Source organism: Engystomops pustulosus, chromosome 7, assembly GCF_040894005.1.
Source record: "Engystomops pustulosus chromosome 7, aEngPut4.maternal, whole genome shotgun sequence".
Taxonomy (NCBI): domain Eukaryota; kingdom Metazoa; phylum Chordata; class Amphibia; order Anura; family Leptodactylidae; genus Engystomops; species Engystomops pustulosus.
The window spans coordinates 25,421,505-25,493,593 of NC_092417.1; the positions used below are offsets into that span (position 1 = coordinate 25,421,505).

At 39.7% G+C, this 72,089-nt stretch overlaps 3 protein-coding genes across 4 annotated transcripts in view; 1 reads left to right on the forward strand and 2 right to left on the reverse strand.

The window, feature by feature from the left end:
• Positions 1-9,607: 9,607 nt before the first annotated feature.
• LOC140070118 (vomeronasal type-2 receptor 26-like) lies at positions 9,608-33,365 on the forward strand. Its single transcript, XM_072116451.1, has 8 exons — positions 9,608-9,643; positions 11,705-11,865; positions 14,662-14,953; positions 16,475-17,275; positions 18,791-19,003; positions 28,311-28,434; positions 32,323-33,209; positions 33,252-33,365. The coding sequence occupies exons 1-8, from the start codon at positions 9,608-9,610 to the stop codon at positions 33,363-33,365; spliced, it is 2,628 nt and encodes an 875-aa protein (XP_071972552.1).
• Positions 33,366-40,552: 7,187 nt separating this feature from the next.
• On the reverse strand, positions 40,553-55,999 carry LOC140069444 (extracellular calcium-sensing receptor-like). Of its 2 annotated transcripts, XM_072115145.1 has the most exons (7): positions 55,602-55,999; positions 50,892-51,068; positions 49,602-49,893; positions 47,745-48,584; positions 46,301-46,525; positions 44,995-45,118; positions 40,553-42,820 (listed from the first exon to the last, which is right to left on the reverse strand). In XM_072115145.1, the coding sequence occupies exons 1-7, from the start codon at positions 55,628-55,630 to the stop codon at positions 41,913-41,915; spliced, it is 2,595 nt and encodes an 864-aa protein (XP_071971246.1). In that variant the 5' UTR covers positions 55,631-55,999; the 3' UTR covers positions 40,553-41,912. The 2 variants fall into 2 exon arrangements, with proteins under 2 accessions (XP_071971246.1, XP_071971247.1); XM_072115146.1 differs by lacking the exon at positions 55,602-55,999 and having other exon boundaries at positions 49,602-49,798; positions 50,892-51,029.
• A 10,965-nt stretch (positions 56,000-66,964) lies between these two features.
• LOC140070119 (olfactory receptor 6N1-like) overlaps positions 66,965-72,089 on the reverse strand; it is a 14,990-nt gene continuing 9,865 nt past the window's right edge. The window contains exon 2 of the mRNA XM_072116452.1: positions 66,965-67,903. Coding sequence (XP_071972553.1) covers positions 66,965-67,903 — 939 coding nt within the window. The remainder of the gene's footprint in view (positions 67,904-72,089) is intronic.

Below are 72,089 nucleotides of genomic sequence, written 5' to 3' on the forward strand. Positions count from 1 at the left end.
TAAAATGTTATAAAAACATAAATAAACCAATAGATGATGTGATGAGAAAAGGGTTTGTAGATATATTGCACTAACCCGAGAGCCTCCTAAGGGGATATTAAGGATGAGTGATCCTCCTTAGTTGCTGGTATTGTTAACTGGGTATAAAAAGAAAATGGCAATGAGCCTATTAATTGTAAATGGTAAATGTTCATTGTTATGCTGGGGGTAAGTGAACCTACCCCGAGTATGAAGGGGTTAAAGACAATGCGGCCGTGGTTGGTTGGAGGTAGAGCCGAAGGAGGACTGTGCCTGTGTGGAGAGGTAGTAGGTGAGGTTAGACTTACTGTTTGCGATGGCTGGAGACGGAGGTTCTTTACTTACTTAGAGAAGCCGGAAAAATCGGGAGCACTGTATGATCGCATCTCCCGCTGCCGGCTTTTAATGCGCGGGGACTCGCGCATGCGCAGGAGGGTCTGTGATTTGCGCCTGCGCATTGGGTGAAAGTTATTCACAAAAAAGGTCCCTGGGGACCTCACTGAGACCCATTGGTCTAAAACTTAACTTTTAATGTGTTTAAACAATAAGAATGGTCTTGGTTGGATTATTTCAACCTATTTGGAAACACACAATTAAAATTTCTACAGATCCATGGTGTGGGATTTATTATTGTTTTTAAATGAGTCCAGTTAGAGTTAAATTGTCTATCGTCCGAATCAGTATAGGGAGGACCACTAGGTGTCGCCAGGGAGTAGATTTTCCTGAATCAATGATATTATCGTTAGTTTTGCAACATAGTTGCTATGAATATGGTCATTAATGTAGCAGGATGCTACTATTGGCTGACATCCAAGTCATCATTAGTTAGTATATCCACTAGATCTTTCCCTATCTGTATATTTTGTATCTCACTACCTAACAATTATAGGACAATTTCAACTGATCCCAACACACCACTTCAATGCTATCTAAAAAGAGTACAATAGCCCCCCCGACATGTTTCGCCAAAACGATGGCGTCCTCAGGGGTGCCGGGGCTATATATGTTCACTCTAACTGGACTCATTTAAAAACAATAATAAATCCCACACCATGGATCTGTAGAAATTTTAATTGTGTGTTTCCAAATAGGTTGAAATAATCCAACCAAGACCATTCTTATTGTTTAAACACATTAAAAGTTAAGTTTTAGACCAATGGGTCTCAGTGAGGTCCCCAGGGACCTTTTTTGTGAATAATTAATGCTCGTGTATGGACCCAGTCACACAACATCCACGTTCAATATTTGTTTGGGTGAAAGTTGACATTGATATGATGTAGCACCTGAACGTGGTGTTCGGGTAAGACTAGAATTAATGTGCTATGGATGGAATCATGGAGAGAAAGGGACATGAATCCAGTATAGGGATAAATTATCTATTAGAGTGGAACTAGGGGCAAATGGAAGTTAGTTGTATGATAACAGTGGTGGAATTGGGAGTAAATGAGGGATGAATGATGTTAGTCAGACCCTTTCTAGTGTCTCATTTAATCCGTATGGGGACATCGTATTTAGCTTAAAGATCCAATAATTTTCTCTTTTGATTAGTTGTCTGTAACGGTCCGGGTGGTCTCTGGGGATCTGTTCTATTGGGGTTAAAGTGAGAACATTGAAGTTGGAGTCATGGTGCGATGCACAGTGCCTCGAAACACTGTGCAGTTGGAAGCCCGATTTAACTTTATTCCGATGTGTGTTCATCCTGGTTCTTAAAGTCTGGATAGTTCTTCCTATATATTGTAGAGTGCATGGGCACTGCAGTAGGTATATTACAAAATCGGAAGCACAATTCAAAAAGTTTCAAAACGTTCACCTGTGGCAACTGAGGTGAAGCACTTAGTGCGATGTGACATAATGTCGCACGTTAGGCATCTGTTACTATTACAATGATAGGCTCCCCTCAATTCTGGGAACAAGATGTTTCGTAAGGGTTTAGACATTTTTTGATTTCGTGGTTTGGTGGGTGCCAGTATGTTTTTTAGGGTGGGGACTCTTCTATAAGTAAGACCTGTCGGAATATTTTTGGCTAGGTAGGGGTCTTTAGTTAGAATCGACCAGTGTTTGGCTAAAACTGATTTAAGTAGTTTGTGGTCTGACGTATATGTGGTAATGAAATTTAATGTTCTGAACAAAAGAGTATATACAAGAGGGTGTACATGAAATAGGATCATACAACTTTATTTGAAAATTTACAAAGGCATGGTTAAAAGCATTTAAAAAGCACTAATAGTGCATAAGACAAAGAACAAAACATTAGTCCTGGCAGGTAAAAAATCAAATAAGGCAGCGGAGTAGGCAAAGGATACAAAAAATGTCATAAAGTAAATTCAAGATACATAAAGATATAGAGATAAATTCATATTGTCATCGTATCCAGCAGATAATATATGTACAAGTGCAATTAATGATCCATAGTTACCTACATGAATGTAATGTATAGATCACAGCAAAAGCCAGGAACTAAGGAGGAATCCCCACGCGTTCCGCCTGTGCAAGCAGGCTTCCTCAGGGGTAGTGTGTAGTCTTACATGTAACAGAGTATATTTATATGGTGTTCCCTACCGCTGGAGCCCAACACCCAACAGGTGTGAGTTGCGGTCCACCGCGGTGGCGTGCGTGCCAACCGCCGGAAACGGGAGGTCCACGTGATCGGGAACCGGAAGTTGAAGTTACATCACTTCCGGGGGAAAAATTGAAAGAAATTTCATGCGCATGCGCAGAATGATATGACGGCCGCGATCGGAACCGTCATACACATATATCGCAAAGCAGTTGTACAAGATAATGCGCATGCGTTTAGAACAATAATAAATAGGAGATAAAAGAAACGTGTAATAAAAAGTGAGAAAGTGTAAGTGATGGTGGGTGTGAATATAAAGAAAAAATATATATAATTGAATTGGCATGTGAGTGTGTGTAAAGTAAGTGTTGGGCTCCAGAGGCAGAGAGCGAAAAAACAATTAAGGCTCAGTGTTAACTCTAACAATGATAAATACGATATAAAAGTAGTAGCAAAAGACGTAAGGTGCATATAGTTTTTGTATAATCGCAGAAAGGACCTAATAAGGGTCTAAAAGACCAAATAACGAATATAAAGTCCAAAGACAATTAAAATAGATGAATGAAGGGCCCATGCTTGTGAGCCAGTGGTTAGGAGAGGTCATGTTTGGGCTGATATTCCCAGATCTTGATACGGTGGATGGACAGGGTCTCCGAAGGGATTATTCGGACAGGAGGCACATCGTGACATGGTGAGTAGGAGGAGGCAATCGCAATAGGAATACTACCTTGAGGTACCTAATATAGAAAGTCAAACACATAGATACATGAGAATGTTTGTGAGGAAATAAGTGAAAACAGTTAATGTGCATTCGGGAGTTACATGGATCATAATAAAATTATAAAGATGCACTGTGAAAAAAGAGACACGAGTGGACAAAAAGAGAGCCTAGTGATAATCCTGGTGAGTATGAACCTGAGCCTGTGGGCACCAGGTCCACGGAAGGGGTCCCAAGGAAAGGACCAGGGGCCACCCCGTGGGCAGGGCATCCACACGGGCAGGTAAAAATACGGGTCCAAAATGAATGCAAAACATGAGAGGACCTAGGTGTAAAAACAAAAACAAAACCAAAAAAGGGAACACCAACAAGAGAACATAAGTGAGAGTAGAAATTGTGGGTATGACTTACTAAGGTGAATACTGTAATTTTTCAAGGGCTCAATCCCTATAAAAGCCTGTGTATAACAGGTCCTCATTTAGTCCTGTAGGGGTCAAGGAATTAAGTTGGTAAATCCATTTCGATTCTGACCTCAAGAGTTCCTTGCTGAGATTGCCCCCCCTGGGGTTCCAAGGGATCTTTTCTAACCCACAAACCCTCAAACTTTGGTTCTTACCTTGGTGTGCCTGAAGGAAGTGGTTGGCCACGGTGGAAAGGACCTTGCCCTTCAGTAAGTCTTTTGCAGCTGTCGAGATTGAGGAGAGATGCTGCTGTATGCGTCTTCGTAGTTCTTGTCCTGTTTGTCCCACATAGATCATCGGACAAGAACAGGTAAGTACATAAATAACGTTCTTTGTTTTACAGTTGGTATAGTGGTGTAACCTAAATGAAGAGTGGTTATTGGGATGTACAAAGGTATCAGTCACCATTACGCGAGAACAAACAGAACAATCCCCACAGGGGAATGATCCCCTCAGACGTTGACCCCTCCCTAGTGAGGTGGTGGGGCGTACAAAGTGGCTGGAGGTAAGCACATCCTTCAAGTTACGGGCTCTTCTGGGGATGACTTTTGGTTTCTCAGCTATGTGTGTCTGGAGCCTGACATCACTACGGAGGATATCCCAATTATTTTTAAGGATGCGGTAAATGTCGGACCACTGGTTGTTATAAGTGGTTATCAAACATGGTTTCCCTTCTGGGTTACGGGTTTTTGTTGATAATAGGGAATGGCGATCACTGTCCCTTGCCCTAATAAAGGCTTTTGAGATCACCTTCTTGGGATAACCACGGGCCAAAAAGCGTTCGGTGAGATTCCTTGAGTGGTTCATGAAGTCACTGATGTTACTGCAATTTCTTCTCACCCGAAGAAATTGGCCCACCGGGATGCCTTCTTTGAGGTGTTGCGGGTGGAAGCTAGAAAAAGACAAGAGCGCATTAGTTGCCGTCTGTTTCCTATAGAGAGTGGTAGTGAGGTTGGTCCCCTGTATATTAATCTTCAAATCCAGAAATTCGATTGTGGTGTCCGAAATATTGGAAGAGAGCAGAATCTTCCATGGGTTGGTGTTTAAATCTTGAATAAAGTTCACACAATCATCACGTGTCCCCTGCCATATCAACAGTATATCGTCGATATACCTGCACCAACCTGCCACGTGTGTGGTGAACATGGCCAATTGGTACACAATGCGCTCCTCCCACCAACCCAAAAATAGGTTGGCATAGGAGGGAGCGCATCGTGCACCCATGGCCGTCCCGGAGATCTGCTTATAGTGAGAACCATCAAAAACAAAGGAGTTTTGGTGCAAAATCAAGGACAACAAATCCAAGATAAAGGAATCATGGCGTCGATCCAGGGAGCCCTCCTTGTTGAGAAAATACGCAACAGCATCAAGACCCACCTGATGACCGATGATCGTATATAAGGACTCGACATCGAGGGTGACCAACAGTGCCCCCGTAGGAATGGTTCGGCCTTCAATTTGCTGGATAAAATGGGTAGTATCTCGTTCATATGCGGGTAATCTGGTAACAAGTGGCTGTAGAAAAAAGTCGACATAGGCACAAAGTTTCTCATTCAGCCCCCCAATACCCGACACTATAGGCCTACCTGGTGGTTCTGTGAGGGACTTGTAAATTTTAGGCAACATATAAAATGTGGGGATCTTCGGGTGGTCCACCGTCAGGAATTTGTGTTCTTTCTTGGTGATAATACCATACTGTAGTGCTGCTTTGAGGATACGATCAATCTTACTTTTGAACACCTGAGATGGATCTGAAGGCAACAAAACATAAAATTCTCTGTTATTTAATTGCCGTTTAGCTTCCTTAGTGTAAAGTTCAGTTGGCCAGATCACAATGTTGCCCCCCTTGTCAGCCTCCTTAATAAGGAAGTCTTTATGGTGTTGTAAATCTCTCAAAGCCTGCCGTTCTTGTTTGGAAAGATTTTCCATTTGGTTTCTGTCAGGTCTGAGTTTTTTAATATCCGATGTAACCCGATCGTAAAAAATTTGGATAGCCGGGCAGAGTTTAAAACTCTGAGTATTTTGAGAGGGGGCTGAGGTGGGGAAAGGTTTCCTACCTGTAGGTACATCATTTTCTTCCAGAAGATCCAGGAGATCTCTCAAGACCTGTCTGTCATCAGCAGGTAGGGTGTCCAGAGCGGATGGCTGATGATGGAGGAATTTAAACATTAGCTGTCGACAAAATAAATAGACATCCTTTGTAAGTTCAAACTTGTTCAAGATGTTCATAGGAGAAAAAGATAAACCTTTTTGTAGAACTTTAACCTCCAATTCAGTGAATTGGTAAGAAGATAAATTTATAATCTGTAAGTCACCTGTGGTGTCCTTTTTACCGCGTGCAGGTCTCTCCCTCTTGTATGAGGGAGACCAATCTCGATGCCTGGCACCTCTTTTCTTATTGGATGTTCTAGTTCCCTCATCCTGGGAGGACTCTTGTTCACTGATATCCGAAGAAGTGGGTTCACTTGATGCCGTTTCCGCAGTGGTGGCATTGTGTCGGGGACGTTGGAAGGTACGGCGTCTATTGCCTTTATGAATCCATTTGTAGACTTTTCCTTTTTCATAATCTTTTTTATCTCTAGCAAATTTTTCTTTTTTGCCCTTGATAATGTCCCGTTCATACGTGTCAATGGTTTCCTTTAATTTAGTCTGGAACGGAATGATTAGTGTCTCACGGTCGAACTTTTCAAGATTGATTTCCAATCTTTTGATCTGTTCACGTATTTTACATAACAGCGCCCTATCATGGTCCAGAAGCATGTTAATCAGGATGCAGGAGCACTGGTGTAGGCCTTTCTCCCAGCGTTCTTTATCGGAGGGTTCTACTTCCCAAGATGGGAAGATATGCACCCTAAGTCCCCTGGGGGACATTTTGAGTTTATGATATTCCTCAAGGCTTCTAATATTCCACCAGACTCGTGTTAGTGCTCTGTGTGCTTCCATTAATTCATTACTTACGATCTTAAAATCATGATCAGGTCCTGTCGTATATCCATCCACAAAAACTGACGAAACCTGGTTCGTCCAGGCGGCCTCTCGAGCCTTTAGGTCCATCTCTGAGTATTGAAATACAAGAAATCACATACAATATGGCGAATAAAAAACGTCTAATGCGCGAAAAGAGGCCCAAAGAAACACACTGTATGAAAGCCAGTGTGAAAAAATAATCTAACAATGAGGGGATGAGGGCCAAAAGGGTAATCGGGTAACACCCATAATAAATCCAGAACAAAAGAGTATATACAAGAGGGTGTACATGAAATAGGATCATACAACTTTATTTGAAAATTTACAAAGGCATGGTTAAAAGCATTTAAAAAGCACTAATAGTGCATAAGACAAAGAACAAAACATTAGTCCTGGCAGGTAAAAAATCAAATAAGGCAGTGGAGTAGGCAAAGGATACAAAAAATGTCATAAAGTAAATTCAAGATACATAAAGATATAGAGATAAATTCATATTGTCATCGTATCCAGCAGATAATATATGTACAAGTGCAATTAATGATCCATAGTTACCTACATGAATGTAATGTATAGATCACAGCAAAAGCCAGGAACTAAGGAGGAATCCCCACGCGTTCCGCCTGTGCAAGCAGGCTTCCTCAGGGGTAGTGTGTAGTCTTACATGTAACAGAGTATATTTATATGGTGTTCCCTACCGCTGGAGCCCAACACCCAACAGGTGTGAGTTGCGGTCCACCGCGGTGGCGTGCGTGCCAACCGCCGGAAACGGGAGGTCCACGTGATCGGGAACCGGAAGTTGAAGTTACATCACTTCCGGGGGAAAAATTGAAAGAAATTTCATGCGCATGCGCAGAATGATATGACGGCCGCGATCGGATGGTGGGTGTGAATATAAAGAAAAAATATATATAATTGAATTGGCATGTGAGTGTGTGTAAAGTAAGTGTTGGGCTCCAGAGGCAGAGAGCGAAAAAACAATTAAGGCTCAGTGTTAACTCTAACAATGATAAATACGATATAAAAGTAGTAGCAAAAGACGTAAGGTGCATATAGTTTTTGTATAATCGCAGAAAGGACCTAATAAGGGTCTAAAAGACCAAATAACGAATATAAAGTCCAAAGACAATTAAAATAGATGAATGAAGGGCCCATGCTTGTGAGCCAGTGGTTAGGAGAGGTCATGTTTGGGCTGATATTCCCAGATCTTGATACGGTGGATGGACAGGGTCTCCAAAGGGATTATTCGGACAGGAGGCACATCGTGACATGGTGAGCAGGAGGAGGCAATCGCAATAGGAATACTACCTTGAGGTACCTAATATAGAAAGTCAAACACATAGATACATGAGAATGTTTGTGAGGAAATAAGTGAAAACAGTTAATGTGCATTCGGGAATTACATGGATCATAATAAAATTATAAAGATGCACTGTGAAAAAAGAGACACGAGTGGACAAAAAGAGAGCCTAGTGATAATCCTGGTGAGTATGAACCTGAGCCTGTGGGCACCAGGTCCACGGAAGGGGTCCCAAGGAAAGGACCAGGGGCATTTTTAAATGCTTTTAACCATGCCTTTGTAAATTTTCAAATAAAGTTGTATGATCCTATTTCATGTACACCCTCTTGTATATACTCTTTTGTTCTGGATTTATTATGGGTGTTACCCGATTACCCTTTTGGCCCTCATCCCCTCATTGTTAGAAATTTAATGTTCTGTTATCGGTCGAGTCTTGTTTTTCTCTTGGGGCTAGGCATTCTTTCTGGGAGAGCTTCTGGGTTATTTTGAAGGCATCTTTTAGGATCTCCTTAGGGTATCCTTTTTCCTTGAATCGTCTTTGTAAGATTTTTGATTGTTCCTTGAACGTGGAATCTTCTGAGCAATTTTTTCTAATACGCTTGTATTGGCTATAGGGGACATTATTTAGCCAGCTTCTGTAATGTGCACTGTTATAGTCGAGAAAGCTATTCACATCAACAGATTTGATATAAGTGCTTGTAATGAGGCCATTCCTATCGGTGTTTGTTGATATCAATAGGTCAAGGAATTCAATGTGAGTTGTGGAAAAATTCAAAGTAAGAGAGATGCCCCAGTCGTTTTGGTTAATTGCATTGACAAAGTCAATTGCTTCCTCTTTGTTTCCTTTCCAGACGATAAAGAGATCGTCTATATATCTTTTAAATAGTTTTATTTTGGAGGTGTATTCCGGGTTATTAAGAATAAAGAGGGACTCAAATTCGCCCATAAAGATGTTTGCGTAACTAGGTGCGAACTGAGTCCCCATGGCCGTGCCTCTTTTTTGTTGAAAAACTTGAGTTTGGAAGCTGAAAGTATTGTGCTCAAGTATGAATTTAATACTTTGGATTAAAAAATCTCCTTGAGCTGTAGGTAGAGAGGAGTCTATTTGGAGTGTACTTTGAACTGCTTTAATGCCTAAATCATGGGAAATGTTGGTGCATAATGCAGTTACATCCATCGTCAGTAGGCTGAATGTGGTATCCCAATGGAGGAGTGCCAATTCTGTGATTAGCTGGGAAGAATACCGGAGGTAGGTGGGAAGGGCCTTAACATAAGGTTGCAAATAGGAGTCCACGTATGCCGATAGATTGCATGTAATGGAGTTGATCCCAGATATTATAGGCCGACCCGTTGGATTGCTGGGGTCTTTGTGAACTTTGGGAAGGTAGTAAAATAAGGCCATCCGTGGGTGGGTTGGAATAATGAAGTCATGTTCTTTTTTAGTTAGAATCCCCATGCCATGGGCTGTTGAGATGAGGGGTTACAGCAATTCCAGATGTTCCGTACTGGGATTATGGTCTATTTTTTGATAATAATCCTCGTCTGAGAGAATCCTGAGGCTCTCTTTGATGTAGTCTACAGTATCCAGAATGACTGTTCCACCTCCCTTATCTGCTGGTTTGATTGTAAGGGTTGGGTTGTTTTTCAAGTCGTTAAGGGCTTTTTTTCTCTGGTCCCGAAAGATTGTATTTTTGTTTCTGTGTTTGGAGTCTTTCCAGAGATCTGAATTCAGAGGAGACCATAGAAAAAAATGTTTCTATGTATGGACCTCTACTCTGAATTGGGTTGAAACTTGAAGTGGGTTTGAATGCTGAATGGATGTAAATGTCATCTTGATCTTCCAGTGTATCTTTGCTTTTCGCCTTTGTGATCGAGAAATGTCATTTTAGAGTAAGTTTCCGTATGAAACTATTTAGATCTAGAAATAGATCAATCTCTTTTGATTTGGTGGTCGGGCAGAAAGAGAGGCCTTTATTGAAAAGCCTATTTTCCTCTTCTGTAAGGTTATGGGAGGAGAGGTTGAAAATCCGTACTTGTTGCTGGGTTATTCTCGAGCTACTCTTCTACTACAGATTTTCTCTACCCCCAAAGAGACCAAAGTCTCACAATTTTGTATCTTTGAACCCTGTATGTTTATATGGACCTGAGGGAGGAAGCGTTACGCCCCCGAAACGCGTAGTCCGATTTCGAAATAAAGCAATATTTACTCTGAGAAGCGCTGTTTCACGTCCAGTTTTTTACCTCCACGAATTTTGGCAGTTCAGACAGAAACTTAACCAAAAATGATTGCATTAAAGGAAATCAACCACCTAGAAATACTCCCTTCTGCTCCTCTTCATCTTCATCCCGGCACTGTCTGTTGCTAGTCTTGATACACCAGGATCACCTACAAAAGAAACTAACAAAATTATATTGTACAGAAACTGCAGGCTTCTATGCAAAATAACACACAAAATCAAGAATGGCTTACCATAGATAAACTGACAAAAAAGATTTGTAGGATGCATTGATGAGCAAAAACAAATATGATTAGCATTGTCAGTCAGTGCATAAATATTGCACACTTTTGCATTGTGGAATACATAGCTCTAACAACATTCAAATCACTATTTAGAGGGGTTGGCACACATAAGTTGAACATGTGCCTTTACTGCCTTAATAATAATCCCTAAATATTCATCAAGTGATTAAGCAGCCTTGCTACTTAGTTTATTGCTGTCTGCAGACTCTCTGTGGATTTTTGTTTACATGTCTGAGCACTGATGAATAGGAGGGGCTGAAGCCGCAGAGTTATGACATATCTTGCTCCCCCTCCACTCTACCTGTGTCAGTAGGTGAACTTTAAAAGATAGATACAAAGTGGTTGAAACTGTTAGGACGGACTGAAGGTTAGAATTGTGTTTTTCTCTCAGTACTTCAATTGCATCCTGGCTTGATGAAGTGACCTTAAAGCTTGCAACATTTTTTTTCTGGTTAGCTAATAAAGGTCTCATTTCTTAAGCACATTTGTAGTTTTTACGTAAAAGTATTTAAGTTGGAAGGTCGCATGATAGTTGTGGCGACCCCTGTGCACACAGGATGATAGGATGTAGGTCTGTAGGTTTTATCCCCTAAAAGTACAAGCCTTCCAAAAGCTAATCGAAACATAATTTCCAATATCTATAAGGGGACCTTGTATCAAAATTTATTGCATGTATTTTAAGGAAGTGGGGATGGGTACAAGCCTTATTTTAGCTATGGGCCCCTTGATGTCTATATCCACCACTGCTAGAAGTAGTAATACACTGAGCTGTAGCCATATTTCACCCTAATCCCTTTACGCAATATACACAATTAGCCTCTCTGACTGATGACAATAATCAGACAAAAACCATAAAAGTGTAAGTGTAAAAAGTTATAAGACTAATAATAATGTTTAGAAAAAAGTACCAAAACATCAAGGGAATATCACGGCTTTATAAGAGTGAGATAGAGAGCTGTGTGCAGGATATATCCCAGCCAGGCTACACGTCTCAGACATCACGTTCCATGTCAGCCCGACAATAGATGACTACTGAGATCACAGCCAGAAATCAAGGATGGAGAGAACCTGTCCAGAAATATTCCCTCTACGTCTTCTCCTCAAATCTATTACAATGCTCTTTATAAAATTCCTGTTTTTCCTGCCGGTATCTTTGTATTCTAAGGATCACTTGGGTTGTGAGCTTCCTATTCCTGACAATGAATCACTTCTGGGTTCTTCTAAAGATGGAGACATCATCCTAGGAGGCATTTTACAAATTCTTCTTCAATATAGTATGGATACAGTACATTTTTCAGAACTACCCTCAAGTGGTTGCTGCTTTGGGTACGTACTGTTTCAAAGTATTGAAATCAATGGTATATATGATGTTTAAGATCACTCAAGTGTTTGTTACATTTGTATATATACATTATACATACAATAGAAAGACACGCACTTACTGCTCATTTGTATAGTAAATTAAGCAAAAAAAGGTCTATTTAAGTAAAACACTAAAACCGATTGCTCATTTTTTGGTTTTAAAACTTCACTTTTATTCATTTGTCACGGTAAAATTAACATTAACAAAGAAATTAATTAAAAACCTACAGAACTAGTGAATAAATAATATATCCATAACATTACATTAAATTTCTTTTGCAGTTGTACAGGGGTCGAATGATATGCATGTCGTAGAACATCAGTTTTTGTAAGGCCAATAAGCTAACCCAGTATAAATAAATGAGTTCGTAAAAACTGTTGATACATTTGTAAAAGACTTGTAAATACTTTTGTTTTTTGGGTATATATCTCTAGTACTGTAGATTCTTAATGCTTTCCTTCTTTAAGAGACCTTTTTTATGTTAATTTTAATAGTGACAACTGAATAAAAGTGAAGTTTTAAAAAACAAATGACCAAAGGGTTTTAGTGAGGTGTCAAATGGAACTTTTTTGTAAATGTACTTATGGAGTCCATACAATATCAACTCATATGTACAGTAGACTAATGTATTATGGGATGGCATAACCTAAAATTTGGACCATTGTAGTACTGCTGCTCTGTTCTTGAGTGTGTACACTATACAGTAGGTGAAATAAGTATTCACTAAGTCCCCAATTTTCTAATTAAACATATGCCTAAGGCTACATTCACGTTAATGTGTGCCCGCCGTACCGTACCCGGGGATGAATGGCGCTCACCCCCGCCCGTCTCCATAGAGAGACATGTGGCACGCCACTGTATTCTGGGAAAAGATAGGACATGTCCTATCTTTTCACGAGGTATGGAACAGTACGGGTGGCACCATACCGCTCCCGTAGGGTGCCATATGCCCATTGCAATCTATCGGGAACGTATATCCAACGTATATACATCGGCCGTATATATGTCCCCCATATGGCTGTGTGAATGCAGCCTAACGGTGATATTGACATGACATTCTCACCAGATGTCGATAACAACCCATCCAATCCAGAATGGAAAAGAAATCAGTAAATATATGTATCCATAAATTCTAAGAAATGACATAGGAAAAGGTATCGAATATGCTTAATGAAATTTTTTTAATACTGTGTCCAAAAAGCATTTGTTGGTAATGACAGCATGGAGATGCCTACCGTATGAAGAACCTAGTCGAATGCATTGCTCAGGTGTGATTCTATCCCATTCTTCCATACACACTTCACGTTCAGAGGGTTCTGTGAACCCTGAGCTTTAATTTTTTGTAATAGATTTTCCATTGGATTCAGGTCAGGTAATTGGCTGCACCAATCAGGTAGCTATATCTTTTTTTATCTGAAAACTGCAGAATGTTTTCAAATGTGTGTTTGGGATCATTGACTACCTGAAATGTCCACCCTGATTTCCTTGTCTTAGTATTGGCAGCAGGTTTTCATTAAGAATGTCTTGGAACATTAGTCTATTCATCCTTCCTATAATTATATCAAATTTGCCCTACACCAGCTGGTTACCACCAGAACACTTGTTCTTATGTTTCTTGGGGTGATAGGACATGCTTTTTGGCCTCCATATAATGGCATCGAAATAGTTCAGTTTTGGTCTCAACTGATCAGACTATATTCTCAAAGCCTTTCAAAGAACATGTGTACAGGGCATGAAGGTATAATACATTTCATATTGATTTCTTTAAAAATGTAACTTCTTGTTTGAGGTCTTTCTGTTGCTCTCTGCTGGAGGACCTTCACTCAAGAACAATAGTGCTGATGATTATTTTACCTCCTCTTTGAAATCTTCCAGGAAGCATCTGGTTTAGGTAGGTCAATCGTGAAATAAGGTTATTTCTACTTCCGGATTGCAGTCCTACAACTACTGGAACCTTCAGTAGTTTCGAAATCTTTCAGTTATCAATGCAATTTTACAACAGTATGTTTATTAAGGTCTTGAGACAGCTCATTACCCATCACGAAAAGTTTCTTGGTAATGAGACCCCCTATATCAGTTGAACCCCCTGATATTATTTTTTACTATTTGCATGATTGCTCATTAATTACTGATTCATTACTAATTTCCACTGGTATGATGATTTCCTATGGCTTTTTGCAACTCTTTTCCTTAAAGGGGTATTCCCATCGAGGGATTTAAATTTAATTAAATTCATTTGCCATATGTAAACATTTCTTTAATTGGATGTTAATTAAAAAAAATGTTCCTGTGTGAAGTTAATAGCTTCCTCAGATACGACCACCTTGCACTCTGGCAGTGGTGGCCAGACATGCGCTTTAGAGTCCTGCTGGACCACCAGGATTCAGCGATCATTACCACAGGACAGCTGGGGGACACGCAGTAACTCCCGGACATTTCATATACAAAAGCAATTTGTTTCTTTGTGCAATCCCTCCAGCAGAGGTGGTCGTATCTGAAGAGTCAGTCTTGTTTCTAAGAGACAACATGACTAAATTATCTAATTGAAGAAATGTATATATATATGGCAGCTTAATGAAAATGAATGTGAATGCCCAGACGAGAATACCCCTTTGTCATTTTTTTCTACTTTTTTGATTTTGATATGTTTGGTAAGTAGGCAAATCATTAAATGATTACTGTGATAGTTTGTACGTTAAAAGAAAAAATCCAGTTTTTTTTTAGTTATAATTGTCTTTGATTTATGCTCCCTCTTACAGGGCATCATATGAATACCTGAAGCATTTCTTGGCCTTTTTGTTTGCTATCAACGAGATGAACAATAGAACTGATATTCTTCCCAATTTAACATTAGGATACCAGATCTATGACTCTTGTACCAGTGAGAATCTGGCTGTAAGAAGTGTCCTAAACATCATTTCAGAGACTCAAGATCCAGTACTCAACTATATATGTCAGAAGAGTCAGAAGACGGTTGCTGTAGTAGGACATTTGGTTTCATCTACTACCTACACTATAGCTCGGCTCACTCAGCTCTATAGGTATCCACAGGTAGGATTTTTGCATTGATATAAAAACAATTAATATATAAATATTGTAAGTATGTTACACCTGTGTCAGAGTCTTCCACAGTTCATACTTTCAGGTTGAGAAGTCACTGAATTCCATCTGGTTTACATTAGTCAGAAGTCTGACACAGTTCTCTAGTGGCTGTACTGGTGATTGGAAAACCCGGCTCTCTCACCTGGAGCAGACTTCCTATTCAGAAAAGTATCCTGTGGTGTGTACTATTTTCATTGCTTGTTAATGCCTCTTTGCCAGCTCTATCATCCATGCTATTGTTTTACTACTTCTGGTTTCTGATATATTTAGCTTTCCTTTTTGACTATGTACCTGATTTGAGATTTCTGTTGTAACATAGATTGCTGATGATAAACCGGCACAACACGACAGACTTCACATGGGTACGATGCCAATGCTTTTCTTCTTTATTGGTTAAAATGCCATATACATGAGGATACAGGTAGGTTGACGCGTTTCGACGGGGAACCAATATTAAGATTAAGACGGTTCCCCGTCGAAACGCGTCAACCTACCTGTATCCTCATGTATATGGCGTTTTAACCAATAAAGAAGAAAAGCATTGGCATCGTACCCATGTGAAGTCTGTCGTGTTGTGCCGGTTTATCACTGTTTTCCTGTTCACGCTATATGGCTATGGATTGTTTTCTCCGAGCACCAGGATATCTCCACAAAGAGAGTACAGCCAAGACGGTCTGAAGGTTGGGTGAGCCGGCTTTAATTTTGTACCTTTTTCTACTCAGTAGTGGAGGTTACATTTTCTCTTTGTTTATAGATTGCTGATGTCCCCCTTTTGTTCTTTATTGTTTGGTGTCCACATTTTGGGAGGGACCGCCAACCTAGGTGGTTGTCCCATATCACCTAGGATATGTTGAGGCAAGAAGGCAGGACAGTCTGGGTGCCAAGTGATTACAAAAATTACAATCTGATTGTGTAAAAAAAGGTGGATTCCTAAAATGTGGCAAAAAAATTACACTAAAAAGTTAGACTAGCCTTCCAGAGATCCAGAGTCTGACACATAAAAAAAGGCGTCTAATGTCCAGGCGAAGGCAATCCTCAGCAAATTGAACGGCTAATTTTGCATATGTAGCATATAGTAGTTTATTCAACAATACAGGATTTTGTGTTGTATAGTAACTACAACAAGAAATACAACACTGATTGCATTAAGGTAGTTACTCAACAGTCCTTACACAGGATATAGCTATCTCAACAACAACTTGTACAATGATTGGAAACATTTCTGACAGACACTTCTGACAGAACAGAAGTGCAGGAGTTGAATTCCAACTTTCCCAATGCTTATCTTCTCTGATATCTATCCTTGAGTCAGACGGCCCCATACACATAAGATCATTGGTCAAACTCGGTGAAATCAGATTTTTGTCTGATGTGCATGGGGGACTCTGTTCTGGCTCAGGAAATTTCTCACAATGGTGTCATTTTACAACTTATTTTCCCAACGTTATAATATTTATTTATATCATACAGATAAGTTATGGGGCACATCATTCATTTTTTAATAACCGGGAGAAGTTTCCATTCCTTCATCGGACTCTACCAAGTGAATTATCTCAATTTCAGGCCATTATTCAACTCCTGGTCCACTTTGGTTGGACATGGGTCGGGATAATTGCAACGGATGATGACAGCAATCAATTAGCAAGTTTGGGGCTTAAAAAGGAAATGGAAAAACATGGAATTTGTGTTGCGTTCTTAACAGCAATTTCTAGAGCTCCAAAAGATTTTAAAAAAAGAGACCAAGAGGTCACAAATAGAATAAAAACCTCTTCTGCCAACGTTATTATTTTACTTTGTATGGAGATTTACCTTATTGGTTTTCTTGGAGCTGGGTCAATTGGAGTTACAGGAAAAGTCTGGATAGCATCAGCAGAAATAGATATCTTTATTGATCAAAAACATTCTCATTTTGCTAACAAATTTAATGGTTCCTTATTAATAACAATTCAGAAAGGAAAAATTACAGGATTTCATGACTTCTTGCTTCAGGCTACACTTCAAAACATGCCAGATAATAATTTTGTAATTCACTTCTGGCGTTTTGGTCTCGGATGTTTTGATATTCACGGTAACCTAACAATTCAAGAGAGCTGTGCAAATGATACATTGTGGAAAAATCTTGTGTCACATGATGATGAAAATATCTATAGTTTTCCTTACGCAATTTACAACATTGTTTATTTAATATCAAGGATATTAAATCACATGAAATTACAGAAACACCTTGATGGACAACTAACGGCAAATCAAATTCAATTATGGAAGCTCAAAGTAAGATCGGAGTAAATTTACAGAACAAAGATAAATAACTGTTGTTGAGGGGGTTTTTACAAAACATTGGGGGTCATTTACTAAGGGTCCGATTCGCGTTTTCCCGACGTGTTACCCGAATATTTCCGATTTGCGCCAATTGTACCTGAATTGCCCCGGGATTGTGGCGCACGCGATCGGATTGTGGCGCATCGGCGCCGGCATGCGCGCGACGGAAATCGGGGGGCGTGGCCGAACGAAAACCCGACGTATTCGGAAAAACCGGCGCATTTAAAAAACGAAAAAGTGTCGCTTGGGGAGCGCTTACCTTCACCTGGTCCGAGGTGGTGCATTCCGGCGCGATGAGATGACTTTCAGCGCAGCAGCGCCACCTGGTGGACGGCGGAAGAACTACATTCATAAATCCCGGCCGGACCCGAATCCAGAGCAGAGAACACGCCGCTGGATCGCGACTGGACCGGGTAAGTAAATGTGCCCCATTGTGTTTTAGGGTCCCCTGTAACGTAATTAGAGGTTCTGGACTGGGCTTGGGTTCAACTCAATGTCCCCTCGGGGTTCTGGCTGACATTGATCACTGGTGTTAACTCTTTAAATGCCACTGTCATAGTTGCTATTAAAGTGGCTGTGGCCACAGGCCGACACTAACCTGCCAGAGGCACTGAAAGATGCCATTTTTTGCAGGATTGCCTTTCCCCTGTGATGTCATTAGCCTCCCCAAAATGACAGATAAATTCTTAACTGCAGCAAAGGGGGAGATTTATCACTACCTTTCTTCTTAATATAAAAACAAAAAACTTGTCGATTTTTGTGCAGATTGGAGTTGCTTTTTTTGGGACATTCCCGTATTTGCACCACAACTCCTGGTGCAATGTTTTTTAATGGGTTTGTTGTTTTTATCTAACAAATCCAGCTGTTTAGACTAAAGTTAGATGTATTCGCCAACAGGGACTTTTTAAAAAGTCACAAAAATGTCTTAAATGGAAGACAGCACTGACTTGCATGACTTCACCACATTGAAAAAAAGCAGAGTAAAAAATGTTTTAGACCGCAATGTAAACATGCAGTAGAAAATACATTTTGGATCTAAAATACTTTATTTAGAGACATCAAAAGTTGTTCAAATTTTGAAAAATGGAAAAAAATTGCATAGCATTTTTTTTTAACAAAAGCAAAATAAAACGGCCAATGAGAATTCACCTAAGACAACTAAGACACTACAGGAAACTAGGACTAGACAACTAGAAAACTAAAATGAGAAAATATAAATATCGTTAGATACAACTATGCTGCTGAGTTGGACACCATGGTGTGCTATGGTGGTTTCCACTGAACATAAAGCAACTTGTGTAAATAATTTAAAAGAAAAATGTTTTTTTTTAGTAAATTGTAGTTTTGTAAAAGGTTTAAAGGTAAAGGTTTCTGTGTCTGCAGCAAAATTGCTATTGTTTTTGAAGGTGTGACAACCCGTTGTGATGTGTTTTTCCTCTTATTTTTTATTATTTTCTTCCCCTTTAGCTCAACTATTACTTAAAACATGTAACTGCATCCAGTAGAAATTTGTTTCTAAACAATCGAGAAATACTTGAGGGAAATTTCGATATTTTGAACTTTGTTGCAGACTCCAATAAAACAATAAGGAAACCCATTGTTGGCAGCTGGTCTGTATCATCTTCTAATCAAATCAGAATGAACAATAGTGCGATAATCTGGAATCCAAGTTTCAATGAGGTAGCACTCATGTAATGTAAATTTTTATAGGTTTTTTTATTCTACATATGTAACCTATATTATTCCTCTTGGCTACAGGCTTCTTAGACAAACAACCTTGATAACATAACCCTATTGTTTTATTCATAAAATTTTTTTCTCAAAGCTCAATAGTCATCAGAGCCTTGATCCACTATAGGGTCCTTTGGTATTTTGGTGGACCTGTCCAAGCATGTGTAAAAGAGAACTTCTATTTGATATTGATAACAAACTATGAAATATTACATTAGAATAGAAAGGTTGGGGGCCTACATTAAAGTTTTGGTGCTCACATTCACAGTGAAGCATTTACATTACATTAATGGCCAGAAATAAATACAGTGGGAAAAAACTGCTTTATTTACCTTTGAAAAATCTTATTACACACAGATCCAGTTGAGAGGTGACACATCTTTATCAATTTGGAAAATCATTAACCTTTTAACACCAAACGCTGTGCTTGTTGGCATTTTGGCTTTAAACCTTTGTGTATTATATAGCAGGCACCTCCCTATAACAACTGGGATTGATGTTGGGATTGTTCTAGGCCCCTTTAACTGCACCATACTATTACAGGGCAGAGCAGGAAGAGGTTAAGATAAAAAGCTAAAATAAAGGACCCTTTAGATTTTGGAATTAATTTTAACAAATGAAAAAATATACACATTTTTCTTACCCACCTTACCTTACAACACATATATAATTATATAAACTATAATAAATAATAAACATGTTAGGTTTCCACGTATACCAAAAAAAGCTTATCTATCAAAATATACAACTAAAAGAGGGCTGCCACTAGGATTTTCGGGGCCCCTGACTGGCAAATTTTGTGAGTCCCCCTCCCCTTCTCCATGCATATCATGCATTCCTTTCTTAGCTTTGCGCTTCAGTAGAGTAGTAATTTAACTTTAATACTATCAAGAGCCCTGTGCTGTATTGTTCTGTAGCCAGGTAATTGTTCCCCCCATAGTAGTCAAGTTACAGTGCCTCCCCTTAGTAGCCAAATTACAGTGCCTCCCCTCAGTAGTCAGGTCACAGTGTCCAACTTAGTACACAAGTAACTGTGCCCCAACTTAGAAGCTAAGTAATTGTGCTCCCCCATAATAGCCAAGCCACAGGTCCCCCATAGTAGCCAAGTCACAGCCCCCCCCCACAGTAGTCAAGTCATAGTGCTCCCCTAAGTAGCCAAGTCACAGTGCCCCACTTAGTACACAAGTCACAGTGCCCCTACTTAGTAGCTAAGTAACTGTTCTCCCCCATAATAGATCCCCCATAGTAGCAAAGTCACAGTGCCCTCCACATAATTACCAAATTCCTTGTTCAATATATTTAAGTCACCCCCTATCCTCAAGAGTAAATAAAAATGAGATACAGGTACTCAATTTTTTCCTTCTCTTTCCGCCAATTTCCTCCAAAGCATTATGAGCTGTGGCGCAGGTAAGATAAGTGATGATGCATCTGCCCGAACCTTGACAGCTCCTGCCAAAGATCTCAAAGCTTCCAGCACAGGCAGATGTGTCAATAGATGTGGCCTGCACTGCAGCTTTTCCATCTCACAGGCTCCACACTGCTGGTCTGAGAGGAGGATATAGAGCATTTCCTAAACAAAGAGGTGGGATCTGTCCAGGTTCTTCCAGGTGGGGTTGGAGGAAGGGGGATTGGAATAGCCCTGGGCTCCCTCTCCTGTCTATAAATTTGAAAACCCTGTGATCATATCAAGTCAAGGAACAAAGGGGGGTGTTTTTCTAGATTCCCAGTAAATTGCATGGGTATTAAATGAACTTTTTTTGTTTGCAGATAACAAGCCATTATATGGTTCTGTAAATGGAAAAATGCTATAGGCAGCTTTTGGAGTGCTTTGCCAAAAAACTGAAAATCAAAAGCAGACATCATTCTGATCTTTGACAACTTAATGCATTTAGACGTACATGTATGTCAGGAAATGGGGTCTGTTGATGCATCTTTACTAGAGATGAGCGAACATACTCGTCCGAGCTTGATGCTCGTTCGAGCATTAGCGTACTCGAAACTGCTCGTTGCTCGGACGAATACTTCGCCCGCTCGAGAAAATGGCATCTCCCGCCGTTTTGCTTTTTGGCGGCCAGAAACAGAGCCAATCACAAGCCAGGAGACTCTGCACTCCACCCAGCATGACGTGGTACCCTTACACGTCGATAGCAGTGGTTGGCTGGCCAGATCAGGTGACCCTGGAATAGACTAGCCCCTGCCTGCTCTGCTCGGATCATTCTGTGTCTGGATGCCGCTAGGGAGAGAGCTGCTGCTGGTCAGGGAAAGCGTTAGGCTGTTCTATTAGAATAGTTTTAGGCAGGAGTGATTCTACAAGAACCCAACAGCCCTTCTTAGGGCTACAATAACGTTATACTTTTTTTTTTTTTATTTGCAGCTAGTACCATATTGTGAGGAATTTGCAGGGGGACTTGCTACCGTTGTGTTTAGCTCTTAGTGACACATATCCACCTCAAACACCAAAGTGGGACAATTTATTAGGGGTTTGATTTCAATTAGGCACAGTCTGCCAGTTTCTTTTTATTTTACGTTTATTTTTTCGTAACTCAGCGTCATCTCATCTAGCATAGCAGTGTGCTTTCATACTTGGCTAGAAAATAGCCATAGGAGAATCCAAACGGCTTACTTAGGCCTACAATAGCGTTATATATTTTATTTCTGGTTGATCTGCTGGTGGCTGTCCTTGCTGTAGTGCATCTACTACCATATTGTGAGGAATTTGTAGTGAGACTTGCGACCGTTGTGTTTAGCGCTTAGTGACGCACATATCCATCGCAAAGACCGAAGTGGGACAATTTATTAGGGGTTGGATTTCAATTAGGCACAGTCTGCCCTTTACTTTTTATTTTACGTTTATTTTTTCATAACTCAGCGTCATCTCATCTGGCATAGCAGTGTGCTTTCATACTTGGCTAGAAAATAGCCATAGCAATAGGATAGCATCGTTTGGTTTTAAAAACTAAAAAACACAAAAAAAAAAACCACAAAAAAACACAAAAAAAAGTAAAAAAAAAAAATTCAAGTTATAACTTTCATTTTCAAAATGTTTAACCCGAGGGCTAGGGGTAGAGGACGAGGGCGGGGACGTGGGCGTCCAACTACTGCAGGGGTCAGAGGCCGTGGTCCTCGGCGGGGTGAGACACCACCTGCTGATGAGGGAGCAGGGGAACGCCGCAGAGCTACACTCCCTAGCTTCATGTCTCAAGTTACTGGGACTCGTGGTAGAGCACTGTTGAGGCCAGAACAGTGCGAACAGGTGATGTCGTGGATTGCCGACAATGCTTCGAGCAATTTGTCCACCAGTCAGTCTTCCACGCAGTCCCCCCATGTCACCGAAATCGGCACTCCTCCAGCTCCTGCACCTTAGCCTCCTCCCCCCCCAGTCTGCACCCTCACAGGAAAATTTGGCATTTGAACCGGCATACTCTGAGGAACTGTTTTCTGGACCCTTCCCACAGTCACAAACCACTTGTCCGGTTGCTGCTAAGCAATTTTCCGATGCCCAGGTTTTCCACCAGTCGCAGTCTGTGGGTGATGATGACCTTCTTGACGTAGTGGAAGAAGTGTGTAAAGAGGTGTCCGACGATGAGGAGACACGGTTGTCAGACAGTGGTGAAGTTGTTGTCAGGGCAGGAAGTCCGAGGGGGGAGCAGACTGAGGGATCGGAGGATGATGAGGTGACAGACCCAAGCTGGGTTGAGAGGCCGGGTGAACACAGTGCTTCTGAGACGGAGGAGAGTCCTCGACCAGAACAGGTTGGAAGAGGCAGTGGTGGGGCCAGACGGAGAGGCAGGGCCAGAGCAGGTGCATCAGCGCCAAATGTGTCACGTAGTGAAGCTCCCGTGGCGAGGGCTCCTGCGGCGAGGGCTAGATTTTCAGAAGTCTGGAGGTTCTTTAAGGAAACACCGGATGACCGACGGACTGTGGTGTGCAAACTTTGCCAAACCAGGATCAGCAGGGGTTCCACCACTACTAGCTTAACTACCACCAGTATGCGCAGGCATATGAATGCTAAACACCCCACTCAGTAGCACCAAGCCCGTTCACCTCCGGCCGTGCACACCACTGCTCATTCCCCTGTGTCAGCTGATAGTCAGCCCCCTGCCCAGGACCCTGGCACAAAAACCCCATCGTCGCCTCCACGATCCTCCACAGCATCCACCAGCGTTCAGCTCTCCATACCCCAGACGCTGGAGCGGAAAAGGAAATATAGTGCAACCCACCCGCACGCCCAAGCCCTTAATGTCCACATCTCCAGATTGCTTAGCCTGGAGATGCTGCCCTATAGGCTAGTAGAGACCGAGGCCTTTCGCAACCTCATGGCGGCGGCCGCCCCTCGGTATTCGGTCCCCAGCCGCCACTACTTTTCCCGATGTGCCGTCCCAGCCCTGCACCATCACGTGTCAGACAACATCATCCGTGCCCTGACCAACGCCGTTTCTGACAAGGTCCACCTGACCACGGACACGTGGACGAGTGCTGCCGGGCAAGGCCACTATATATCGCTGACGGCACATTGGGTTAACTTGGTGGAGGCTGGGACCGAGTCTGAGACTGCAGCTGGTCATATACTGCCGACGCCGAGGATTGCGGGGCCTACCTAGGTCCAGGGCTTTCAGGCCTACTATGCCTCCTCCTCCTCCCACCCCTCCTCCACCTCCTCCTCTGAACTACCATCCGTGGGCATGGCGCCATCAGTCGCTAGCTCTAGGCACAGCAGCAGTGCCGTCGCTAAGCGACAGCAGGCGGTGCTCAAACTGCTGAGCCTAGGCGATAAAAGGCACACCGCCCAAGAACTATTACAGGGCATCACGGCGCAGACTGATCTGTGGCTGGCACCGCTGAACCTGAAGCCAGGCATGGTTGTGTGTGACAACGGCCGTAACCTGGTGGCGGCTCTGCAACTCGGCAGACTGACACATGTGCCATGCCTGGCCCATGTGTTAAATCTGATAGTTTAGCGTTTCCTCAAGACATACCCCAATCTGTCTGATTTGCTCATGAAGGTGCGCCGCATCTGTGCGCATTTCAGGAAGTCCAGCACAGATGCTGCCACTCTCAGGGCAGCGCAGCGCCGCCTCCAACTGCCCGCTCACCGACTGTTGTGCGACGTGCCCACGAGGTGGAATTCAACATTAACCATGTTATCCAGAGTTTACCAGCAGCGCAGAGCGATTGTAGACTGCCAGATGTCAACTTCCACCAGAACTGGTAGTCAGGTCAGTCAGCTTCCTCAAGTCTACAATGAGGAGTGGACGTGGATGTCTGATATCTGTCAGGTGCTGAGTAACTTTGAGGAGTCAACACAGATGGTCAGTGGCGATGCCGCCATCATCAGCCTCACCATCCCGCTGCTTGGCCTGTTGAAAAACTCTTTGATCAGCATGAAGTCGGAAGCTTTGCGCTCCTCACAAGAGACGGGGGAAGAAGATTCCCTTGTTGATAGCCAAAGCACCCTCAGGTCTGTTTCTCAGCGCATATCGGAGGAGGTGGAGGAGGATGAGGAGGAAGAGGAGGAGAATGTTGGCGAGACACAAGAGGGGACCATTGTTCAGTCCTTCACTGTTCAGCGTGTATGGGCAGAAGAAGAGGAGTTGGAGGAGTTGGAGGAGGAGGAAATGGACAGTCAGGCCAGTGAGGGGAGTGAATTCTTGCGCGTTGGTACTCTGGCGCATATGGCAGATTTCATGCTAGGCTGCCTATCCCGTGACCCTCGCGTTCAAAGAATTTATTCCAGCACCGATTACTGGGTATTCACTCTCCTGGACCCACGGTACAAGCAAAATCTTTCCACTCTCATCCCTGGAGAGGAAAGGAGTGTGAGAATGCATGAATACCAGCAGGCCCTGGTGCACAAGCTGAAACAGTATTTCCCTTCTGACAGCGCTAGCGGCAGAGTGCGTAGTTCTGCGGGAAAAGTAGCGAGGGAGAGTAGGCGAGCAGGCAGCTTGTCCAGCACTGGCAAGGGTACGCTTTACAAGGCTTTTGCCAGCTTTATGTCACCCCAGCAAGACACTGTCACCTGTCCCCAGTCTCGGCAGAGTAGGGCTGATCTTTACAGAAAGATGGTGAGGGAGTACGTAGCTGACCATACCATCGTCCTAAATGATCACACAGCTCCCTACAACTACTGGGTTTCAAAGCTGGACATGTGGCACGAACTGGCGCTGTACGCATTGGAGGTTCTTGCCTGCCCTGCCGCTAGCGTGTTGTCCGAGCGGGTTTTCAGTGCAGCTGGTGGCATCATCACCGATATGCGTACATGCCTGTCGACTGACAGCGCTGACAGGCTGATGCTTATTAAGATGAATAAAGCCTGGATTTCTCATAATTTCCAATCTCCACCAGGTGAAGGAAGCTCAACCTGAATAATTTATGCACTCCTCCTCATTTTCCTCCTTCTCCTCCTCTTTGTACACTAAAGCAGAGGAAACTGGCTATTTTTTGACAGGGCCCACTGGCTCTAGCTATAGTACTTTATGCATTTAATTTTTCTGGAGGGCCACCTACCCGGTCCTCTGTTTTAAACAATTTTTGGGAGTGCCACATACAGGCACTCAATCTATTAAATTTTTCTGGAGGGCCACCTACCTGCTCCTCTGGTTTGAAAACTTTTTTGGACTGCCACATACAGGCACTCAATCTATTTCATTTTTCTGGAGGGCCACCTACCTGCTCCTCTGGTTTGAAAACTTTTTTGGACTGCCACATACAGGCACTCAATCTATTTCATCTTTCTGGAGGGCCAACTACCTGCTCCTCTGGTTTGAAAACTTTTTTGGACTGCCACATACAGGCACTCAATCTATTTTTATTTTTCTGGAGGGCCACCTACCTGCTCCTCTGGTTTGAAAACTTTTTTGGACTGCCACATACAGGCACTCAATCTATTCAATTTTTCTGGAGGGCCACCTACCTGCTCCTCTGGTTTGAAAACTTTTTTGGACTGCCACATACAGGCACTCAATCTATTTCATTTTTCTGGAGGGCCACCTACCTGCTCCTCTGGTTTGAAAACTTTTTTGGACTGCCACATACAGGCACTCAATCTATTTCATTTTTCTGGAGGGCCACCTACCTGCTCCTCTGGTTTGAAAACTTTTTTGGACTGCCACATACAGGCACTATCCAAATTAAATTGTCTCCATAGCAGCCTCCACACTTTGTCTCCATTGCTACCTCCAAAAGTCGTCCTTATAGCTGCCTCCATACATTGTCCCCTTATCAAACGAGGTGTGTCAGGCAGAAATTTGGGTTGTTTTCATGGATTCCACATCAAAGTTGTTAACTTTGTCGCCACCCTGCTGTGTTATCCACAAAATATACTGGCAAACTTTAAGGATTAACCGATATTATTTCAGCGCTTCTTGCGCATCTGTTGATTACACTGCTGTGTAATCCACAAAATATACTGCCAAACTTTTACCATTTACGGATATTATTTCAGCGCTTCTTGCGCATCTGTTTACATTCCCCTCACCCGCCATATCCCAAACTTATAAGAACGCTACTACACTTAACTTGGTGGAGGCTGGGACCGAGTCTGACCCTGGGGCTGGTCATATACTGCCGACGCCGAGGATTGCGGGGCCTACCTCGGTCCAGGTCTCAAAGGCCGACTATACCTCCTCCTCCTCCCACCCCTCCTCCACCTCCTCCGAATTACCATCCGTGGGCATGGCGCCATCAGTCGGTAGCTCTAGGCACAGCAGCAGTGCCGTCGCTAAGCGACAGCAGGTGGTGCTCAAACTGCTGAGCCTAGGAGATAAAAGGCACACCGCCCAAGAGCTATTACAGGGCATTCCACATCAAACTTGTTAACTTTGTCGCCACCCTGCTGTGTAATCCACAAAATATACTGGCAAACTTTTATCATTTACCGATATTATTTCAGCGCTTCTTGCGCATCTGTTTACATTCCCCTCACCCGCCATATCCCAAACTTATAAGAACGCTACTACACTTGATCTTATACAAAAGGTTCTTAGAAGTGCTGTTTGGGGAGTAGCCTAGAGACAGGGGCTTGGATTGGCGAAAGCTCGCCTGGCAGCGGAGCGCCAGCTCCATCCCAAGATCCAACTAACATAGTTTTAACTGCAGCACCTTTAATCTACTACTAGTTCACTGCCTCCATACATGGTCCCCTTATCAAACGAGCTGTGTCAGGCAGAATTTTGGGTTGTTTTCATGGCTTCCACATCAAACTTGTTAACTTTGTCGCCACCCTGCTGTGTAATCCACAAAATATACTGGCAAACTTTTATCATTTACCGATATTATTTGAGCGCTTCTTGCTCACCTCCTTTGGTTCCTCTCTGCCACCCATTGGTTTTAAGCCTGAGTCCATTTGGGGTATGTTGCCAAGACACTCTCTAGCCTGCCGCTGCTGCCGCTGCCTCTGCATGCCATCCCCTATAGTGTCAGGGTCAATTATTGGATGTTATAGATGCTATCTAGCTTCTTTCTGTCACTCTGTCATGGCCATGCTGTTGCATTTAAGCAGCCTCAGAGGGATCCATGCATGCTGCCCCTGCTGTTTCCTGTCCATGTCCGTGGTGTTTCCATCCTTTTCTGAGGTTTCCAGGTGTTTGGCCATGCTTCCCTGTGCAGAGCCTTGGTCCCCTTGAAAAATGCTCGAGTCTCCCATTGACTTCAATGGGGCTCGTTATTCGAGACGAGCACTCGAGCATCGGGAAAAGTTCGTCTCGAATAATGAGTACCCGAGCATTTTAGTGCTCGTTCATCTCTAATCCTTACATACATGTATGTCTTTAAGATTGCACAAGCTCTATGACTCCTGCTTTCATATGGCATTACAGGGTACTCACCCTGACAATCTGCACCCTCCACGCCAGGCACGTGACGGGGGGGCCCTATCAATTCTATGAAAGGCCATAAAACTGCTTTTTAGAACATGCTTTCAGCATGCATGGGCTACATTCGAGAAATGTTAGTTATGAAGTTATTTGGGTGCTAATATTATCTGCCTTAAAAGCAAAACTAATTTGAAGTACAATGTGTCTTGAGAAAACAATCTCAAAATCCCGTGGATATGTTAAAGTGTTCCAAAGTTATAACCGCTTATAATTAAACAGGGAAAATTTGAAAAATTGGGCTTGGTACAAAAGCCCTAAAGTGGCTTATTTCTTAAGGGGTTAAGAGATTAATGTAAAATTGGATTTCCTCTTGAAAGATAACTTCAGGGTTATAATTTATAAAGTTAGGATATGGAGGAATAACATTCACTTTTTTTCTCTAGACTCCTCAGTCGTTGTGCAGCCAGCCATGTTCTCTAGGAAACTGGAAGTCTTTAAAGAATGGTAAACTAGCGTGCTGCTTTGACTGCGTACCGTGTAGTGATGGAGAGATAACAAGTGGCCCAGGTATATACAATACCCAATTTAACATTTATTTTACCATTCATGTATCAGCCTGGGGCAAAACTTACAATTGTCCTATAAACAACTAGGGAAGACTCGGACTGGCCCATTGGTGAATCCACCAATGGGCCCCTTAGCTTAGCGGGCCACCAGGCCCTACTTTATGGGCATATTTTGTTAGCTCACAGAGCAACGCTAAGAGAACCTAAGCTAAAGGCAAAGGCCAATCAGCAGGTTACTAACAGTGCTCCCAGGAACATCACAGTCCAAGACAAGAGCTAGAAAGTATTGGTCAGTTTTCGACATTCGCAGATAGATATCAGATAATATTTGCCCTATTAAACGTTTTATCTGGCGAGCCCTAGGGACTATCCAGTGCTTCCTGGTATTCTGCTCCTTATGCAACAAATTCTTATTCTTAAAACTATATTTATACATAATGCAGTCACTTAGATACATTTCTAGCATCATGAAGCTACCCTCCAGTTCACAAGAGAAATTCCAAATATTTATTGGATCTTGCTGAGAAGAATACAGCCCCTCTGATTACCGACCCCCCTTCAGTTCTGTACAAGAGTCACTGGCTACTCTCTTTTGCTTTATGTATGTGAAGTTTCTTTGTGTGCGCTTGTATTTTTGGTGTATTTCACACATTGGGGCATATTTTTTGCTCCAATCTGCCACCTTCACACCAGTGGGGCATGAAGGGACGTGAATGAGAGCATGGACAGTCATGTAGAGTGCGCAACCGGGAGTGGGCCGGAGCGAGGTGTTACTGTCCCGCGCCTGCACATTCGCTGCTGCCGGCAACTTTTCACGAAAAGTCATCGGCTGAGTTTCGTTCTATGCCAGGCGGGCCTGGCTAGAATAAACGCTGTGCAGCAGCCTGCCCGATACATAAAGAGGCTGAAGCCTGTGAAAATGCATGAGAGCCAGCGTATTATAAATATCCCCCATCACTTGAAGTAAAATCCTTAATAATTGTGATTTTAATTTCATAACTTGGAATGTACGTTCTTATACCAAATCATTTTTGTAAATGCCATTGAGCCCAGTAGAACTGATTACAACATTGAAGTAGACACTCTATGCCTCCTATGAGCCCAAATAAAGTTTATTACAGATGCTAACAGTTTTCAAAGGAGGGATCTGCGATTGACTAAATCTTGAATACTACACAAGCTTAGGCATGAAAAAATCAAATATGAAGAGAATTCCTCCTAGCAAGGAGAGCTTGAATTTCCCTGAACTATTATGGGCACATTGAACATTAAGTGGCTGTGAAATTCATGCACAGATATTACCATTTATACCTGAATGCAACCTGTTGATGCTCCTCATGCAGAACTAAGCAACCTCTCATCACCAAATAGTCTGCTGATCTAGAGAGCTGTTGCAGGCCATCAAATGCCCATGTGGAGCTACTCCACCCAGGCTGCAGCCCAGAATGAGCCGCAGTACAACAATCACTCCAGCATCACTCCATGGGCCCTCGGGTGCCAGAGCTCCTTGGCATGGACTGTTATGTTGCCACCACTAACCACAGGCCCGAATAGTCCACCGTAAGGGATCCCTTAGGACAAGCATCCGTGTGAATGACACTGGGAAACATCAGAATACTGGTCAGTTGCGATAAAGCACCAGAACCTGGCAGCACACAGCACCTAATCCAGTTGCAGAGATGTAAGTCCTGGTATCTGTCCTGGCTACCGATGTGCAATAATATCTGTAGAGAAAGGAGTGATATTAGGAGATTTGTCATTGAAGCTCTCTAGCCTGCTTGGGTATTTGGTTTACCCTTTTTTACTGCATTGAATTCCTGTATGACAGTTTGACCATTTCCTTGGGCAGGGTTTGTGGCGTATAAACACCAGTCTACTGTTACCATGGGGGTGGTGAACTGATCCCAGATCTCTGACTGAAGTCTGGGTTAATAATAATAATAATTCCTTTATTTATATAGCACTCACAGCCCTATACATAGCTTGCCAAATCAGTCACTGTCCCCATGGGGCTCACAACTAGTATGTTTTGGAGTGTGGGAGGAAACCGGAGGAAACCCATGCAAACAAGGAGAGAACATACGAATTCTTTGCAGATGTTGACCTGGATGGGACTTGAACCCTGTACTCCAGTCCTGCAAGGCTGTAGTGCTAACCACTGAGCCATTTTGCTTTATGGATCTGGACCCACTTATGACTACTATTGAGTCCTAAGTCTGTCCTGTGTTGTCTAAATGCCATTAACCCTACCCGAGGAAATGGTGAAACTTTCAAAAAGGAAGTCAACTCAGTTAAAAAGGGTAAAACAAATACCAAAATAGGGTGGATAGCTTCAATGACTCATGGTCACTTGAGGTACTACAAGAGTAGCACCACACTTAATACATTTTTGCCTTTTTTCTACAACTTGAAAATGGCTCAGTTGCAGAATTGGAAAATAGCTGAATACCAAAGGTGAATAAAATTGCCACTGAGCATGATTGCTTTCCGTAATGTGGCTTCTCAGAAATCTGGATTTCTGATAGAGATTACAATAAAAGTGTAAACACAAAACGTGGGGTGAAAGCTCCTTAATGTCTTCTTCTTTACCATTTCCTAAGATGCTATGGGATGACCGTTGCTTTATAAAATGAGAGTTTTATGTGTACATTAGAGATGAGCGAGCACTAAAATGCTCGAGTGCTCGTTATTCGAGACGAACTTTTCCAGATGCTCGAGTGCTCGTCTCGAATAACGAGCCCCATTGAAGTCAATGGGAGACTCGAGCATTTTTCAAAGGGACCATGGTTCGGGAATAAAATGTGTTAATTAATTGAAAAAGAATGTCTTCTGATAAGTTAGCAGATGGATGCAAACATCTGCAATCTATTCTTCACTGTTCCGCGCGTATATTATCTCCCGACAAGTTAGCAGATGTGAAGAACAGTGAAGAATAGAATAAAAACAGTGAACACAGGATCATTTAAGTGAAAAACACAGTGAAGAATAGATTGCAGATGTTCGGCACATCTGCTTACTTGTCGGGAGATACGCTGTCCCGGGATCCGCTGCTCTTCTTCCACTGAAGTCTCCCCGATGTCTCCGTGCTGCTCCCCGATGTCTCCGTGCTGCTGCCCGATGTCTCCGTGCTGCTGCCCGATGTCTCCGTGCCGCTCCCCGATGTCTCCGTGCCCCGATGTCTCCGTGCCGCTCCCCGATGTCTCAGTGCCGCTCCCCGATGTCTCCGTGCCGCTCCCCGATGTCTCCGTGCCCCGATGTCTCCGTGCCGCTCCCCGATGTCTCCGTGCCGCTCCGTGCCGCTGCCCGATGTCTCCATGCTGCCGCTGCCCCATGTTTCCGTGCTGCCGCTGCCCCATGTCTCCATGCTGCCGCTGCCCCATGTCTTCTTCACACATATATATTGTTCTTCACATACTATTTTGTTTGCACCGTTCCGCGCGTATCTTCCGACAAGTAAGCAGATGTGCCGAACATCTGTAATCTATTCTTCACTGTGTTTTTCACTGTGTTTTTCACTTAAATGATCCTGTGTTCACTGTGTTCACTGTTTTTATTCTATTCTTCATTGTTCTTCACTGTGTTTTTTTAATTAAATGCTCGATCTCGAGCAGGGGAAATACTCGTCCGAGCAACGAGCCGTCTCGTCTCGCTCATCTCTAGTGTACATGTTTGTTCTCCAGGTAGTGATATGGGATATGTTCTGTCAAGGGCTGTTTTAGTTTGTTGTAAGAATGTGTTACAACGGTTTCATGAGAAATTGTAATATAAAATGAAGTTAAGATAAGGATTTTGGATGGATGGATGGATGGTAGGAGATAATGGCAGAATGGTAAAAGTAAGGTCTTAATATAGATTTGTTCTAATATTTGTAATATTTGTTCTTTTACAGCCATGGAATTCTGTGAAAGTTGTCCTGATGACCAGTGGTCCAATCCGACTAGAGATAAATGTATTACACGTCCTATACATTTCTTATCCTATGAGGAGGACTTAGGACTTTCATTGGCGGTCATTGCCACCATCTTGTTTTTGATTACTTCATTGATACTCTGGGTTTTTATCAAAAACCAGAACACTCCTCTGGTCAGAGCTAACAACCGTAACCTGAGCTATGTTCTCCTGGTGTCTTTGATGATTTGTTTCCTTCTCTCATTCTTATTTATTGGACGTCCTGAGGAACTGACCTGCCTCATGAGACAAACCACCTTTGGGATTATCTACGCTGTTGCTATTTCTTCGATTCTTGGAAAGACAGTGACAGTTCTCATTGCATTCAATGCTACGAAACCTGGAAGCACATTCAAAAAAGCTGTAGGATCCAGGATTTCTACCGGACTTGTCATTCTGTGTTCTTTGGGGGAGTTTATAATATGTGTAGCATGGATGATATTTGCTCCGCCATATGTAGAACTTGATAGTAAAACAATTCCTGGGATACTGATAGTACAATGTAATGAAGGCTCCATCATGGCTTTCTATGCTGCAGTCTCATACATTGGGGTTTTAGCAGTTTTTAGCTTTATTATTGCTTTTATATCTAGGAAGCTTCCAGACACGTTCAATGAGGCTCAACACATTACATTCAGTATGCTGGTGCTCTGCAGTGTCTGGATATCTTTTATCCCAACGTATCTCTCAACGAAAGGAAAATATATGGTGGCTGTGGAGATATTTGCTATTTTGGCTTCTAATGCAGCATTACTGTTCTTTATATTCTCCCCCAAATGCTATATCATACTTCTAAGGTCTGACCGTAATACAAAAAGGGATATTAAAGTAAATGTATTTCAATCTTTTTAATGAAATTGTATGTATTAGAATAATCCAGACATTTGGGTGACAGCATATCCTCTAGCTGCTAAAGAGTGTAGTACAGATGGAGCCATTATCCCCAACAATCGAAAATCAAAGCAAGAAAGCTGCTCTTACTAAAACCTAACATTTAATTGAGTGCTAATTAAAATAAAATAATGTCCTACAAGCAAAAAAGAATTACAGGTATGTAGCCACTTATTTTTGGATTGAACAACCATAGTGAACTTGTCAAACCATACATTATAGGAGATTCATAGGAGCAAATGCAAAATATGCTCTCTAGTAATCGCTGAACTGCATATTAGCTCATGCCCTTACAAGGGCAGTCCCATCACTGACCTTATATGGTTCAAAAGAGTATCCTTCAATCTTGATGCATTTTTGGAGACACTAAGAAGTGACATTGTCATCCGGGGCAATAATTGGCTATAATTGCCTGGCTCACAGTACAGGCTGATGCTAATACATAAACTAGTGGAGGCCCCTGATAACAATGCAGTTAGCCATAAAACATAATTCTCCAATTCAGAGTTGCTTTAATTATAATTATAGTCACAACGCCAGTTACAGGAATACAAAACTGGCTTATAATCCAAACATATTGATGATCCAAGCAAAGGCTTGTAATCCAAGGCTGGCTTTAAGTGCAAATCTTCTCTATTTAATTTTGGGGCCAAAATTTTCCTTTTTTCATCACTGTCAGAGCAGCCTGTGAGCTGGGAAATGCTGGGAGCCTTCTTGGATCATACATACAGTAATATCAATCTTCTCTGAATACTCTACATCAGATAATCTGAGGAAAGTCCTAAAAGCCTGGGCAGAACACAGTTATAAACTATTTAGAACTGCCTCTAGAATATTCTGAGGGCCCAGCCAATGGCAACAACTTGGTTAACAGCAGGAGATCTGAAAGTGTTAACATATGTTACTATGAAAACATTCTAATGAGCAACATATAGCTCACAAAATACACACATTGTCCAATAAGGTGCCCTGACAAGGTGAATAGCGACATACCAGAGAACACCCACCATAAAAATAGTAAAGACTCCTCCTCTGGGGCATTACATTAGTACATTACTATGCACACTAATACCACTGAATATGGTTGACCTAGGTTTACTTGGGATTCCACATAGTTTTTGGGTAGGACTATATCAGTTGTCCCATGGCTGATATACGCACAATGCTCCTAGCTCCTGTGATGCTCTTATGCTGTTTGGTAAGAGCAATCCATGTATGTCTTTTTACTTCAAACTATAAGTGGATACATGGGTTACATATATATAGATGAGTGGATCCAAACCCGGCCCTTGCCAAACATTGTGGGTTCAGGTCCAGCATTTCCCCCCAAACTATTAAAGATCAGACCTGCTCTTTATCCATCAGCTGCACTCTGAAGGTACTTTTAAGGCATTTTCTGACTTACAGGAGCAATTCCAATTACCACATAGCCAATTCTACAAATTTTTACAGCTAAGGCATGCGTGGGATACACAGGTGACCACAACAAAACTTACCACTGGTACTGCTCCTGTGATCACAATAACGGCCGCCAAAGGGGAAACTTCAGGCCTGATCTCTTTATTGTATAGTCATTTGCTTGAAGCCTACCTAAAGAATTTTCCCCTCAATTTGAAGCAGAAATGGGAGGTGGACTTGGGACCCATCTCAGATGACCAATGGGAGGGAATTTTAGCATCAGTTCCTCAGGTGTCAACGTCTGAGGCCCTAAGGATTTCACAAATATATCTTGTTCATAGGGTGTACAGAACTCCTGCCTTCCTCTACCGCGTTGGAGTTAGGCAGGATGATGTGTGCCCTAGATGTGCCCAGGGCCCAGCTGATCATATGCACATGTTCTGGGGATGCGCATTCCTGGGTCGCTTCTGGAGTGGAGTGCTTACATATCTGGAAAGCATATTTCAACTGACTATTCCCAAGAATCCTTTACAATGTGTCCTGGGATATGTTGAGGAACTACCGGGTAATGAGAGTCTCAGATTAGCGCTTAAAAGAGCATTATATCAAGCGAGGAAGCTGATAGCTCAAAAATGGTTGAGCCCAGACCCGCCTACCTTAAAAGAATATAAGGATAAAATGATTAGACTCATTCAAATGGAAAAAGGGGTTTATCTTAAGAGGAAAGCTATTAAAAAATTCGATAAGATTTGGGGAGAGTGGCCGGGAGCGAGGTCGTGATATATTGACTATAGCATGAGGAATTGTTAAAATGTGACATTATATCCTGAAATCGATTAGAAATTGGTCGTTGATAACCAGGCTTCTTACTGTCTGTAAAAAGTTCATTGAGTGAACCGTAAAACAATATATGTATGAGACTATATGTGTAACCAGGTGGGAAGGGGGGGTGTTGGAAGGGAGGGGGTGGGGGGGATACTGTTTTAATGTATGTAAAACTTGAAAATGTTCAATAAAAATTTATTTGATTAAAATAATAAAAAAAAAAAAGATCAGACCTGCTCAAGCTACAAATACAAATTGTCCCCTCATCCTAGAATGCACAAAATATCCACACGTTTAATATCCCTGCATTTCAAAATGTATTTAAAAAATTCTTACCATGCATATAATAGTTTTCCGTTGTGTTAAGCATTGTAAAAAAAAGAACAAATTAACATCTAAATCACCCCTATTTCGTCATACAGTTTTCAAAATGATATTGATGAAAATCTATACTTTTCCCGCAAAAATACGGATAACTAATACATTTAATGTCTGCATACTGAAATATAAAACAGTTGTGGTTGTCAGAGTAGGGCAATACAGAGGATTTTTTCCAAAATAATGCAAATTTTTGAAGTCAGTAAAATGTAACAAAGCTATGCCTGGCGTAGAATAAATGCTGCGCAGCCTCCTGCCGCTGCGAATGCGAATGCAGCGTATGATAAATGTCCCCCATAGAAGCAATAGAAGCACACCCACCAGGAGTACTAAATAATAATATGCTCACATGCTGAATACTATACTCCGGTATCCAAGGAATAAATAAAAATATTAACATAAAGTAAATCACTGGTAGGGCGTTAAATGAGAATATATAACGCACTACTTTTATTAAAACAATAGTAATACATAAATAACAATGGCTATGCTACTCACATGAAACCACACAATGAAATGACAATAACTTTGTTACCCAAATGCCATACAATTTTTGTCAAAATGAATGTATATTTAATTACTATATAGTTAAAGCCTTATCTCGGCAAGGGCTCTTGCTAAAAAAAAACTATAATGTATAATTTAGTAAATGATCTTGTTCTGAGATTGTATACTGTAATATAGCATTATAAAAAATAATAAAAATACCATTTCAGGTTACTCAATAATATAGGATTTTTTAATATTGAGTCACTTAAAACTGTATTTTTATTATGCTATTATTTATTATCACAGCAGACCATCTAAGAACAGGAAAAGCAACTATGCTGTAGAAATAAGGCTATAACTTTATAGCAGTGATTTGTAGATATATGTATACATTAATTTTGAGTAACTCATATACCATATCTATCAACACAATATCTTGTCTATGCAATGTCCCAGCTAAAAGTAATCTACACCATTTATATTGTCTGTGCTGTTTGCTAATCCTGTACTTCTGCTTTTCAGTTTCTCGGCTATTGCTTTGTGACTATTCTTTTGTGTATGCAATTTTGTGCCTTATATGATATCTCTGTTGTGACCTAGACTGCTGATTATGTGATATTTTCTGTTTGTCTTGTTTTGTGTCCCTACTTTGGCGTAGGGAGGGACTGTCTTAGTGGTTATCCGATATCACCTAGGAAATGCGGAGGCAAGCAGGGCAGTCTGCTGGTGGTTTGGAGTTTTAGGGTACACTGTGTGTCTGTTGTCTGGTGTTTTGGGTGCAGGAAAGGAAAGATGTGTTTATTCTAAATAGGGATAGTGTCAAACCACTTTACTTTTATTTCCAATATGTCATCATCACGTTATGCAGAATGATTCATATACAGAGATGATTTCTAGATTCAATTCACATTTTCCAGTCTTCTGGCAATGAGTTGAATTAGATTTTCTTCGAATAATTTTCCTTTAACTGGAGCAACATTGGTTTGGACCAAAAGGGGCGGGAAGGTGGACGATTGGGTTCTCAGTGGCTGGAGGTGGATAGGTTGGATTGTCCTTTGTTTGTTTTCTATGTTCTAGGTAGGAAAAATTGTTGGAGGAGTTTAATAAATACGATCTGATAAAAAAATTTATTTGATAAAGCTTCAGTGAATCAAATCATGAATGGTTCAATGATCTATGTTTAAAAAATATTTTAGCTTCTTTCGATGCTTGTAATAATTCATCTTGAAATATGTACAAAGAGGTACAAATTATATGGAATTACAAATTATTAAATACAACTTTGATGAAGTTTTGCTCATTCTGAGTAGACATTTTGGGGAGAATGAATTAAAAGTGGAGTTTTGAAAGAAGGTATTTTGCAAAAAATGGAGCTATATTCTGCCAAAGTGGCATGCAGGATGTAAATCCACCAAAACTGGTGGAAAAGGGTCTATATATTTGCCTTCTCAAACTGAAAACTCTTAAGAGAAGGAATTGCATATCTCTACTAATGACTTCTACATGTAACAAAAGTTTTCAGATTAAAAATAATAACTTTGCAAACTTGTGTTTCAAGACCCTGCTTTGCGGTGGCTTTTGATGATTTCTTAGTCCCCATGAATAAAATATTGTATAATACAATCTTTGTGAGACTTTTTTCTACATCTAAAGATAGAAAAAAAAAACATCCCCAATACAACCCAAAAATGTTGGTCTACAACGCTTGGCCTTTTTTCCAAGTTTTTCCGCTATTAGCACCTTAAGGAGTTTTTTCTTTCATTTTTCACCCTCTGTCTTCAAAAATTCATAACTTTGAATTTTTCTGTGTACAGAGCTCCGTAAGGGCTTATTTTCGGCGTAACAAATTTTATTTGTCAGTGACATTATTTATTATTCAATGCCATGTACTGGGAAGCTGGAAAAAAATTCTTCAAATAACTTTAACCCCTTCCCGATGCGCGGCGTACTAGTACCGGTTACACCTGGTCCCTGCTAGCACCGTTCGCAGTTGTTGTCACCGTTCACCCCATCTTACCGCGGATTGTCACTTCCCGATGAGGTCACGGGGAGCGGCGATCCATTGCCATGACAGCTTCGGGTCTGACGAAGGCCCAAAGCTGTCTTGTTTTAACCCAATCATTACAATGTGCTAATTGCACATTGTAATGAATGAGGAGGAAAATCCCCATATAATGATAGGATGGATCAGAAAACCTAGGGTTAAAGTACCCTAGGGAGTCTGAAAAATAGTAAAAGTAAAAATAAAAAAAGTTTTTAAAAAATTATAATAAAAAACCTAAAATTCAAATCACCCCCCTTTCCCTAGAACTGATATAAATAATAATAATAAACAGTAAAAATCATAAACGCATTAGGTATCGCCGTGTCCGAAAATGCCCGATCTATCAAAATATAATAACGTTTTTTTTATTACTGCATTTATCCCCGTAACGGAAAATAGCGCCCAAAGTTGTAAATGCCACTTTTTTGCCATTTTGAAAAATATAAAAAAATTAATAAAAAGTGATCAGTCCTAAAAATTATAGCATTGAAAACACCATCTAAAGTTACAAAAAATTACACCACCCACAGCTCCATACACCAAAGAATGAAAAAGTTATTGGCACCAGAAGATAACAAAATTAAAAAAAAAAAATTGTACAGGTTTTTATTTTTGTAAATGTATGAAAACATTATAAAACCTATACAAATTTGTTATCTCCGTAATCGTACCGACCCATAGAATAAAGTAGACATGTCATTTTCGGCTTCCAGCTTCCCAGTACATGTCAGGGAATATTCAATGCCGTCACTATGAAGTGCAATTTTTTACGCAGAAAATAAGCCATAACACAGCTCTTTATGTGGAGTGAAAAATGGAAGTGAAAAAACTAAAAAAGGCCAAGTCGTTAAGGGGTTAATAGCTCCATGACTGAAGTTGCCTCTTTTGCCCTAACAAATTCATAAATAAATAAATGCAAACCTAATTTTTTTAAATCAAATTTAAATAAGCATCAGGTTGACAATTTTAACTTTTTGCAGAAAAATTTGAAGGTAACAAAAGAGTTTCTTGAAGGGAGGTTACAGCATACAGGCTGCAGCCTTTTTTATTGAAAGATGCAGAACCATAATTATACTGCATTGTTTCCATTCATGTTTTTGAACTCTGCTCCAATGGCTAAATTGCAGGTCCTGTTTAATGGCTCCATGCCCAGCTTAATTTGTTTTCTCTTCCCGGTTCCAGTGATTTTTCACCGTTACGTTTCGTAAACCAATCTGTACAATGGAATTTCTCAGACTTCAATATTTTCCAATGTTGTCACAAAAAGAACAGGGTTGACCACTGGCCAAAGACAAAAACTGAAGTCTATGGATCCCAATAAAAAAACTGATGACACATTTTTTTTTTTTACTGATGAGCCTGTTGTCTAAGCACTGTTAAAATTTCGTTTAGTTTTGCGGACGTGATAAAAAACATAACAACAGAAGCATAATGAAGCATAATGAAGCTAGCGCTAACACTCAAAAACTGAAAAGCTTCAATCCTCAATTCGAGGGTAAAGAGTCATCCTCAAAGGACCTCAGGGTTGCCTGCAGTATATAATAATAGAATGCTTCTCCGTTTATGGCAGTATGATACATTACATAAGTTGTACATTGTATTACACAGCGTATTGATCACGTCACTTGTTTTGTGGGACAAATTGAATTTTAAAAATATTTATGAAAAAAATAAAGTTGAAAATAAAGTTGGGCAAAAAAAAATGCTGTTACCTAAATTAAAATCACCTACCCCTCAAATAGTTGGTACTTCTGCACCCATATAAACTCAGGCTAGGCAACTGTAACAGTTTTTTTCCCATACCACAAAGAACAAACAATGCCCAAATTGACCTTTTTTAATTCTTCATCACACAAAAAAAACAACAGCAGGTTTAATGGTAAAAACCCACAAAAAATAAAACTATCACTTTCATAAAGGACAAAAAATTTAAAAAAGATATGGCTCATGGAAGACGAGGAAAAAGTTTATTTTCTCCACTTAAAATATGAAAATTTAAGAAAAAAGAAAATTATTCAATTTTTTATTTGTTTTAGAATTGTATTTTGATAACATTTTAACAAACTTCAAGTTGTTTATGCACAGAAAAGACCCAATATAGCCATAGTGACAGAAAAAAAAGGGGGAAATTTATATTTTTTTCTCTTTGTATTTCTTTATTTTTATTGTTTTTCGTTCGGTATAGACAAATAACATATATATATAAGTTGAGTTACATGTATTTCAGTGATTGATATACACTATTTGTTGGTTTATTGATATGTTATACATGTTATAAATGTCTCAAATTTTTAAGCACTTTAGAATTTGTGCATTTTTCTGCAACTTTTGCATATTTACACCACAACTCGTTCAGCATTTGGGTGAATTTGCTTTATTTATCTAATGAACCATCTATTTAGACTAAAGTTAGTTGTATTGGCTGACTGCTCTCCCCGCTCTCATGGCCTGAGCATTTAGGTATACAACTTTTTGTACATGGTTTTGTGAGATCCTTGAATTGTGTGTCCATCCATTATTGTGTTTCACCCCACTTTTTGTTGTTATCTTGCATTTGTATGGACTTGTCAAAATATTTGAATAGCTCGCTATTTATAATATTTATTTCTGTACATTGTTGTATACTATATTGTGGCCAGTAGGAGGAGCTGGAGTTCCGGGAACAGTGCACATTATCATGTGTCCAGCTCTTTCCCGAGGATGTCATTCATTTGTGACTTCGTTCACAATTTTTAAAGGTTTTTAAGCATGTTTTGTGGTGTATTTTTCTATTAATAAAGATATGATTTGCTTGATCTATTTTTCATGCCTCTGTTTTTTTTTGTGGGCATTGGCCAACTGCGACTTTCGAAAAAGTCACCAAAAAGTGCACAAAAGTTCTCCTGGTCTTAAATGACCAACTTGGCAGGATGAAGCAGTACCACCAACTTTGCAATTTTTTGCAGAAAAATGTGCAATTTTTTTTTTTTTAAGTCACATCTTCTTCACCAGACAGCAATGTTAGCCTAACAGGCACATGTCCAATTTAACACAAGGAAAACTCAACTAAGACAAATTAGACTAATACTTATTGCCGACGAGCATTTTGTGCTTGCTGGAAATTCGTCCGGCACGAACGCTCAGCAACCGGAAATGAACTCAGCATGTGAGTTCAGTTCCGGTTACGGAGAGTTCAGGACAGATGTTTCAGCAAGAACACAATGTGAGTTTGATGTTTGAGTAAGATGCATGAAACTTGCTCATGGGCAATAGGCCTTAGAAAAAAGACAAAAAAAGGAACTAGGAAAAAAAATGATGAATCTACCTCAATGTGTTTTATTAATGAGCAAAAACAAAGACGAATAATATTGTCATTCAGCGCATAAATATTGCACACATTCACATTGTGGAAGACATTTGCATAGCTCTAACAACACTTACATCACCATTTGAGAGATGTTTTAAATTGAACTCAACTCATCAAGGATCGGGTGCTTACTGTCAAATTAATGATTGTTCGGCATTTCTTACTTTCTGCTTTTTCTCCCAGTTATAAATCTCTTGTGATTCATTTCTGGCTGCAGTAAAATAATGTAACACTTAGGAAAGAATATACAGACTAGAAGGCCTGCACTGGAAGATATGATGGCAAATATCTCCACCGCCACCATGTGCTTTCCTTTGGTGCTCAGATAAGCCGGGCCAAATGTTATCCATACACTGGCAAAGACCAGCATGCTGAAGGTAATAAACTTGGCTTCATTGAATGTATCTGGAAGATTTCTGGCCAAAAAGGCTACTAGGAGGCTAACCGATGCCAAAAGTCCCATGTAGCCCAAGACACATGCAAAAAAAACATTGGACCCTTCATTGCATTCAAGCACTATGGTTCCGATCTCAGCCACCATGTTGAACTCCTCATAAGGAGCAGAGCTACATAACCATGCTAAGCATAGGACTATTTGGATCATGGTACAAGATGGGACAATGTAGATAGGAATCTTAAGCCCAACAAGTCTTTTCATGCGACTATCTGGATTGGTGGCGCTGAATACCATAATGACTGTTACAGTTTTAGCCAAAATTGCTGATAGACATAGAGAGAATATAATTCCAAACAATACTTGCCGCAGCATACATGTTATCAGATTGGGGCGCCCAATGAATACTAAAGCACATAGAAAGCAAAACATTAAAGAAACAAGAAGTAGATAACTCAGTTCCCTGTTGTTCGCCTTGACTATTGGTGTTCCATGTTTGATAATAAACAGGCAGAGCACAGAAAATGTAAGAACACAGCATAGAATGGAGATACAAGCAAGAGAAGAACCCAATAACTCATCATAAGCAAGGAACTGGATGGATTTTGGCACACATTTCTCCTTTGATAAGTTTGGCCACTGGTCCTCTGGACACTTGAGACATTTGCTACCATCTGGAAATAAGAAATCAAAAGTTTGGTAAACCATATACCAACTACTAACAGTGTACACTACATAGGTAGAAGAAATAGCATTTGTAAGAATTCCAACAAAGGATATACAATGGGGCAGATTTACTTACCCAGTCCATTCGCGATCCAGCGGCGCGTTCTCTGTGGTGGATTCGGGTCCGGCCGGGATTCACTAAGGTAGTTCCTCCGACGTCCACCAGGTGGCGCTGCTGTGCTGAAGTTCCCCGAGGTCCGCCGGAATGGACTAAAGTTCACCAGCCTATTCCTAGTGAAGGTAAGCTCGAGTCCCGCGACACTTTTTATTTTTAAATGCGGTGGTTTTTCCGAATCCGTCGGGTTTTCATTCGGCCACGCCCCCCGGTTTCCGTCGCGTGCATGCCAGCACCGATGCGCTACAATCCAATCGTGTGCACCGAAATCCTGGGGCAATACAGGGAAAATCGGCGCAAATCGGAAATATTCGGGTAAGACGTCGGGAAACCGCGAATCGGGCCCTTAGTAAATGACCCGCAATGTGTCAGGAACGTGCAGGAGCACTTACATTTTCTACATTCCTCAACCCCCTCAGCTTTTGCCATGTAAATTATAAAACTAAACACAAACTTTGATCAGAGTAGAGAGAAGGCTCTGATCAAAGTGTGTCTGCAATTTTATAATTTACATGGCAAAAGGTGAGGGGCTTCAAGACCGTCTTGGTGTGCACATTTGTCTTTCTATGTATCACTTATCAATACCATAATTTCTCAGCACAAACAGCAAAAAGAGTGCAAGAGATGACAGAAATTTGGCAATTTTCAGGCAACAAATGAAATCCGAATTCCCTGTGATAAGCTTTGGACGATGGTGTAAGTTACAATAACAATGGGAGCCTAATGGATTTGTTAAAATTTACACATTATTTACACAATCATATTCTCACACTTGCCATTAGTGTGTGCTTGTACCACTAAGATTAGGTTTCTCTTTTAGTAATTTTATAGTGTTGTAGTCGTTTTAGTGAAAACGAAAAATATTAAATGAAAAACAAAAAAAATTAAGTATCTAGATGAGAGGTTTTTTTTTTTTTTAAATTATAATCTATAAAAAAAGAGGACAAGAGGGAGGTATAATTTTCTGAAAATATGAAGCATCATTGGTTTGGACTAAATAGACCTGAATCAAAATTTGGCAAAACTTTTGAAAAATTTGTCTTGTTTTTATACATGGGAGGATAGTATGATAATCCTTTTCTCTACATACTCCTAAAAAGACACCTTTGGAGTCTTTCTGCCACCAGAATCCTTTCTTGTTCTTTTTGTGTCACATGTGCCAGATGTATTAGTGACAGAGCGACAAAAAAACTAAATTTTTTTATACTCACACTTTTTTTTCCGCTTAATTTGTGGGTAACACTTGAGCCCCAACACTTTTCTTTTTGGTGAATAATAAGACCAACAAACAACACATCTCACAACTTCTGAACCCCTTAATGAATGTGGTTTGTCATTTCTGACACTTATTTGTTCTTCTTACGGTTCCCCAAATACATTCAAACCAAAGTGCAAAAAAGTTGGGCACACAAAAAAACCAGTCTGTTAGTCTGTAGGCCAAATAGTGACTGTGAAGCGGAGGCATGTCGAAACATCAACAATATAATTCATGTGAGTTTGTGTTATTTTGTGGAGAGCCTTGTAGCAATTATGCATTATCCAAGAAGCCTTGTGCCTCCCTTGAGATGACCGAAAGACATGTCATCCTCAGGTAAAGAAGGGTAAGATGGAGCCCCAGTTTCCATATTGGGTTTACAAATTGGATTTACAATTTTGAATCATTCACAAATAAATTGGAGTTCTAAGCCAATTAATGTTAAAGAGGACCAGCCAGGTCAATTTAAGAACTTAAACAAACTACAGGTCCTTATGAACCTTCCTTCTCTCGTGATGCGGAAGTGTAGTTTTGATAACACCCCAGCTTCCTTGCCCATGCACCGTTCGTTCCTTGCTTGCACAATGTACTACTTAGTTTAGTGTCCCAATTCCCCATGAAAGGTTCCCTTCAAGGGTAGCCACATCTGTATGTTGTTTTTGTACTGTAATAGTACTGCATGTAAGAATAATAAATTAAATACTTGAATGACATGATAAAAGTCAATGGAATAAGTATATAGTAAACTATACCATTTGGGTTGAGGATCTCTCCTTCCGAGCATGGGACACAATCAAAGCAACAAATCTTCTGACCCTGTTGTGTAGCTCTTCTAAAGCCCTTAGGACATGGACTACTGCAGACAGAAACCGGCGGCTACAATTTAAATTAAAAAATCACAATTTATAAAGTGAGACATAGATTACATACTTAGAAATGATCAATTGTAGCAGAAGTCATAAACATTTCTGATATTTATACATAGAATACATGGTGCAGATTCATTACAGATCCTTACTTGACATTTATCCTGTTTGATTTGTACTTACTTACACATACCCACTATACCAACCAGTATATTGATTGATATGATCACTTTATGTGTAGTTCCTTTAAGTTCCTTTTTGTAAATTAATTTTTTACCTTCTTAAAATTCCATAATTTTCAAAATTTTTCCCCAAATAGAATAATGACTGTTTCACCAAACACTAAAAAAAAGTTAGGTTTGGGAACCTATAAACTTACCACCCGGCAAATTATATTTGGTGTGAACCCCTTTAATACCAGTGACAAATTGACGGAAATTATAAGGTTGACAAACAACATTACAGGTGGAAGTGAGCCTGAACTTCTGACTGAAGTCCAATTTCAGGGACACAAACTCACAATGGTCGGCATATACATGAACATTGCAGTTCAGGTTCGCTCATTCCTAATCACCTTCCATCTTATGTAGATCTACTGTAGTCACTGCTGTAGGAAACAAATTACTGACAATAGTCGTAATATGTTATATATATATTTTTAGAAGAGAGTGGCATGTATAAAATACACCAAAAATTCCTTAAAAATTATTTTAAAATAAAATTGTATACTGTATAGGGAATGGACATAATAGTGTTGGAATGGCTTCCTAATAAACATGATCTACTGTTTATCGAGGCTTGGATCTCATGATTGCAGAGTCTAGTATACAATTATTTGATAAATAATGAAATGTGACCTGGGTGCGGTGGAATGGGGGAACAAAATGATCACAGTGAGGGCCATCTATATTTACTATAACCTGCATCAAAATAGTAATAAATGTAATGAAATCTACACAAGGTCAAATCTGGCATAAATCTCAGTTCCGGCACACAAGTATTACACCAGAACCTCTTACTAACTCTGGCATGATGGGCAGGGTACGCCGATGATTAAGACTGCCACACAATGCACACGTCTTACAACATTGCCCCTAACGACATTCAGGTAAAGGCTAAGTAGGTAGTAACATCAAATATTCATCTGATTCAGATTCCTCATTTGTTCTTCCAACCAATGGGCTATACTTACATGACGATGACCATTCCATACGAGCCTTCTCTCATCAATCTGAAGCTCATTTCCTTTTGTAGAACGTGCATCTATTCTACCAGTGTTTATGTACTCATTGCTGCCATTAGGATAGAGCTGCCAGTTCAGAATATCCAATGAAAGTGGAATATCTCCGTTCTTGTCAAAGTATATTTGCTCGCCTGCAGTATTGTGAAAGTTGACTTTTTTGATATAGTGCAGCAGCTGAGGAGAAATGATAAGAGTTTCAAAGTGAAACATTTCTCTTTAGGACATGATTTATGCTTTGTACATTATGCATGTTCAGCCTGCAATACTTTTGTCATATTATTGGGTATAATGTGCGATTTGGCCATTGTGGCATAGGACCCAAGTTCAACCTTCACAAAAAATGTGATCTGCAACAACATTTGTTGTTGCAGACCTTTTGCAACAACATTTTCCCTTATTCTGGCTCTTGTTGTCATTGTGCACAAAGGACAAACAATATATACACTGTATATATATATACCGTATATACTCGTGTATAAGCCGAGTTTTTCAGCACAAAAAATGTGCTGAAAAACGTCCCCTCGGCTTATACACGAGTCAATAGCGATAGTCAAGGGACTTAAAAAATAATAAACTTATATACTCACCCTCCGGTGGCCCCGATGCGCAACGCTGCTCCCCCGATGTCATCGTGGCTCGTCTTCTGGCTTCCCGGCTCCTCTTCTTGCTTCAGCACCCGTCTTCTGTAACTCCGTGCTGGGCGCCGCCATGTTTTTCCCCTGGGTGGCGCCTAGTACGACGTCAGCAGCAGCGCGGACATCGGGGGAGCAGCGCTGCGCATCGGGGCCACCGGGGGGTGAGTATATAAGTTTTTTTTATCTGTTAAATACAATACTGTGCACCTTCTCCAGTACTGCCATTCACCCATGACGCCGCCCCTCACTGACAACCTCCATTTGTTTACAAGGACCGGCGCTCAGGTCCTTTGTAAGGAAACCGAGGTTGGGAGTAATGTGGAGTGGTGCAGGTGTATGGGAGCACAGAAACAGGAAAGATTTTTATAGCCTCCCTCAGCTTTATACAAATTTTTCTTCTGTCATTTCAGATTTTTATTGAATAATTGTCATAAATGACTTAAATAAACAAGAATAAACAATAAATAACAATGATGTCCAATATGTAATCTTTGATCCTCATGAAACCTTCACCTTGACTCTCGTACTGTGCCATCCGGTCTTCTCACAACCATCTCCTAGACTTCTCCTGTGCATCCCTTCTATTCTGGAACTCATCTGACTATTTGTGCCAAAAATATAAATATTATGGAAATAATTCTGCTCTACAATGATAAATAAGCCTTATAAACACCACTTTTTTTCTAATGTAAGACTTTAATTTATACACTAACTTATACATATACATAAGAAATAGTCTTCAGTAGCTAAACGTTTACCTGCCAAGGTTCATGCTTCAAGACATCTGCACAGGACCCATTGACAAATGGCCCTCTCCCTGGGATACACATATACATCTGATGTAATGCATGGGCAATAGCAAAAACAGCATTATGTATCTTGTATGTGTATCGGAAGTTGAAAACATCATATACGTTGGGGTCAATACTGTCCACTTTCTCTTCTCCTGTACACCAAACACTTTGATTTTGATTTGTGAAAGAAGAATAATTATAGGGATTTCCAGTTGGCCAAACACAACTGAATGCTTTTTCCCAAAATGTTTTGATAAATATGTCATTGGGGAATGTTGACGGATGGATGCTCTGAAGAAATTCCTTAAAACCTGGAATTTTCCCAGCTGGTTGGGCTATGCCTAGACTCCCATTTAGTGTTGTTAATATGTCAATTCTTGGAAAATCTGAGGTGATGGACCAACTGGAACAGGCGAACCAAACTTTACTTGTAATATTGTTCAATGAGGCTTCCTCCATGAGAGGAATAAGATTCTCCATTGTGGAATATACAACAATTACTGTGGCTTTGGAATTCTTGATTACATCTATGATGCGGAAAACGGACTCCATGGAATTGTGGATGGGAAGAATTTCCAGAAAAGCTATGCAACCTCCATTCTCTTCAACCTTTTTTATTAGTAATTGAGAACCAGATCTTCCCAATTCATTGTCCGAGGTTATGATCCCCACCCAAGTCCAGTTAAAGTAACCCACCAGGTGAGCCATTTCAATGACTTCATAGTCATCGTTGGGTATGGTTCGAAGGAAAGAAGGGAATTGCAATTTATCACTCAGAATCGGATGTGCTGAGGCATAACTTAGCTGTAAAAAGGTTATAAAAGGAATTGTATAATTAATCAGTATAAAGCTCATATACATACTTATATTACATAAAGACTACTGACAAAACATGTACATAGTCTGATTCTGTAATGGACAGTATGATGCCGTAGACATAAAACATGGGTGAAAAATGTTATTAATATACACGTATGCCTATGAAACACATCTTTGTGGCCATGCAATTTTTAGATATGCAAATTAGCATGAAAGTGACACGCGGGTGTTTCCAAGAAGGTCAAATGCTCAGGTTGTCATGTCAACCTTCCTCTTTGTATCCACCTTGGTCTTGATTGATTACTGCAGCTCTGATCTCCAGTCCTGCTTAAAAATGAATGCACACCTGAATGATGCATGACTTCCGCCCCTCGGCACACAACGGATGTATCAGTAATCTCCGGCCTCTGGCGGGGTTTGTGGCAGCTGCATTTTTATACAAAGTCGACCTTGTGTAGAAAAGCAATTTAGCTTGGAACAGAAACTGACACAGGCTATGTGTAGTGGTAGGACCACTAATCCACTGGTCATGCCACCCTTCACACACTTCTGCTCCCACGTGATAAAATTACTTGAGGATAGCCTGAACATTTTTTGGCCTCAGGAAGGCCCACTAAACAGTTCTTAGCATCCTTATCCCTGTATCACATCCTTTTCATTGCTTTACATCTGAGAGCCTCTTTTCCTTTTATAAATTTCTTTTTCCCTGGAAATGGCAAACCAAAATTTACCTTTCTCTTTAATACGGGGAAAACTGTATCTACAATCTACATAATTATCAAATAAAAATAATTCCTAAGAGATAAAAAATCACTGGACGAACATTTGCATCTTTTTTTTCAAGGGCATGATCCATAACCATCCCAGAACATGGGTGGCACAGAGCTCTCTTGTTGAAACTAGTACTTTGCTTTCTATCATCCTGCAGGAGTTTCAATCACTTATTATGTTTGTGGGATTTTGAGGGATGTTATGTGTAATATTCATCCTGTGGGAACTTACCTGAGGATATCTGTAAAGGCCAAGAATCCTGGCCATTGGTATTGATGCTTTTGAAGGCATGTCCCCAACTATTGCGGATGGCATTCTTCCTTTGTGGCAGTCATAATTTGGCACGGTTTGCTTCTCTCCAGATAAGATCCATGCTGTCCCCATTAAAGACCTTACTTGATTATAACAAGAGTCATACAGCTTAAATCCTAAAGTGATATTGGGAAGAATATCAGAAGACTGATTGATTTCCCATATGGCATAAACCATAGCCAGGAGATAGCGGTAATACCTAATGTGGAATCTGCAAGATGGTGAATAAAAAATTATAATTACTTTGAGTGACTATTGTGGGGCTTGGGGAACCATGGGAATTTTATTATCTTTTTGTAATACTGTATTAACAAATTTTAACAGGATAAATATTAACAAAACTCCGGGCTCACCAAGTTTAAACAAAAGTACGGTTCGGGTACCGGAATGGGAACACCCACTGATAACACCCTCTTGCCTAGTTTCACCTCTAGGTGTCCAGACTTAACTGATCTCTGGTAGAGTTGAGTGGATCCAGAAGAATGTACCGGTCCATGGAAAATTGTCAGATGTTTGTGTTCAGTGCTCGGAGACAACCATGCAGGAAAAACCCACAATCAGTGCTGGTACTATTTATGGATGTTACACCTTAAAATGTTGGCAGAGAGTGTGAGCCGACATTTTCCCCCTGGATCATCACTCCCTGTGATGTCATTGGGGAGAAATGTTCCAGGAGAAAATGGCAACTTTGTTGGCAGCATTTAAAGATGTAAAACCCATGATCAGTGCCAGCATGATTGCGGGTGTTACCTGGGGGGGGGGGGGGGTGACCCCAAAAGCTGAATCATAATTTATGACTGAAGTCCAGGTTATGGAGACCAAAGCCCATGATATTCAGCATGGATCCCAACATTGTGGTTCAGGTTCAATCAACCCTACCAGAGATCAATTAAGTCCGGAAACTGATGAATATAGGCAAATGGGAGGGTACTGAAAAATGGTGTAGTAAAATTTGTCTTAATAAAGTGGATTCCTTAAAGAACACAAAGGCCAACAGATTAGATTGTATGTACAAAAAGCTCTGTATTGCTCCATTGTTAAATAAAGTATCCAGCAGCCATATTGCTTGTAAAGAGTCACAGTCAGTATAGACACATTTGGATCTGGCATTGCATTGTGGCTCACTATTCTCACTTATGTAGGTGGGACAAGGTCTATGACATCCATTTGTCTTCCCATTTTTCATAGTCTCAGAAGGATAATACTTACGTGGAGCATTTAAGAGATGGCGGTGGCTCTTGGAATGTTACTTTTGGATATTCCACATCCAAGTGGACAGCAAAAAGTCCTCCAAGGGTGATATCACCTTCCATAGAGTAGCCATTGATGTCTTCATGAATAAGTCTACACCCATCTAGAGTTGTTGCACTCAAAATATGTCGGTTTCTTAGTGAAAATAGACAGATGTCAATAAAGAAAGAGGAAATAATATGCAGACTCAGCTTCATTTTCTGTTGGGAAAGATATAGAGCGTCTACGGCAGTTAGAAACTGGAAATATAACTCTGGAAACCTAAGATTCATTACAATGAGAAATACTTTTTTGCAATCAATATATTTTCTTAAAAAATATGTTAAACCATTATGGTGGTGGTTAACATTTTTAACGTATGTAACCAGTCTGACTTTCTCTTTAGTCAATGCAACATGATTATAATGACTATTATATGGGTAATCCCACTGGAAGACAATGCAGATGATGCCCCTGAGGATCTACTCACAGATGGTCATATGCTAAATCAGGAGTAAATAGACAGATCTAAAAGTGTCAATACCTAATTATATCATATGAAAAGTTCAATTGGCTATTTGCATGTATAGACATCAGAAGTATACATAGATATGAGATAGATAATTAGATAGATAAATAGATAGATAGATAGATAGATAGATATGAGATAGATAGATAGATATAGATAGATATTAGATAGATAGATAGATAGATAGGAGACAGATAGATAGATATTAGATAGATAGATAGATAGATAGGAGACAGACAGATAGATAGATAGATAGATGGATAGATATGAGATAGATAGATAGATAGATAGATAGATATGAGATAGATAGATAGATAGATAGATATGAGATAGATAGATAGATAGATATTAGATAGATAGATAGATAGATAGGAGACAGACAGATAGATAGATAGATAGATAGATAGATAGATAGATAGATGGATAGATATGAGATAGATAGATAGATAGATAGATATGAGATAGATAGATAGATAGATAGATAGATATTAGATAGATAGATAGATAGATAGAAGACAGATAGATAGATAGATAGATAGGAGACAGATAGATAGATAGATAGATAGATAGATAGATAGATAGATAGATAGATATTAGATAGATATTAGATAGATAGATAACATGGAATAAAGAACACCACTTTTTCACTGAATACCTTGGAGTGCTGCCTATTTTCAATTACCTACCTCTGGAGGACCTAAAGCCTGGTTCTGAGTGCCTGTACCCACCACTGCTATTTCTTTGATGTGCTGTTTTGGACTTTCCCTACGTAGATAGATAGATAGATAGATAGATAGATAGATAGATAGATAGATATTAGATAGATAGATATTAGATAGATGGATAGATAGATAGATAGATAGATAGATAGATAGATAGATAGATAAATAGATAGATATTAGATAGATGGATAGGAGATAGATAGATAGATAGGAGAAAGATAGATAGATAATAGATAGGATAGATAGATAGATAGATAGATAGATAGATAGATAGATAGACAGACAGACAGATAGATAGATAGATAGATAGATAGATAGATAGATAGATAGATAGATAGATAGATAGAAAGATAGATAGATAGGAGATAGATAGATAGATATTAGATAGATAGATAGATAAAAAGTTAGGAGACAGATAGATAGATAGATAGATAGATAGATAGATAGATATGAAATAGATAGATAATAGATAGATAGATAGATAGATAGATATGAGATAGATAGATAGATAGATAGATAGATAGATAGATAGATATGAGATAGATAGGTATGAGATAGATAGATAGATAGATAGATAGATAGGTATGAGATAGATAGATAGATAGGATAGATAGATAGATACTGTAGATTTAGCTGTTTTTACCCTTCCCTGTTCTCTTTTTGTGTCTCTAGTGTGATTTGACTTTGTCATTTTTGGAGAAACTTTTTAGGTGTAAATTTTGGAGCAAGTCAACATTACAGAAAACCAGTGCAGGGATTGTGGAGAAGACAGTTATAAGTACAGTAAGTATGCATTGTTTGATTTCACTACCAATAGTGGAAGATGTCCTTTAAGTCAGGCCCAAACATCTGGAAAGTAGAAGCAGTAGTCCAACACTCATATAACTTTGTAAAAATAGTAAATTTTTTAAATCATTCCATTAAAAGTTATCCCAAAAATAGAAACAAAACTGACAAAAAGTCAAAAATAGTTTAAAATCACAGAGCATGCCCACGCGTTTCAGACGTTATATAATATGGTCCTTAGTCATAGTGTAGGGACATGCGCAGTGAAGACATCAATAGACTGAGTAAGTCATCCAACATATATTAATCAATCTAAGTAAGAGGTTTTAAAATAAAAACACTATTTTAAAACAGAATTAAAACAAGATAGAAATATAGATATGGGATGGGTGGATGAATGGATAGATAGATAGATAGACAAATAAGGAGAGAGATAGATGATAGATAGATAGGAGATAGATAGATGGTAGATAGATAGATAGATAGATAGATAGATAGATAGATATGAGATAGATAGGAGATAGATAGATAGAAAGATAGGAGATAGATAGATAGAAAGATATGAGATAGATAGATAGAAAGATATGAGATAGATAGATAGATATGAGATAGATAGATAGGAGATAGATATGAGATAGATAGATAGATAGATATATAGATATGAGATAGATAGATAGATAGATAGATAGATAGATAGATAGATAGATAGATATGAGATAGATAGATAGATAGATAGATAGATATGAGATAGATAAATAGATAGATAGATAGATAGATAGATAGATAGATAGATATGAGATAGATAGATAGATAGATAGGAGATAGATAGATAGATAGATAGATAGATAGATGGATAGATATGAGATAGATAGATAGATATGAGATAGATAGATAGATAGATAGATAGATAGATAGATAGATAGATAGATAGATAGGAGATAGATAGATATGAGATAGATAGATAGATAGATAGATAGATAGATAGGAGATAGATAGATAGATAGATAGATAGATAGATAGGAGATAGATAGATAGATAGATAGATAGATAGATAGATAGATATGAGATAGATAGATAGATAGATAGATAGGAGATAGATAGATATGAGATAGATAGATAGATAGATAGATAGAAGATAGATAGATATGAGATAGATAGATAGATAGATAGATAGATAGATAGATATGAGATAGATAGATAGATATGAGATAGATAGATAGATAGATAGATAGGAGATAGATAGATAGATAGATAGATAGATAGGAGATAGATAGATAGATAGATAGATAGATAGGAGATAGATAGATATGAGATAGATAGATAGATAGATAGATAGATAGATAGATAGGAGATAGATAGATATGAGATAGATAGATAGATAGATAGATAGATAGGAGATAGATAGATAGATAGATAGATAGGAGATAGATAGATATGAGATAGATAGATAGATAGATAGATAGATAGATAGATATGAGATAGATAGATAGATAGATAGATAGATAGGAGATAGATAGATAGATATGAGATAGATAGATAGATAGATAGATAGATAGATAGATAGATAGGAGATAGATAGATAGATAGATAGATAGATAGATAGATAGATAGATAGATATGAGATAGATAAATAGATAGATAGATAGATAGATATGAGATAGATAGATAGATAGATAGGAGATAGATAGATAGATAGATAGATAGATGGATAGATATGAGATAGATAGATAGATATGAGATAGATAGATAGATAGATAGATAGATAGATAGATAGGAGATAGATAGATATGAGATAGATAGATAGATAGATAGATAGATAGATAGATAGGAGATAGATAGATATGAGATAGATAGATAGATAGATAGATAGATAGATAGATAGATAGGAGATAGATAGATAGATAGATAGATAGATAGATAGATAGGAGATAGATAGATAGATAGATAGATAGATAGATATGAGATAGATAGATAGATAGATAGGAGATAGATAGATATGAGATAGATAGATAGATAGATAGATAGATAGATAGATAGAAGATAGATAGATATGAGATAGATAGATAGATAGATAGATAGATAGATAGATAGATAGATAGATAGATAGATAGATAGATATGAGATAGATAGATAGATATGAGATAGATAGATAGATAGATAGATAGGAGATAGATAGATAGATAGATAGGAGATAGATAGATAGATAGATAGATAGATAGATAGGAGATAGATAGATATGAGATAGATAGATAGATAGATAGATAGATAGATAGATAGGAGATAGATAGATATGAGATAGATAGATAGATAGATAGATAGATAGGAGATAGATAGATAGATAGATAGATAGATAGATAAATAGATAGATAGATAGATAGATAGATAGATAGATAGATAGGAGATAGATAGATAGGAGATAGATAGATAGATAGGAGATAGATAGACCTTCATCATATTGTCCTCACATACACTGCTATCTTTATAAGTAGATAATAAATATATGCTATGTTCACAGCCTTCTTTCTTATCCATAGGTTTGATAGATAGAGATATGTATATACACATATATATTTATATGCAGAAACATGTGCATTTGACAGATAGAGGGGTGATAGATAAATTCTTTGTTAGGGTGACAGATGAATGACTTACCTCCCAAAACCGAGGCGAAAATATTTCATGGAAACATCTCCATTCTCCAGGTATTGTGCATGTCTTACACAGAATATAATAACTCTCTGGTTTCTGCCTTTCACAATGAGGGAACAGACATATTTAGTAAATCTACAAGTGATAGAAAATCTTCTGTACTTCCATACATGACTCTTCCAGGCCTTGTGCCCTGAAGGCTGGAGGACCCCCGGACTCCCCTTATATCCACCCCCAGACCAGCCATAGGCAGAGATGATTACACCCTGCAGTGTGTTATTACATCCAATCACTATAATTACATGTATCACATCTTCTGCAGGTGCCGCGTATAATGATAGGGTTAATCCTCAGCGCCTGTGACCCTGCTGACTGAGCGGATTTCTCCATAGCGGAGCCATCCCAGGTACGGGGTCTCCAGGTGCAAGTCCCTGATGTCAGGCGGCATTCCTGGAGGACGGCACCGCTCCTGGAGAGAGGGACATGTGACATTATCTCATTCTTGTACTGCACTGATTATTACAATTATGATTATTGCTGATGATAGATATCTTCTTATTTTTAATGATACGTTTTCTCTATACCAGCTGTGCACATTTACATGTATGATCATTATTATCATCATACTTATGTATCATTATGCCTGTTGTACCTACTATTGACGGAATTGTTATTATTATTATTCATTTAATTATTTTATCACTGACTGTTATTATAGGTGAGGGTTCAGGTATTAAAAAATATTGGGGGTCACTTAGCTTTTTTCCCCTACACTGGGCTTTATTTACACTCTAGGGAATCTTTTTTTTTTTTACGCTTAATTTGGTTTTGTTGTTTGGGATCTTTGTCAAAGGATTTTTTTTTTTTTTTTAAGACTTTTAGAATTTTAAAATGCCACAAATTTTTAAGTACGGTAACCTATTCCATTGTCTTTCCTACGCCTGGTCGGAGTGTTTTTGGGTTCAAAACAATTGTAAATCAGGCGCAAACATCTGGAAGCAGGAGAAATACAAAGACAAATTAAGCACAAACCTGATTTACAGCGACACTGCAAACTCTAGCGCACTGCTGGAAAAAGTCGCAAAAATTATGCAAATACCCCAAAATTCACTAAAATACAAGCAAAAAACACACATGCAACTAAGATAAATCTGCCCCATTGAGGGAGATGCGTCATTAGGCCGGATTTGTGCGCCAGTTGTAAAATTTTAAGTTTTTATCAGATTTTCATAGTGGCTTAGATGGCTTGTTAAAGCTGGCATATGAAGTGTTAAGGTCTGCTAAAAAGTAGAAAAAATGCTGCATAAATGTTCCCTAAGTACGTATATATCCTATGCCAGAAGGGATGGAATTGTTTATAATAGAATACATACAATGAAATGAGCACATAAAATTATGGAAATAATATGTAAATGACCCCCCCACCGGCAGAAAAAGTGCAGCTCTACCATTGTGAACAGACCTGCTGACATTTCATCCTGGTGGAGAAAAAAAACCCTTGTGTATCACTGTTTGCGCTTGACTACCTCTATGTCTAAATACTGTCTTAATCCTCTAACCACTTCCATACTGCTGTATGACTATATATGACTATATATAAGGGGAGTATGGAGAGGACTCAATAGCTGAGCCCATCTCCATAAGTGGCAGGGGTCAGGTACACAGCTGACAACTGCCGGTACTTTCTGCGGTCAGTGCTTGCACCGATCGTGACAGTTAACCTGTTAATTGCCGCGGTCAAAGCCGACAACAGCACCTAACAGTGCTTCCGATGGGCACCGCCATCTTGGATTTCTGATCGACCCTTGTGATGTCATTGCAGGGTGCCGATTGGTCACCATAACAGCTGGGAGCCTGGCTCCCATAGCTGTCATTCATCAATCTGTATTACAATCTGTCAGAGACAGACTCTAATTGTATTGCAGTATACTGTATAAGTGATCAGACACTTTAGGGTTAAATTACCCTAGGAAATAATAGTAAAAAAAAAAGTTTTCAAAAATATTAAAAAGTATTAAATTCAAATCACCCCTCTTTCCCTAGAACACGTATAAAAATAAATAAATGATAAATAAGTAAAATCATAAACATGTGAAGTGTCACCACATCCCAACATGTCTAATCCATCATAACACAAAAACGATTATTCCCTACGGTAAAAAAAAACCTTAACGGAAAATGGCGCCCAAATGCCTCGATCACCATTTGTTTGCCATTTTGTAACACATAAAAATTTTAATAAAAAGTGATCAAAACGCTATACGTCCCCAAAATGGTATCAATGAAAACGCCAGCTTGTCTCGCAAAAAAATGATACCTCACACAGCCCCATAGACCATTGTATGAAAAATGTATTGCTGTCAGAATATGGCAAAACTAAGAATTCTTTTTTCGCAAAATTTAAATTTTTCTTAGTATTAAAACATAATTCAACCTTTATACATTTTTTACCACTGTGATTATACCTACCCAACAAATAAAAGTGAGGTGCTATTCGGACCGCCCAGGAAAAGATGTAAAATTAAAGCCTGTAGGAATATGAAGTACCTGTGTTTCTTTGGCAATTCTACCACAAATTTTTTTTCCCAGCTTCCCTGTACAATGAACAAAATAAAAAATGATGTCACTCGAAAATACAATTTGTCCCGCAGATAATAAGTTTCCTAGGTCTCTGTAAATGGAAAATACAAAAATATATGGCCTGTGGAAAGAGGGATGGCAAAACTGGAAAATTGTCCAGTAATGAAATGGTTAATAAATGTTGTATAAAGCATTTAGACATATTTATGCACAAATTATGAGGGAATTCTGGTGCGAACAGCTAGATAAATGTGGCCGACTATGTCTGGTGAAGAATCACTTTCCCAACAGGACCGAGTGATGAAGAAATGCAAAATGTTCCAAAATGTGTCCAAGTTTATTTGTATATTTAATGCAATAAACATCAGAATTCTGAAAAAACTGAAAGGTGTTAAATAGGTCAGAATTTCTGCAGCCATTCAACCCATTTCTAAACCATGGAAGGAAGCGGATACGGAGCCTCAGCAATATGTAAGGTAGTTCCATACAGGGATACAGTGACTCCTCATTTAATCAGGTTTCTAGATCTAGTTGCTCATGGTAACTAGTGACCTGTAAAAAATGTGTCCGGATCCAAGTTTGACTCAAACTCCCACAAGTTACACTGTTGGCAAAAACACCAACTGCATATAAATTGCTGCAGCTGCACTACATACTACAATTTTGGGTCAGGCCATCATTCTAAATTATTACAACGGGGAGCGATAGTGCCCGGAGACTTTGCCATCGGTATTCAAAGACTAAATGCTTGCGATCGGTTCCAGCAGTTAAGGGATTGGGAGGGTGGTTGACCTGAACTCGGACCCGAACTTCTGAGAAAGTTCTGGGTTGGGTCTGGGAGACCCGAACTTGCAAAGTACTGTACGAACCTGAATCCGATCAACACAGATCAGATCTGCACAACACTAATGGCAACCAATCAGAACTCAGTTTTCGTTTTCCCACAACGGTTTTTAACATAAACCTGGGGTCTGATTGGCTGCCATGAGCAACTAGAATAGTTTAATTCTTAGCTCATGATAATCTCCTTCATTAACTCTGCTCTTCATTCAAATAAATAAGATGATTTGCCAAAAACACCATGTAAATGTTAGTTAAGGCTTAATTACTTTCCTCAAAAACATCATTTTGTGGGTTGTCATTGTTATAAGTAGAAGTGGTATTTTATATTTTATTTATATGTATAAACATTTGTATTTACAAACATTATTTTATGTTTTACAGCTTATTTCGTGGCCTACTAATGGACATTCTCTTAGGTTTTTTATTTTTTTTTATCACAATATGTATGTATGTCCCCTATTCCTGCTGTGAAGCTTGCGTCCTAGGATCAAAGCCCAAGGGGCGTCGTATTTACAGAGCCTTAGCAACAGTCAACTGATTCTTACTGGAGACCCGCTCCATTAGGTTCTGTAGCTGAGCATTAGGGCAGACTTACACAACAATTATAATAAGCTGTATGCTGTCTTTTTTTTAGAATGGATGGCACAAGGCAGCACTAATACTTTTTAGTAGTTCAGTGCCCACAACGATTATTTCAACGACCCGCCTCCCCCCCAAGGCTAATATCTTAAGTAAAGCATATCCTAATTAGAACCAATTTTTAAAGACTTAAGCAAATGAGCAATGAAAAATGAAAGAAAACATACATTTTTCACTAAAGATCTATGCAATGTTTGTGTGCAGGTAATCTTATTGTGTATAGTTCTTTAACACTTTATGTACTATAAGTTACTCATTTCTCGTATTCCTGCATGGTAACCGTATTAGTGCTCTGTTATTGAAAAATTTCTACAGTGCAGAATCAAGGGGGTCTGACTAAGCCGACCAAAACCCCCTGCGGCTCTCCAAAATCAGCTTAAAAATTCTCATCTGATTTCTCCCAACTTATTCAATTTTTTTGTGAAAATAGTTTTTTTTTAAAATATATGATGTAGGTCTAATTCAGTTGATCATAATGCATCAACAATAAGACTTCAAATCCCCCTCTTAAAATAAGGCCTTAATTCTATTGTCTTATAGTTTATAGTCTATGAGCTTCATTGAGGAATAAATAACAATAGGTGAAAAGTGAGTTTTTAAAAAAAAATAACAGTTGCCGTAAATGAATCTAATCTTAGTCAGTTGAAACCTTCTTCTATTGTGGCCTTCAATCTGTAAAAGATCTAAGATATACATGTCCACTTTTAATGAACCAAAGATATTTTTGGACTTCTCCTATGGGATTTTTTTTACCTCGACTGTATAATTAAATAATAATGATAGTTCACGTAATAACAGGTCTTCAAAATTAAATCCACAAGGAGGAAATTATGAAATCTCTAGAGAGGATTCATCTTTGATTGACTATTCATCGGGTTAAACATAGTTATAAGATACTAAGTGGCCAATGTGTGATGTCACTACTATATATACAATTTATACAGTATATGTAAAAAACTGGTCACCTATTTTTAAACTACAACTGTGAACATCTGTACCTCAACCTACCTCAAGCATGGAGCCTCCATCTGATATCTGATGTAAAAAATAATGGTCTACAGAATCTTATTTGATCAAAATTTAGCTCTTATGGATGCAAAAAAACATAAATTGTTTTGATAAATATGGGCCCTATTTTAGTGGAGTTCTGAAGTGATGAGCGGACCCAGTGAAGTTCAGGTTCATCCGAGATTTGCCTAAATGGAGCCTCAAAATTGTATTCAGTGTTGGGTTCCATTTAACACCAGTAGACTTTGTGTTATTTGGTTTCCAGTTTTTGTTGTATTTTTTAGTGTATAGAACTGTGTGAGGGCTTGTTTTTTTCAGCAACAAATTCCCATTCCTAGTGATAGTATTAAATATTTCATGCCATGCACTGAAAAGCTAGTAAAAAAATTCAAATCTGCGGAAATTGTGAAAAAATTGCATAATTTTCTTGTGGGTTCTGTAGTTACAACTTTAATTGTGCGCTCCAAATGACACCTCAAATTTATTCTTTGATGCGATATAATCACAGTGATGCCAAATTTATGTAGGTTTTATTATGTTTATTATGTTACAAAAACATCTCCTCTTTTGCATATCACCCTTTCCTTTCAAAAACCATAACATTTCAAAATTTCAGTCGTAATAAATGGACCAGAGCTTGTTTTTTTTTTTAATAGCTGCATTTTTGGACGCATAAATGTTTATTGATAAACCTTTATGTATTAATTTTTATTTCATTATTTTATTAATTGAGGATAAATTGGGGAAAAATTGCTAATCTGATGCTTTTTGACATTCTTGATATATAGGGGCAGATTTACTTACCCGATCCATTCGCGATCCAGTGGCGGGTTCTCTGACACTGATTCGGGTCTTCCGGCGAATCACTAAGGTAGTGGCCCGATGTCTACCAGGTGTCTCTGCTGCGCTGAAGTCCGTCGGAGTTCACTGGAGTTCACCAAGCTATGCTGGGTGCAGGTAAGTGCGTGTCGAGCGACATATTTAAAAAAAAAAATACAGCTGTTTTTCCAAATCCATCGGGTTCCATTTCCACCCGATTTCCATCGCGTGCATGCCGGCGCCAATGCGCCACAATCCGTTCGCGTGCCCCAAAAACCCAGGGCAATTCGGCGCAAATCGGTAATTTTCGGGCAACCCGACGAAAAGATGCGATTCAGGCCCTTTGTAAATGACCCCCATAGTGTTCACCATGTAGTATAACTAACATGATGGGAGGGATTAACAAAGGCTTGAACTTGCATTAACATCAGCAATTTTTTTGTCCTTTGCACACCTCCGTTTCTACTTAGCAATAACTTTATTTTCTCGGTCAATACATTTCTGGAGACACAGAAAAAGTACATATTGTTTCTAAACATTTTCTTAAAAATAGATTTTACAAAAATAAAGTTCTCATTTGTTGGGGCTTGATTTTTGCAGGACAAGTTGTTGTTTAGAGGAGTAATGATTTGATAATGCGGTTGCTATGATGGCTTAAATGAAATTATTAACTGCTGGTTCGGCTCTCATATCTGGCTCTCTGCATGCTACTAGCATAGTACTAAAAACATTTAATGAGCCTTGTATGAGAGGATATAGCCCAGGATCATGATCAAGCAAGGCCTGTCCATGTCCTAATATCAACTTTGTTGGGTGATTAGGAGATAATTAGAGATCTTAATAGAGCCGAGCACTTCAATTAACACTGCGTCCAATCAGTAATTAGAGAAGATTTCCAATTAAAGCCCCAATGGAAAGGCCTTTTTTGGACAAGCCTTTTATTTCTGTTTAATAAGGAGGGGATTCAAGACATTTATCATTGAGAGTAATGCAATGCTGCAACAATTGTTTCTGCCTTTCTTAAAAAAATCACATCTATTCTGCCCTTTATTAACCATTCACACTGCAAGGTAGTCTGAATAGGGGCATATGCTTATAAGGAACTTTGATACAGTATTTTATGTATACATTTTACTTTTGTCTTAGTTTAAATGAGGTGCAAGGGCTCCAGGGGGAGTCACTTGTGTGTTACCCCTTAAAAGCCCTTGTGGCTGCCTCCCTTTTTTCTATGTACCTTTTCCCTTCCCACTGGGAAGTACAGAAAGAGCAGAGAAGTGGATATAAGGGATTTGGGTGGCACGTAAGAACCAGAGCCCTGGAGAGTCCCCGTGGACCCCTTTACAGTACATAAAGACAAAAACTACATTTATAAAATACTGTACTAAAGTTCATAAAAACCTATGTCCCTATTGGTTAATAAAAGGAAGAATAGGCAGTAGATTTCCTTTAAGAATATAATAATATGCAAACTATGCAGATATCCATAATTTGTGTACAGAGTAAGATAAGAAAAAGAAAAGTCAGGGCATTAGTAATAATAAATGAACCAGAAGTTATGGATCCCATATGGGAAAAACAGTAAAAAAAAATGATTTCCGTATAGTTAACATTTTTAAATATCAATTTCTGTGCAAAAAAAAACAACATTTTCAGGCATTTTTGCATGTGCTTTATTAATAATACATCACAATATACCAAGGCACTATTATTCCTGATGGCCATACAAATTGTTTTCCCAAATCGCTAAAATGCTCCTTCTCTACATACATTCCTACTGTGTCCAGGGAATGACTGCTATTTTGCTTTGAAGCCCGCAGTGTTTGACACAGTGCTGCAAGAACTTTCATGGGTCCTCTATAAAAAATACATCGGGGCACATTAACTAAGCTCCATGCACCATTTTTCTGCCAAACTTCGCACATTCTTATAGGTTCAAACTGCTTGCACAGTTATTTAAGAAGTGTCTGCGCCACATTTGTGTTGCACGTGGCTGTTTTGTGGCGCGACTGTGGCCCGTTCACAGTCAGACCGTGTAATATGCATAGTCTGACAGAGGTGTGTTGCACGCCCCATGTTAAAGGTGCACCAAAAAAAGTGCACTCTGTCGGAGCAGTGCAGGGGGTGCCAGATTCCTAAAGAACTGTAGCCAGAAATTCTGAATTAAGCGCCCCCTGCACACTACACATGCAAACTGAGTCATCCTAGCCCCTCCGCTCTCCACATAAAGCGAGGCCGTAACAACTTGGTCAAAGTGTAGTGAGATACTGAGGGGGCATTTATTATCGACCTTCAAACGGAAAACTGGTAGAAATTATTTTCCCCTGCTGCATGTATTGTGCCACAATATTGATACTTTTCCAACACTCATAACTTATTCTTTTTTTGGGAACCACTTTGAATCTGACACTTTTCTGGCATTTCTAATTTTCTGACTCGTTTGTTGCATACATTAGACCAGCGGAAATCTGTTCTACAGAGTTCTATTTCAACTTCAATAATGGGGAGACAGTTCTTAACCTTTTTGTTAGTGCACCAAATCATTAGTCCCTTGTACCACAAACTTACACCCCACTGAAATTATAGCATGCATCCTGCTCCTCTGTGCGCACACATTAATACCCCTCCCCTCCCTGTGTGCCCTGTGTACTTTGGGAGCTGTGATACAACCGCAAATTATGCGGCCATATCACAGACATGAAAAGGTCATGGGTATGCAGCCTTTAGACCAGTGATGGGCAACCTTTTGAGCTTGGCGTGTCAAAATTCGTCAAAAAACCGAGCATAACTCGGGTGGTGTGTCACCTTGAGAAAAAAAACATAATTTTGTGATATTTATAGTTTAAATAACAAATATGTATAATTATTTAGCTTCTAGGGTACTTTAACCGTAGGTTGTTTAAATGATCCTACCATGTACTGCCATACTACAGTATACTACAGTATGGCAGTATATGGTGATTTTCCACATCATCTATTTATTACAATGTGCAAATCGCACATTGTAATAGATTGTTACAATCAGACACGTGTGAAAATGCTTAGTAACCTGCAAACTTCGTCATGAAAGTTCACAGGTTATAGTGAGTCGCAGGTGCCGCTGTCTGCATCTCCTTCATGAGGAGCAAATGTCTGGCGATTTGCAAGGCGCTGTGATTATTTCAGGGCTTGTACGTCACAAAACGTCTTTCATCATACAGTACACTGACATTACTCACTGTATGATATCTTGTATGCATGATGAGAGTGGTTGTCCTCCCTCATCCCTGCTGTGGAGATGGTCAGTGTAGAGGTGACCTACCACAACAACTCCCTCCAGCACAACTATCAGGAGCTGCAGAGGAGTTTCTGGAGTAGATGGTCGGGTCACCTCTCCTGGTGCTGAGCCCCGGGATGATACCTGTGCTGACTGGAGACATGAGGCACAGCTCACACAGGGGGAGGGGCCAGCCCAGTGGAGGAAGAGGAGGAGGAAGTGCTGTGAGCTCAGTGCATGACAATCTCTCAGCCTCCCGGCTACTTTACCTGGCCGTGTAGGAGCCGAGGATGAAACTTAACTCTCCGGCGGCCGCGTGTCACTGAAAATAGCTAGACGAGTCACTACTGACACGCGTGTCATAGGTTAGCCATCACTGCTTTAGACACATGGCTAACAATTTTCTAATGTAGTTTGAGGGCCTACCAAATAGTGACCCAAGATATTACAAATTGCCCAATTTCCTGGGTGTTCACATAACTGAGTAAACATGACAAAATGATTCTGCACATTTTACTTAGAGGTAGTCTACAACCTACCCTAACCATTATAATCTGCGCCCTACGGGGAGCAGTACGGCGCAGCAAACTTGCGGCACCATATCGTTCCCTACCCTGTGAAAAGATAGGACATGTCCTATCTTTTTCGTCATACGGTGCCGTGCACCATGTTCCTCTATGGAGCAGAGCTCACCCCCTCCTCTTCTCCCCGGCGCCAACGTGTGCCCACCATGCTACGGTACGGCGGGCACACGGCAGTGTTAATTCAGATTTAAACTTGAGAACCTGCACAACTTTTATTTATTTTATATATAAAGAGTTAACATCCGTGATCAGTGCTGGCACCACTGGTGTTAATGGTGGGGAGTTGAACCAGTTGCAGAACCCAAACTTTTTGCTGAAGTTTATATTTGGGGATTTGGACCTACAATACTAAGATCAGTTTTGGGTGCCTTAATCACTACTTATAATACAAATTTCAAACATTAACCCTTTCACGACCCGTGACGTAATAGCACGTCACGGGTCGGCCGCGGGTGCATGGAGAGGGCTCACGCGCTGAGCCCTCTCCATAGCCGGTAAGTCTTTGCTGCATATTGCAGCAAAGGCTTACCGGTAACACCCGCGATCGGTGCTAGCACCGATCGCGGGTGTTTTCACCTCGATCGCCGGCGCGTGGGCGCCGACATCTTTTCGAGGATCGCCGCTCCCCGTGACGTCATCGGGGAGCGGCGATCCGTCGCCATGGTAACCTCGGGTCTCGCGAAGACCCGAGGCTACTTCAGGTTAACCCATGCATTACAATGTGCTATCAGCACATTGTAATGTATGAGTAGTAAAATCCCCATATACTGCCATACTGTAGTATGGGAGTATATGATAGGATCGTGCAGACCCCCTAGGGTTAAAGTACCCTAGGGAGTCTGAAAAGTACTAAAAATAAAAAAATAAAAAAGTAAAAAAAAAAAAATTATAATAAAAAACCCTAAAAACTCAAATCACCCCCCTTTCCCTAGAACTGATATAAATATAAATAAACAGTAAAAATCATAAACACATTAGGTATCGCCGTGTCCGAAAATGCCCCATCTATCAAAATATGATAACGGTTTTTCACTGCGTTTAATCCCGTAACGGAAAATCGCGCCCAAAGTCGAAAATGGCACTTTTTTGTCATTTAAAAAAATTAAAAAATTCTATAAAAAGTGATCACAAGGTCGAACAGTCCTAAAATTGATAACATTGTAAATGTCATCAAAATCCGCAAAAAACGACACCACCCACAGCTCAGTACACCAAAGTATAAAAAAGTTATTAGCGCCAGAAGATGGCAAAATCCCAAAAAAAAATTTTGTACAGGAGGTTTTAATTTTTTTGAGTGTATGAAAACATTATAAAACCTATACAAATTTGGTATCCCCGTAATCGTACCGACCCAAAGAATAAAGTAGACATGTCATTTGGGGCGCACAGTGAAATCCGTAAGATCCAAGCCCACAATTTCACTGCATTTGGAATTTTTTTCCCGCTTCCTAGTACACGGCATGGAATATTCAATACCATCTCTATGAAGTGCAATTTGTTACGCAGAAAATAAGCCATAACACAGCTCTGTACATGGAAAAATAAAAAAGTTATGGATTTTTGATCATGGGGAGTAAAAAATGAAAATGAAAAAACAAAAAAGGGCCAGGTCCTGAAAGGGTTAAAGATGATTTGTTTTATTATTTCTTCTTTCCAAGGCATCCCAAATATCTTCTGAAAACTCCCTTAACATCCCTGTTTCTGAAAGTATAAATAAATGGGTTTACGAGTGGAGTCACAGCTGTATACATGAGGGCAAGGAATTTATCATATTGGCTACCCTTAGGTTTGACATAAACAATGGTGGCTGTACCATAGAAAAGGCTCGCCACAATCAGATGAGAGGAGCAGGTGGAGAAGGCTTTCTTTTTTCCATCTCCGCTCTTAATCTTTAAAACTGTTACAATAATATGTACATAAAATCCTAAAATTATGATAAATGGGACAACAACATCAATGAAAGCTACAGAGCTGGTAATGACAATAACATAGAAAGGTATGGAGCAAGCTATACTCTGAAGAGGGGCAAAGTCACAGAAGAAGTGGTTGATTTCATGAGGACCACAGTATGGTAGCCGGGCAGTGATGATAGTTGGTGCCAGAACGATAAGAAACCCGACCACCCAAGGTAGAACCGATAACTTCATGCAAAACTCATTGTTCATTATAGATGGGTAATGTAAAGGGTTATGAATAGCCAGGTGCCGATCAAAGACCATTACAGCAAGGAGGTAGCACTCCGTCACCCCTAAAGAGTTGAAGACGTACAACTGGGTGAAACAGCCAATAAATGAAATTTTTTGTCTGCCTGATACGAGATTTACCAGGAGATTGGGAATGGTGGAAGAAACAAAAATAATTTCTAAAAATGCAAAAACAGAAATATAATAGTACATTGGAGTATGGAGAGATCGCTCTGTTTGAACAATTGCTATGATTGCAGAGTTCCCCATGATGCATATAACGTAGGTCAGTAGAATAAACGGAAACATAACGACCTGGAAGTGTTGGAGGCTGGTAAAGGACAGTAATGTAAAGTCATTGAATGATGTGTGGTTGAATGTTTCCATTTTCAATTCCTGCAATAGAAACAAAATATTTAAATTCATTTTTCAATTATAATAATTCCAAAAAAGATTGGAAAGTAAAATTAGAAATTCAGTGCCCAGTTGTGATGAGTAAACCTATTGAAATTCAAATTCAAAAATCCTCTCCGGGTTTGGGTATTAAAACCGAAATCCATTCAGTAACACCCACGATTGTTCCACCCTTACGGAGAGGGTTGTGATTACGTCATCGGGGAGTGTCGATCCTCCTCAAAATGGCAGCGGCCATCACAGGCATAGCCATTTCAATTTTGGTGGTGACTTTACCAGCAGAATTTATAGTGTGATCAGTGCCAGCGCCAATTTTGACCATGAGGGTAAACTGAGCCAAATGTGTCCCCCAGAACTTTGCATTAGCAACCAAAACACGATCTTTGACTTTTATGGGCTAGGCTGAGTCTCTGTAACTATATAACAGGTCATACAGTACAAAACAAAAACACTACACTTACAACACATAATATGGTCCTCTACAACTTTTTGATACTGTGCTGGATTTGTCATATGTATCAGATCAGTGGGAATCCAGCAACTAGACCCCACACCATCAGTTTTTGTTTGCTTCTTCTGGTTATGGAGGCAGTAGTATAACATGCACTGTAACGTTTCAGTGTCAAGAGAACTGTAGCTATGCACTAGGACTGAAACGAAGGGGCAGAGTAAGAATGTGCTTAGTTGCCCAAGGCAACCAATTACAGCTCAGCTTTCATTTTACCAGTGCTCATGAATACCACCAGGATCAAGGATTGTAGCACACACTGCCATACTGGTGTGTACCCCTCTGGCAGGATCTGCTCTTCTTTTAGCTTCTTATAACCTGCTTTTTTTTATCAAAAAAAGGCTTTTAAAATTATGCAAATGAATCTGAAGATCTCTGGCTTCCATAGGTGTTAATGGAGCCCCTCAGGATCATAATTTTTAATGCCTTTTTTAAAAAAAAAAACATGGCATAGGAAGCTTAAAGAAGAGCAGATCCTGCTGAATGGGGGGGGGGGGGGGCACACCAGTATGTCAGTGTGCTTGTCTACATCCCTTGATCCAGGTGGAAGATGCCCTTTGAAGGAGCTGTTGCCATGTTAACAAACGTGTTGATATAAACTTAGCTAAATGTGCATTACAGAACAGAATATTCCAATCATTGACTACTAATATTTCCAACTTAACTGCAAAATGACCTTATTCCTTCCCATTTGAAATACATTTTTTTCATGAATAATAATCAAATAATAAATCTTTATTTCTATGGAGCCATTATATTCTGAAGTGCTTTACAAATCACTGGATACATATGAAAAGTAAATAAGACATCACATAGTAATAGTATAGTCATTGAGAACAATAGGATTGAGGGTCCTTCTCAGAAGATCTTACAGTCTGTAAGGAGAAAGGAGGTATAAGAGCTTGTATAAGGGTCCAGCCATTCTTTAGAAGGGATCAGATTAAACAAATATATTTATTAAATAAATAAATAAATAAGTAAAAATTGCTCCTATGCTGCACCATCCCCCAGCTGTTGTATATGAGTCACCCAGCTCAGGTTGATTAGTCCTGTCTGGACAGTCCAGGAAGCTCTATGTAATGTGTATATGAATAGCAAGCTGCATGAATTTTATAATAGTTTTTTCCAGCAAAACCACTCGGCTTAGGGATTAAACAAAATATATTTCTGCACCAGTGTAGATACAGCATTCTCAAGGTATGTTTGGTTCATAATTCATGGAATCAAATGGTAGATTTTCTTCAAGAATAGTTTGTAGAGGAGAGAGTTTAGTAAGTGGAAGACCGATTACTAGATAGTTAAAGTAGTCTAGCCGAGAATGATCAGAGCAATAATTAGGGTATTTGAGGTTTCTAACAAGTTCTGATGGTTACAAAGTTTTAACACTCCCATAGCATTCAATGGACCAGCAGGATGCATGCTTGATTTGTCGTTTCTATAGTTAGCAAAATCAGGACCTGCATTCTTGTGAACAGTGGGGGTGCATTCTAGAACTCGGTAAGGGTCCAAGGAGAAGAAACTGACTAATCAGGTTGTTTTGCTCTGTCTTTTCGACCAATAATTTTTGGTACAATCTGTTTTAACTGGAAGTTGTCAAGTGATAAGACATCTGTGAGATAATATAATGCACATAATAACATAGTAACATAGTATACTAACATGTATCATAAATCCCAATGTATCTATTTTTTGTCCTTGGCCAATATTTTTTTACTTACCATATCAAACATCTCAAAAATTCAAAGTAATATGTATATATATATATATATATATATATATATATATATATATTTAGAAATACTTTACTATACTATATAATACAGGCAGTACTGTTGTAAAAATGTACTTACATCACAATTTAATCCAGTTAACAAGGAGGTAAGATATATTTACTTTCTGAATACAAATTGTACATTTTGTAACCAAAACAATAAACCATTTTGTTCCATGAAATCACGGAATATATATTTGTTTGTTGTGCTGTTGTGTCTCTTTTTATGCAGTCTCCTATCTCATTGCATGTGGGAAAAATAATCCCTTATGTCATTTAAAGCTTATCTTTTGGGATTTATGACAAATAATAGAAATGAACTCGTTAATATATATTCAATTAATAGTGATCTCATTAGATGCCTCAACAAATTCCCGCAAGATTATCCCAGGTATCATGATCTGCAATCAGCTGGACACTAGAGATGAATACAAACATCCTTGTATGACATGAAGAGTAATTCATTAAAGGAAGATATGTATTGTACAGAAGATTACATCAGAGAACAACTCATTGAATGGCACACACCATGTTCCTCACTGATATTGATGAGTGGGCCCTTTTAAATTTGTGTTCGTATGAATTGCCAGCAGCATTTAAGGAGTTAATCCCCATGATCAGTTCCAGTACAAACCATGGGCGGTAACAATGGGAGTGAAAGGGTGTAGAACTGAACCTGGACCTGAGCTTCTCATGAAGTTTAAGTTTGGGTCTAGGAGGCCCAAACCCACAAAATTTGGCACAAACCTGAACTTTGCCATTGAGGTTCACTGAACACTACGCATTGATCCAAGTTTTCTCCCATTACCTTCATTGAGTCTAAAATAAAGAATTTTTAAAGGGCATCTAATCTTGCAAAAAAATAGGCCCTTATTTGTCCAAATTGTCCAAAAAAATGAAAGATTGTTTAGCATATAAACCCTGTTATAGAATGGTGTGGCGGGAAGTGACTTGTCAACAAGATTCAGCCACAGTGATCAGGGCAAGTTGGCGGCTGTTCCTGATGGCTATCCATCTTGGTTTCATGTGGTTTCATGACCACTCCCCCCCTTCAGTTCATGATCGCTGCTATTGGCTGGTCAATTTTACTTATAACATCAGTAATATCGATCACCGTGTCTGTAGACAAGTATATCACAGCAAGAAGGAGCCATCTATTTTAACTTGTGGTGCAGATGGGCTTCGCTGCCCCCGATCCATATTCATTGCTATTGGCTGGTTGATCCAAACCAGCCAATAGCAGTAATATTTGTCACAGTGGGGATCACAGAGGTTAAGGGGAGTAACACACAACTAGTCTAGGATTGTCTAGGACAGCACCAATCATCAGTTGAAGGGGTCATGTCTAGTAGCATCATTCCATCTCCCAGAGAGCTCTGATTGACCAATCTGGGTACCCATTGCTGGATAAGCTTTACCACATGTACGTGGATAACTTTTATACCAGCATTCCACTATTCCAATCCCTTAGTTCCAGAGGTACTGTAGCGTGCAGCACAGTATGCAACAATCAGAGAGGTCTCGATTAATCCCTTGTTGGGCAGCCACGTAGAAAGGGGGGACATCAAGGCACTTAGAACATGGTGTTGGTCAAGAATAAGGACAAAAAGGATGTCCTTGTTCTGACCATAAATCATGGGGACTCCAGCACCCTCAACCCTGTATGAGGTACCACCACCGCTTCCCCCAAGCCAGACAGTATCCTGGCTTACAATAAATACATGGGTGGGTTTGATCTGTCAGATCAGGTGCTGAAACTGTACAGTGCCCTACGGAAACTGAAGATATGGTACAAAACTCTGGCCATGTACATTGCAAAGGATGATGCTGAACAACTCTCACATGCTGTTACAATGTGCAGGTCATGCAGGTCATTTCTCCATTTTCAA

Excerpts from the sequence above, each read along its gene's own strand:
- LOC140070118 (XM_072116451.1), top strand. The coding sequence starts at position 9,608 with ATGACTGTTCCACCTCCCTTATCTGCTGGTTTGATT. Across the intron at positions 11,866-14,661 it reads TCAAGTGGTTGCTGCTTTGG|GGCATCATATGAATACCTGA; the intron begins GTACGTACTGTT and ends TCCCTCTTACAG. Across the intron at positions 14,954-16,474 it reads AGCTCTATAGGTATCCACAG|ATAAGTTATGGGGCACATCA; the intron begins GTAGGATTTTTG and ends TATATCATACAG.
- LOC140069444 (XM_072115145.1), bottom strand. The coding sequence starts at position 55,630 with ATGAAATATTTTCGCCTCGGTTTTGGGAG. Across the intron at positions 51,069-55,601 it reads TTTCGCCTCGGTTTTGGGAG|AAACCGACATATTTTGAGTG; the intron begins GTAAGTCATTCA and ends ATTTTCACTAAG. Across the intron at positions 48,585-49,601 it reads GCCTTTACAGATATCCTCAG|CTAAGTTATGCCTCAGCACA; the intron begins GTAAGTTCCCAC and ends ACCTTTTTACAG.